This window comes from Oncorhynchus masou, chromosome 9 (assembly GCF_036934945.1).
Source record: "Oncorhynchus masou masou isolate Uvic2021 chromosome 9, UVic_Omas_1.1, whole genome shotgun sequence".
In the NCBI taxonomy this organism is placed as follows: domain Eukaryota; kingdom Metazoa; phylum Chordata; class Actinopteri; order Salmoniformes; family Salmonidae; genus Oncorhynchus; species Oncorhynchus masou.
Window position 1 is genome coordinate 58,753,357 of NC_088220.1, and position 70,091 is coordinate 58,823,447.

The 70,091-nt window shown below is 43.1% G+C and overlaps 6 protein-coding genes across 12 annotated transcripts; 3 read left to right on the forward strand and 3 right to left on the reverse strand.

Annotated features, from left to right (window-relative positions):
* Window positions 1-7,482: 7,482 nt before the first annotated feature.
* On the forward strand, window positions 7,483-9,523 carry LOC135545030 (inner ear-specific collagen-like). Its single transcript, XM_064972687.1, has 5 exons — window positions 7,483-7,550; window positions 7,628-8,046; window positions 8,149-8,238; window positions 8,354-8,425; window positions 8,628-9,523. Exons 1-5 carry the CDS (start codon window positions 7,483-7,485, stop codon window positions 9,521-9,523), a joined length of 1,545 nt encoding a protein of 514 aa, XP_064828759.1.
* A 478-nt stretch (window positions 9,524-10,001) lies between these two features.
* Window positions 10,002-18,785, reverse strand: LOC135546335 (high affinity immunoglobulin gamma Fc receptor I-like). Its single transcript, XM_064974676.1, has 6 exons — window positions 18,686-18,785; window positions 18,506-18,541; window positions 17,084-17,371; window positions 15,911-16,177; window positions 15,443-15,718; window positions 10,002-10,319 (listed from the first exon to the last, which is right to left on the reverse strand). Exons 1-6 carry the CDS (start codon window positions 18,708-18,710, stop codon window positions 10,120-10,122), a joined length of 1,092 nt encoding a protein of 363 aa, XP_064830748.1. The 5' UTR covers window positions 18,711-18,785; the 3' UTR covers window positions 10,002-10,119.
* Window positions 18,786-19,565: 780 nt separating this feature from the next.
* Window positions 19,566-28,575, reverse strand: LOC135546336 (rab5 GDP/GTP exchange factor-like). 3 transcript variants are annotated; one of them, XM_064974677.1, is made up of 9 exons: window positions 28,457-28,575; window positions 27,281-27,483; window positions 26,776-26,954; window positions 22,703-22,872; window positions 22,374-22,455; window positions 22,052-22,184; window positions 21,856-21,947; window positions 21,466-21,722; window positions 19,566-21,335 (listed from the first exon to the last, which is right to left on the reverse strand). In XM_064974677.1, the coding sequence occupies exons 2-9, from the start codon at window positions 27,457-27,459 to the stop codon at window positions 20,934-20,936; spliced, it is 1,494 nt and encodes a 497-aa protein (XP_064830749.1). In that variant the 5' UTR covers window positions 27,460-27,483; window positions 28,457-28,575; the 3' UTR covers window positions 19,566-20,933. The 3 variants fall into 3 exon arrangements, with proteins under 3 accessions (XP_064830749.1, XP_064830751.1, XP_064830750.1); XM_064974679.1 differs by lacking the exons at window positions 26,776-26,954; window positions 27,281-27,483; window positions 28,457-28,575 and adding exons at window positions 23,261-25,042; window positions 25,414-26,707; XM_064974678.1 differs by lacking the exons at window positions 26,776-26,954; window positions 27,281-27,483; window positions 28,457-28,575 and adding an exon at window positions 23,261-26,707.
* Window positions 28,576-29,080: 505 nt separating this feature from the next.
* LOC135546337 (caspase a-like) lies at window positions 29,081-33,075 on the forward strand. The gene is made up of 8 exons (XM_064974680.1): window positions 29,081-29,294; window positions 30,470-30,736; window positions 30,866-30,975; window positions 31,388-31,564; window positions 31,668-31,908; window positions 32,005-32,133; window positions 32,223-32,332; window positions 32,453-33,075. Exons 1-8 carry the CDS (start codon window positions 29,288-29,290, stop codon window positions 32,543-32,545), a joined length of 1,134 nt encoding a protein of 377 aa, XP_064830752.1. The 5' UTR covers window positions 29,081-29,287; the 3' UTR covers window positions 32,546-33,075.
* Window positions 33,076-38,626: 5,551 nt separating this feature from the next.
* On the reverse strand, window positions 38,627-44,685 carry LOC135546338 (rab5 GDP/GTP exchange factor-like). 5 transcript variants are annotated; one of them, XR_010456568.1, is made up of 5 exons: window positions 44,510-44,627; window positions 43,334-43,536; window positions 42,819-42,997; window positions 41,576-42,684; window positions 38,967-41,086 (listed from the first exon to the last, which is right to left on the reverse strand). XR_010456568.1 is itself a non-coding variant. In XM_064974683.1 (4 exons), the coding sequence occupies exons 2-4, from the start codon at window positions 43,510-43,512 to the stop codon at window positions 38,853-38,855; spliced, it is 423 nt and encodes a 140-aa protein (XP_064830755.1). In that variant the 5' UTR covers window positions 43,513-43,536; window positions 44,510-44,627; the 3' UTR covers window positions 38,627-38,852. The 5 variants fall into 5 exon arrangements, 4 of the variants coding, with proteins under 4 accessions (XP_064830755.1, XP_064830754.1, XP_064830753.1 ...); XM_064974683.1 differs by lacking the exons at window positions 38,967-41,086; window positions 41,576-42,684 and adding an exon at window positions 38,627-38,917; XM_064974682.1 differs by having other exon boundaries at window positions 38,967-42,684; window positions 44,584-44,685.
* Window positions 44,686-45,134: 449 nt separating this feature from the next.
* Window positions 45,135-49,131, forward strand: LOC135546340 (caspase a-like). The gene is made up of 8 exons (XM_064974685.1): window positions 45,135-45,350; window positions 46,526-46,792; window positions 46,922-47,031; window positions 47,444-47,620; window positions 47,724-47,964; window positions 48,061-48,189; window positions 48,279-48,388; window positions 48,509-49,131. The coding sequence occupies exons 1-8, from the start codon at window positions 45,344-45,346 to the stop codon at window positions 48,599-48,601; spliced, it is 1,134 nt and encodes a 377-aa protein (XP_064830757.1). The 5' UTR covers window positions 45,135-45,343; the 3' UTR covers window positions 48,602-49,131.
* The last annotated feature ends 20,960 nt before the right edge of the window (window positions 49,132-70,091 follow it).

Below are 70,091 nucleotides of genomic sequence, written 5' to 3' on the forward strand. Positions count from 1 at the left end.
ATACTGGTTTCAAACTAAAGAGGAAAGGAGGCATGGGAGAGTGGGACCGATAGTCAGTGGTGGGAAAATTACTCAATTGTCATACTTGAGTAAAAGTAAAGATGTATACCTCAATAGAAAATGACTCAAGTGAAAGTCACCCAGTAAAATACTACTTGAGTGAAAGTCTAAAAGTATTTGGTTTTAAATGTACATAAGTATCAAAAGTAAATGGAATTGCTCAAATATACTTAAACGTATAATTCCTTAAATTAAGCAAACCAGACGGCACAATTTTATTTGATATTATTTTATTTTTGTAAACAGATAGCCAGGGGCACTCAGACATAATTTACAAACAAAGCACTTGTGTTTCGTGAGTCAGAGGCAGTAGGGATGACCAGGAATGTTCTCTTGATAAGTGCATGAATTTAATCTGTTTCCTGTCAAAATGTAACAAGTACTTTCGGGTATCAGGGAAAATGTATGGAGTAAAAAGTACATTATTTTCTTGAGGAATGTAGTGAAGTAAAGGTTGGTAATAATATAAATTAGTAAAGTACAGATAAAAAATACTTAAGTAAAAATACTTTAAAATACTACTTAAGTACTTTACACCACTGCCAATAGTCATCCCAGAAGGGTTGGCAAGGAAGTTAATTTCAGTACAAAGTGCAGTATGTAGCCAGCCTATAGGTGTTTTTTTTTTAAATATATATTTTTTACCCCTTTTTCTCCCCAATTTCGTGGTATCTAATTGGTAGTTACAATCTTGTCTCATCGCTGCAACTCCCGTACGGAGTCAGGAGAGGCGAAGGTCGAGAGCCGTGCGTCCTCCGAAATGCAGCCCAACCAAGCCGCACTGCCTCTTGATGCAATGCCCGCTTAACCCAGAAACCAGCCACACCTGGTGACCGTGTCAGCGTGCATGTGCCCGGCCCGCCACAGGAGTCGCTATAGCGCGATGGGACAAGAACATCCCTGCCGGCCAAAACCTCCCCTAACCCGGATGACGCTGGGCCAATTGTGCGCCCCATGGGTCTCCCGTTCATGGCCGGTTGCGACAGAACCTGGACTCGAACCAGGATCTCTAGTGGCACAGGGTTTGAAGGCCACTGTGCCACTCGGGAGGCCCTTAGCCTAGAGATTTACATGACGACAGCACACACAGATCAGGCAAATGAGGCTGCATTAGAGTAGTTTAGTCAAGCGCGTACAAGATAGTGATGAGGTGGACATGTCACCATTTATATGGTTATTCATGTGGAAAGATGGTTAGGGTTAAAACTGAATACCCAGTTCCACTTCTTGTCTTTCTGTCATGCACCATCACATAATGAGATTGTACTCTACCTATAGATAAAAGACAGCAGATAAATCAATATGAATCATGGTGTTTCACACTGCAGACCTATCTATGTTATGATGAGATAACATAGAGGAGTAGCTCAGGACAGACACGCTTTGGGTCCTGTTGTTCCAAGTTGTGTACCTCAGTGACTTATTTGATCAAACAACACTGTCACCTAGTGGCTATGTAGTGGGAACAGGGTGTTAATGTCAGCGAGAGAGGGGGAGGGATAGAGAAGGAGCAGATTTTGAACACAGAGGAGCCCAGGGGACAGGTCAGATTTGTAGGTCAGGGTTACCATTAAGTGTGTGGCTTGACATCACTGTGTTCCACTACAGATGATGGTAGAACTGATCGCTCAACCATAAACAATGTCCCCCCCCCTGTCAATCTGTTCTCATAGACATACTGATAATGTGACATATACAAGCATCATTTGACCATCAGTGCTGTTTCGAAAAATCTCTGTCACTCTCTCTTTCCCACTCTTTTCAGCCCTCCTCTCGTCTGCTCCATTTCTTGTTCTCTCCTCTTCTCCATCAACAGTGACTACTGACCGTAAGACTGTCCGGACACAAGACCAACACCTGACGCTGGTGAACGTGCATTTTTACCGTCCTTCTGTAGATATTGAGGCAAATCTTACTATAGCCTAATTTTTAGCAAATAGTTAAAACATGCTTGTAAGTAAGTATCTCTATGTCAAAGTGGAATAGGACTACATTTATTTTTAGGTGAACTAGACCTTTATATTAAACATTTGCCTGTTTTGATGATAAAGAAATCTAACTTTTTAAAACAATTTATTAATGTAAGTAATGGACATTTGATAAGTTGTAGAATGTTTGCCTGAATGAACTATTCTGTAGGCTACGTGCTTTGCCTTGAATCCCGGCCCTAGGTTTTTTTAAACTTCTGCAAAATATGAAGTTTTGGCATATTCTCTGGTAAATGTGTGTGGCTATTCTTTATTAGTAAGATGTGGGCCTTGAAGCAATGGATAGAACACCAAACCCTGTGTGTTGGAGAGAGAGCGTTAAAGTGAGGTGGATTTTAAAAGCTTTTCTTATAGTTCATTGAGGACTTAAAGCCTGTCCTTTCTCCACGGGGTCATAGAGAAGTCCATTAGGAGTTCTACACATGATCACAGTCTGGGCTAGTCTACCTCTACCGTGGGACGGGGTCGGAGCTGGGGCTATGGGACAGGTGGAGAACGGAGGTGGGGGGAAACAAGTGGGTGTTACCAGAGCACCTTCACCTTGTTCCACCTGCCCCCCCCATCTCCCTTGCACTCACCTGACCATGACCCCCCCCCCTCTCCCCTGTAACCCACCCCGGACCCTGTTTCCCCCCACTACCCCACCCCCTGTAGCCCTGGGCTCCTTGCTCCCCACCCTCCATCTCTCAGCCCCCACAACCCCCTACTCAGGGATCACTCTCCTGGGGTCTCTCTCCACACAGACACCCCTCTGTGTCTCTGAGGAATCCACCTGGGTCTTTGATCCCCTTGCAATGCTTCAGCTTCCATCTCACAAAACAATTAGGCTCTGTGCTTGAGTGAAAAAACAGCAAATACTTTTTGACGCTGGCTTCTTCAGTAACGCTCAATGGCAAACCAACAACCAATATCTCATAAGAAAATAGGGTGTACCTGTTGTAGATTGATATTTCCATTTCAGTATTGAACAACTCTAGAAAAGTGTGACAGATAATATGAAGGTATTGCTGGGTCTCACTCCATAAGAGGCGTATAATTTCTTTGCCAAGACTTCAAGTGCAAAAGTCATTAGTTGCTAATTCCAAGGTCTCAAGATTTCACTTGATAAGGCAGGCTGGGCTGCAGAACAAGAAGCTGTCTATGGCCACGTTAGTGTACGAGGGGATAATCTGAGAGGGAAATGATCTGGTGTTTTGGTAGTGGGAATTTTGTTCTCTGAATCAGAAACTAATGCTGACATTTTGATCATAGTTTACTTCAACTGTCATCCTTCTCACGAGGGCTAAAAGGAGATGTTCACCCAGGAGGCAAACAACTGTCATCCTTCTCACTAGGGCTAAAAGGAGATGTTCACCCAGGAGGCAAACAACTGTCATCCTTCTCACTAGGGCTAAAAGGAGATGTTCACCCAGGAGACAAACAACTGTCATCCTTCTCACTAGGGCTAAAAGGAGATGTTCACCCAGGAGACAAACAACTGTCTGGTCTTTCACACACGCACACACGTATACCTCACACATCTTCCCACCTGCACTCCTACATCCTCTATACTGACACTTGGAGATCTTCTTTCCATTTAGAGTCTTAGTTCATGTAAAGTATCCATGCAAGTCATCCTGCCTCTGTCCGTGCTCCACTGCTGCTGCTTAACTCTTGGCTGTACATGTTTTTCTCCATGGTGCTGTACTGTGGGAGCGCCTGGGGTCACGGGCAGTGCCAGTGTTAAGTGAGTGGGCAGGTGAGCGGCTCTTGGCTCCCTGTGGCGAGGCCAGTAAACTGACCGGTTCTGTTGTTTGGACTGAATAGAGGAGTGAGACTGAGGGGTGGAACCTCAACGGGCCATCTCAGGGACAGACCACAGCAAAGGGAGAGAGAGACTGAGGGAGAGCAGGGGGCAGGAGAGGGCTAATAAGAGAATGCAAGAAGGAGAAAGATGGAGAAAGAAAGAATAAGAAACAGGTGAAAATTGTATATATGCAAATGTATGTCTTTGTGGGAGGTCAAAGCAAAATCTTATATACTCAATAACTTGAATATGTAAGTACACACAAAGTTCTTTCTCACTACACCTGGAATCAACCCCCCTCTCTCGATTCCTCTCCCTCCACCTCATCTCTCCTCTCTATTTCCCTCTTTCATTTCCCCTCTTCCTGCAAATGTTTTTGGCTGGTCATAGATCCCTCAGGTGGAGGTCTTTAACTACTGAACCATGACCTCTGGTGGTAGAAGTTTCATTTGTATCAGCCATAAGCTGTCCTGTTACCCCTGTGAGATTGAGTTTCATATCATTTATGGAAAGGAGGACCATTCATCTAACAAGAGAAGTGTGAAATTGAACCCGAACCCATATCCTGAGGAGATGTAAACCTTTTCCCTTACTATACCATAATGTATGTACATGGTCTTTGGCAATTATACCGTGTCTTTCTATGGCTGTGTGGATAGTTGGTCCCACTGTGCAGTGTGGCTGTGTGTTCACCTGTAGAGATGGTTAGAGAGATAAGCAGTTTCCTTTGACGACAGCTCAGGTTTAGTAACTGTTGAGTGAGACAGTGAGATTATCAGTGCTCTTTAGACTAAAGCTTTTCTTGGACAATCACCAAGTAGATAGTAATGATACAGATCCTTGTCCTGCGGTAGATATAGAGAGAGGATTTGGGCTCAGTAGGCGGGCGAGTGGGGCACCTGTAGCTAATGATTTACAACTGTAATCACTATCACGTCTATACTCCTTTCCACAAGCTCACAAGGACTTGACAAATATGGCCAGGAGAAATGTACCTTCTTGTATTGTGCTGCATTCCCTCCACCTGTAGTAAGACTGACGTGTATGAACCCACTATGGGGCCACTGGAAACCTCCCAGCTTGGCTTTTGTCTCCCAGTAAGAGTGGGGCAGCAGGGTGGCTGCTGGAGGAATTTCTCTTATATCAGGTGACCCGTCGCCCCTCTCCCCTCGCCCGGCCCACACTGGGGTAGTGCTTCTCACAGGCACTGTATCCAGTGTCACAAAAGCACATTTTACACAACGGGTACAGAGAGTGGGCCACGGTGCGGTGCAGTGGTTCTGCTTGGTCCAGCTCCAGGTTCAGCTAGATTAGCATGTCGTTGGGTTTCAAACCTCCCCCTGGGCTCACAGCTCTACTCCTCATTGGTGGGGATGTCCATCATCAAAGCCTTAAAGAGATATCAAGAGGTCCAGTGTTGCTGCTGCTGCAGTCTCCATGGTACTGTTAGACAGGGGATCAATGATTAGACGGGCCCGTCATAATTAGGTAAGTGTCCATTTGGATTTATTGCTTTATACTGAGCTCTGTTCCATAACCGGTTTCTGTTTTGTTTGGCCTTTTTGTTTGACAAACCATTGGGAGGTGATAGGTTGAGTGCCTGTATGTTCTCAATCAACATCTTTGTGATGAAGGTATGTCTGGCTGTGCTGTGACAGTGAAATATTGAGTGGTTCATATATAGTGGCATGGAAAAGTAGGTGAACCCTTTGGGATTTACCTGGATTTCTGCATTTGGTCATCAAATTGGATCTGATCCTCATCTAATTCACAACAATAGACAAACATAGTGTGCTTAAACTAATAACACACAATTATTGTATTTTTTATTGTTTATATTGAATACATACTTTTCCCAACCGACACTGTGAATGTTTAAATTATGTGAACACCTAGGCTAATGACATCTCCTAAAGTGAATTGGAGTCAGGAGTCAGCTAACCTGGAGTCCAACCAATGAGACGAGATTGGAGATGTTTGTTAGAGCTGCCCTGCCCTATAAAAACACAAGAAGAATTGCTTGATGTGAGCCATGCCTCAAACAAAAGTGATCTCAGAAGACCTAAGATTAAGAATTGTTGGCTTGCATAAAGCTGGAAAGGGTTACAAAAGTATCTCTAAAAGCCTTGATGTTCATTAGTCCACGGTAAGACAATTTGCCTATAAATGGAGAAAGTTCAGCACTGTTGCTACAGTACTCTCCCTACGAGTGGCTGTCCTGCAAAGATGACTGCAATAGCACAGCACAGAATGCTCAATGAGGTTAAGAAGAATCCTAGAGTGTCAGCTAAAGACTTACAGAAATCTCTGGAACATGCTAACATCTCTTGACGAGTCTACCATACCTAAAACACTAAACAAGAATGGTGTTCATGGGAGGACAGCACGGAAGAAGCCACTGCTGTCCAAAGAAAACATTGCTGCACGTTTGATGTTTGCAAAAGTGCACCTGGATGTTCCACAGCGCTTCTGGCTAAATATTCTGTGGACAGATGAAACTAAGGATGTTGTTTGGAAGGAACACACAACATTATCTGTGGAGAAAGAAGGCACACCAACATCAAAACCTCATCCCAACTGTAAAGTATAGTGGAAGGAGCGTCATGGTTTGGGGCTGCTTTGCTGCCTCAGGGCCTGGACAGTTTGCTATCATAGACTTGGGAATTCATTTTTCTGTCGACCAAGACATTTTTCAGGAGAGTGCTAGGCTATCTGTCCGCCAATTGAAGCTCAACAGAAGTTGGGTGACGCAACAGGACAACCTAAAACACAGAAGTAAATCAAGAGAATGGCTTCAACCCGATTGAGATGCTGTGACATGACCTCAAGAGAGCGCTTCACACCAGACTTCCCAAGAATATTGCTGAACTGAAACAGTTTTGTAAAGATGAATGGTCCAAAATGTCTCCTGACCATTGTGCAGGTCTGATCCGCAACAACAGAAAAAGTTTGGTTGAGGTTATTGTGCCGAAGGAGGGTCAACCAGTTATTAAATCAAGGGTTCATTTACTTTTCCCACCCTGCACTGTGAATGTTTACACGGTGTGTTCAATAAAGGCATGAAAACATATTGTTTGTGTTATTAGTTTAAGCAGACTGTTTGTCTATTTTTTGTGACCTAGATGAAGATCAGATACATTTTATGACCAATTTATGCAGAAATCCAGGTATTTCCAAACGGTTCACATACCTTCTTCTTGCCACTGTAAAGTAGAACAGTCTGCAACAGAGGAAGCAACAGAGTGATGGATGGAAAAGATAGCAAAAAATAAAGGGGTCAAATTTAATTTATCTGAAGAGTTGATAAGATGTTTTATAGATGTTTTTTTTGGGAGGATTGTTGTTCTTAAGTCTCAAATGTTCCACTGCCCTGAGTTGAAATAACATTACTTTTGAGCTACTGTAAATATTAACATGGGATGTACACTTAATATAATCAGTTTTGAAATAATTTTTTTACAGGTCAGAACAGGTGAGCATCTCATGAAAAAGGCTTTAGTTGAGTAATCTGCTACTGAGATCCTCACTAAAGTCATTGGAGCAAAGTTTCCCCTCAATCCTATTCTAGTCTCGATTGTAATTTCCCCATATGCAGAGCAGTGTAGCGATTTAGGAAGAACAACCACAGCTGGGTTTGAACCAAAAACCATGCAGTGGCAGGATAAGCTCAGTATATCCTGTGCCATAAAGCTCCAGACCTCTTGGCAGAGGCTGGAGTAAGTAGTATTTTTACATACAGTGACGCTACATCAGTGTAGAAGAAGTGACAATTTCTCAATTTCTCCCTTGTTAGATCCTTCTTTAACATCAGGATGCTCCCCTATCACTCGGCACTCTTGGCAGTGCTGTCATTCACAGTGACCAGTGTATCGACGAAGACCACTCAGCGGCCAAAGTACCAATACACCAAGAAGCCAATGCCTTACCGCGAGCAGCCCCAGATTACCATGCAGCCCCTAACCCCCATCATCCCTAAAACACTGAAATCAGTGGAGAAATCAGATCCCATGGACCCCTACCCTCTGGCTACCACAGAGACCACAACCTACCCCAGCGATGCCTACCAGGATTACTATACTGAAACCACAGGGCCCCCTGGTGTTGGGCATGATAATTACACAATGGATTATAACGAGTGCTACTTCAATTTTTGTGAGTGCTGTCCACCAGAGAGGGGCCCTCGAGGGCCAAAAGGGGACAGAGGACTACCAGGTATTGAAATCACTATGACAACATAGGGACATTTAACAATACCAGTATGCTGTAGTGGTGATCCATGGATTTTGATGTCTTGATGAAACAATTTTCTCACAGGTTCACCTGGAGAAGAGGGGGAGCGAGGACCCAGAGGCTTTTCTGGACTAGCTGGTTCAAATGGAACTATGGGGCCAAAAGGAGATAGAGGTGAACACAACACAATTTTTTAAAATTAGAAATATGTACACTTTACTGGCTGTGTGAGCAAACAGTAGATTGATTGATTATTCAAAGGTGTTTGTTTTCTATCTCCCTTTTCCAGGAGTTAAAGGTGACCTAGGATACCGTGGAATGGCAGGAACTCCAGGTAACCCAGGGAAACCAGGAGAGAGAGGTAACAAGCCATTCCTTTCAACACATATAGGCATGTGATCGGTACAACATAGAAAATCATGAAACAAGGCTACCTGTACCTGTTCAAGCCTCCATATACTGATTATTAAATCAACATAGAATCAATTCATATCTTCCTCATAGATTCTGTCTGGGCCTCGATGCTGAAATTGTCCACTTACACTTTGCTCTGTGCCCTGCAGGTGGATTTGGCTTCAAAGGTGAAAAAGGTGACAGCGGGCCCCCTGGTGTCAAAGGTGACCAGGGGGAGAAGGGTGAAAGCCAAAATGGGACTAAGGGTGAGAGAGGGGAACCTGGAATGGAAGGCCCAACAGGACCCCCAGGGCTGGCTGGAGTGCAAGACCAGAAGGGGGACAAGGGGGACAAAGGAGAGTGTGGGACATTTGGAGAGAGAGGACTGAAGGGCGATAGAGGGGACCCTGGGCCTCCAGGTATTCAGGGACAGGTGGGTCTTCCTGGGGTGGATGGCATGCAGGGCTCCCCTGGTGTGGCAGGCGACCAGGGGGATCTAGGACCCCCAGGGGCTCAAGGTGAGCCAGGGGTGCGAGGGCTGCCTGGACCCCAGGGAGGGAGGGGGATGTTTGGGCCAAAGGGTGACAGAGGCCCCCCCGGGATGAGAGGGGACAGGGGCCCTCGGGGGATCAGAGGGGCGAAGGGTAACGGGGTGATTCAGAAACGCTCAGCTTTCAGTGTGGGCCTCTCTCCCAGCAAGTCCTTCCCTCCATCGGGCTTCCCCGTCCGCTTTGACAAGGTCTTCTATAACGGAGAGAACCACTACAACTCCTCCTCCAACAGCTTCACCTGTGCCCACGGGGGGGTTTACGTGTTCTCCTACCACATAACCGTCCGGAACAAGCCCCTGCGCGCCGCCCTGGTAGTCAATGGGGTGAGGAAGGTGCGGACACGGGACTCTCTCTATGGCCAGGACATCGACCAAGCGTCCAGCCTGGTGCTGTTGCAGCTGGCGGTGGGGGACCAGGTATGGCTGGAGACACTGAGGGACTGGAACGGTGTCTATGCCAGTAGTGAGGACGACAGCACGTTCTCTGGCTTTCTGCTCTACGCTGACAAGCCCTGACAAACGATCTGATATCTAATACAATCTACACTGTAACTCTACTGTACCTCCACAGTACCTAAACAATCTCTACTGGCAGTCCTCCATACCACCCATACAATACCCCACAGACCAGCCCATCTGTACTCCTGCTCTACACAGACAAGTTATGACAATGGAGCCCACTATATCACCACAGTACCAGGGACTGTAAAACACCTCTATATGAGTTGGCAGCACTCACTCCATCTCTCTTCATACTGCCTCTATAGACCCATCAACATATAGGCATCTTTACAAGACTGTCAATCTGGTAGAATGAAAAATAATGCAAGTAAGACTGATAGCACTGGAATAGTTCATGTTCATTACTTGAGGAATACTAATCACACAATGTTTCCCAGGTTAGGTTAAGGAATCAGTACATCGTATCGCTGTATTATGAGCTTTTTGAAAATGAGCTTTTGTACACTTTTGAAATAAAATCAATATGTAAATGTTTGACTTTGACTGGATTTATTTGCATTGAACTTACAATCAACAGTTCAAATACAATTCATTGTTTCATTCACAACCTAAAAGACAAATAACATATTAATGAACAATTCTTAAGGAATTTAGAAGTCCTTCCACACCACTGTTCCATCATCTGAACCAACACCAGGGGCCAGTGTGTTTGGAGAATCACCGGATACATCGGTGAAGGTAAGGGGCTCAGAAGGCTGGATAGAGGTGGTGGTCTGGGGAGGTCCTTTCATAGGATCTGGATGAGATGCAGCTCTGGGTTGGAGTGAGACAACTGGTCCCTGATGTATCCCTGTTAACACAGAGTCAGCATCAGGGGTGTCAGTTGGGTATGTCAGAGTATGGCACATAAAATGTTATTATGTCACATGAGCTGAATACAACAGACCTTACAGTGAAATGCTTTCTTACAAGCCTTTAACTAACAATGCTTTAAGAAGTTAAGAAAAAAAGTGTTACGTAAATAAAAGTGACAAATAATTAAATGGCAGCAGTAAAATAACAATAGCAAGGCTATATACAGGGGGTACGGGTACAGAGTCAATGCGCATTGATATATATAGCCTTGCTATTGTTATTTTACTGCTGATGTTTAATTATTTGTCACTTTTATTTACATAACACTTTTTTTTCTTAACTTCTTAAAGCATTGTTAGTCGAGGTAATTGTAACGCTTGTTGAAATGGGTAGACCAAGGCGCAGCGTGATTTGGGTTCATCATAATTTATTTACATGTGATCCAGCAACAAAACAATAAAGAGAAACAAACAAACAAGCATACAGCCTTGTAGGGCTCAAAAAGCAACAATAGAAAAACAAGATCCCACAAACAACAGGTGGGAAAAGGCTGCCTAAATATGATCCCCAATCAGAGACAACGATAGACTGCTGCCTCTGATTGGGAACCATACCAGGCCAACATAGAAATACAAAAACCAGACTACACATAGAAATAATAAACTAGAACACTCCCCCAGTCACGCCCTGACCTACTCCACCATAGAAAATAAAGGCTTTCTATGGTCAGGATGTGACAGTAATATGTACACTACTGTTCAAAATGTCCTTGTTTTCCATAAAAACATACATGAAATGAGTTGCAAAATGAATAGGAAATATAGTCAAGACGATGAGAAGGTTATAAACAATGATTTTTATTTGAAATAATAGTGTCCTTCAAACTTTGCTTTCGTCAAAGAATCCTCCATTTGCAGCAATTACGGCCTTGCAGACCTTTGGCATTCTAGTCGTCAATTCTTTTAGGTAATCTGAAGAGATTTCACCCCATGCTTCCTGAAGCACCTCCCACAAGTTGGATTGGCTTGATGGGCACCTCTTACGTACCATACGGTCAAGCTGCTTCCACAACAACTCAATAAGGTTGAGATCAGGTGACTGTGCTGGCCACTCCATTATAGACAGAATACCAGCTAACTGCTTCTTCCCAAAATAGTTATTGCATACTTTAGTTTGGATATGTGCTTTGGGTCATTTTCCTGTTGTAGGAGGAAATTGGCTCCAATCAATAATAGCTGTCCACAGTGTATGGCATGGCATTGCAAAATGGAGTGATAGCCTTCCTTCTTCAAGATCCCTTTTACCCTCTACAAATCTACCACTTTACCACCACCAAAGCACCCCCAGACCATCACATTGCCTCCACCATGCTTGACAGATGGCGTCAAGCATTCCTCCAGCATCTTTTCATTTTTTTCTGAGCCTCACGAATGCTCTTCTTTGTGATCCGAACACCTCAAACTTAGATTTGTCCATCCATAACACTTTTTTTTCAATCATCCTCTGTCCAGTGTCTGTGTTCTTTTGCCCATCTTAATATTTTCTTTTTATGGGCCAGTTTGAGATATGGCATTTTCTTTGCAACTCTGCCAAGAAGGCCAGCATCCTTGAGTTGCCTCTTCACTGTTGATGTTTTGCGGGTACTATTTAATGAAGCTGCCAGTTGAGGACTTGTGAGGTGTCTGTTTCTCAAACGAGACACTCTAATGTACTTGTCCTCTTGCTCAGTTGTGCACCTAGGCCTCCCACTCCTCTTTTTATTCTGGTTAGAGCCAGTTTGCGCTGTTCTGTGAAGGGAGTAGTACACAGCGTTGTACGAGATCTTCAGTTTCTTGGCAATTTCTCGCATGGAATAGCCTTCATTTCTCAGAACAAGAATAGACTGATGAGCAGAAGGAAGTTATTTGTTTCTGGCCATTTTGAGATTTAATCGAACCCACAAATGCTGATGCTCCAAATACTCAGCTAGTCTAAAGAAGGCCAGTTTTATTGCTTCTTTAATTATAACAACAGTTTTCAGCTATGCTAACATAATTGTGCTAACACAGTGTGCCATTGGAACACAGGAGTGATGGTTGATGATAATGGGCCTCTGTACGCCTATGTAGATATTCCATGAAAAATCTTCAGTTTCCAGCTACAATAGCCATTTACAACATTAACAATGTCTACACTGTATTTCCGATCAAGTTGATGTTATTTTAATGGACAAAAAATGTGCTTTTCTTTCAAAAACAAGGACATTTCTAAGTGACCCCGAACAGTAGTGTACATGTAGGTAGAGTTAAAGTGACTATGCATAGGTAATCAACAGAGAGTAGCAGCAGCGTAAAAGAGGGGTCTGGGTAGCCCTTTGATTAGCTGTTCAGGAGTCTTATGGCTTGGGGGAAGAAGCAGTGAAGAAGCCTTTTGGACCTAGACTTGGTGCTCCGCTACCGCTTGCTATGACTAGGGGGACTGGAGTCTTTGACAATTTATAGGGCCTTACTCTGACACCGCCTGGTATAGAGGTCCTGGATGGCAGGAAGCTTGGCCCCAGTGATGTACTGGACTGTATGCACTACCCTCTGTAGTGCCTTGTCGGTTGGAGGCAGAGCAGTTGTCATACCAGGCAGTGATGCCTGTAGAACTGTAGAACTGTAGAACTTTTTGAGGATGTGAGAACACATGCCAAATCTTTTCAGTCTACTGAGGTTGGTAGTTTGTTGGTGATGTGGACACCAAGGAACTTGAAGCTCTCAACCTGCTCCACTGTAGCCACGTCGATAAGAATGGGGGCGTGCTTGATCCTCCTTTTCCTGTTGACCAGAATCATCTCCTTTGTCTTGATCACATTGAGGGAGAGGTTCTTGTCCTGGCACCACACGGCCAGGTCTCTGACCTCCTCCCTATAAGCTGTCTCATCGTTGTTGGTGATCAGGCCTACCGCTGTTGTGTCATCGGCAAACTTAATGATCATGTTGGAGTCATGCCTGACCATGCAGTCATGAGTGAACAGGGAGTACAGGAGGGGTCTGAGCACGCCCCCCTGAGGGGCCCCCATGTTAAGGATCAGCATGGCGGATGTGTTGTTACCTACCCTTACCACCTCGGGGCGGCCCGTCAGGAAGTCCAGAATCCAGTTGCAGAGGGAGGTGTTTAGTCCCAGGGTCCTTAGCTTAGGGATGAGCTTTGAGGGCACTATGGTGTTGAACGCTGAGCTGTAGTCTATGAATAGCATTCTCACATAGGTGTTCCTTTTGTCCAGGTGGAAAATGGCAGTGTTGAGTGCAATAGAGATTGCATCATCTGTGGATCTGTTGGGGCGGTATGCAAATTGGAGTGGGTCTAGGGTTTCTGGGATAATGTTGTTGATGTGAGCCATGACCAGACTTTCAAAGTACTTTTGGCTACAGACATGAGTGCTACGGGTCAGTAGTCATTTAGGCAGGTTACCTTAGTGTTCTTGGGCACAGGGACTATGGTGGTTACAGACTCAGTCAGGGACACGTTGAAAATGCCAGTGAAGACACTTGCCAGTTGGTCAGCGCATGCTCGGAGTACACATCCTGGTAATCCATCTGGCCCTGCGGCCTTGTGAATGTTGACCGCACCTTGAAAGCGGCAGCTCTACCCTTTAGCTCAGTGCGGATGTTGCCTGTAATCCATGGCTTCTGGTTGGTGTATGTACGGACAATCACTGTGGGGATGACGTCCTCGATTAACCTATTGATAAAGCCAGTATCTGATGTTGTGTACTCCTCAATGCCAATCGGAAGAATCATGAAACATATTTCAGTCTGTGTTAGCAAAACATTCCTGTAGCTTAGCATCTGCTTCATCTGACCACTTTCTTATTGACCGAGTCACTGATGCTTCCTTCATTAGTTTTTGCTTGTAAGCAGGAATCAGAAGGATAGAATTATGCTCAAATGGAGGGCGAGGGAGAGCTTTGTATGCGTCTCTGTGTATGGAATAAAGGTGGTCTAGTTTTTTCCCCTCTGGTTGCACATTTAACATGCTGGTAGAAATGAGGTAAAACGGATTTGAGTTTCCGTGCATTAAAGTCTCCGGCCACTAGGAGCGTTGCCTCTGGATGAGCGTTTTCCTGCTTGCTTTTGGCCATATTCAGCTCATTGAATGCGGTCTTAGTTCCAGCATTGGTTTGTGGTGGTATGTAGACAGCTATGAAAAATACAGATGAAAACTCTTTTGGTAAATAGTGTGGTCTTCAGCTTATCATGAGATACTCTATCTCAGGCGAGCAAAACCTCGAGACTTCCTTAGATTTCGTGCACCAGCTGTTGTTTACAAATATACATAGACCCTCACCCCTTGTCTTACCAGATGCCGCTGTTCTATCCTGCTGAAAAAGCTCAAAACCCACCAGCTGTGTGTTATTCATGTCGTCATTCAGCCACGACTCGGTGAAACATAAGATATTACAGTTTTTAATGTTCCGTTGGTAGGATATACGTGATCATAATTAGTCTATTTTATTTTAGATTGATTGTACGTTGGCTAATAGGATCGATGGTAATGGTAGATTACCCTCTCGGCAACGGATCCTTACAAGGCACCCGGACCTTCGTCCTCGATACCTCCGTCTCTTTCTCCTGCGAATGACAGGCATGAGGTCCTTGTCAGGCGCATGAAGTAAAACCTTCCTGTCTGACTCGTTGTAGAAGAAGTGTTCCTCCAGTACGGGATGAGTAATCGCTGTCCTGATATCTAGAAGATCATTTCAGTCATAAGACACGGTGGCAAAAACATTGTACAAAATAAGTTACAAATAACGCATAAAAAACATACACAATAGCACAATAGCATAATCGTAGAATGGCAGCCATCTCCTTTGGCGCCATACCCTAGCTCAAGACCAAAAAAATGTTAAACTAGGCTACAAAAAAAATGACTAAAATCATTTCAAACCCAATTAAAACGCAACAGCTGTTTAGCGTGTTGGCTGGCTGGCTTCAGGACCATGAGGAGCGTTGCTCAGAGAGAAGCTGTCCCCCCTCCCCGCCATACCCTATGTTTAGCTGAAATGACGCCACTGGTCAGCATTATGAATCCTCCTAAAGAGAGACTGCATCACTACAATTTTTTTCTGGTTTCTCGTGTGTTCTGAGTGTTCACCTGTCACTCGCCCATAAGGCACGGGCTCGCTGAGCCTCTTCAGCCCCAGAGTAGGAATGCTGGCTTTGCACCAGTACCGGCCTGAGTCCCTCAGTACTGTGACTCTGTCCTGGGAAGAGGCAAGCCCCAGACTCAGCCCGTCCTGGTAGAAGTAGTAGTGGATGTGTGAAACGGGCTCACGGGCGTTCAGTTGAACATGACACACCAGGAGCATACGGTCTTTATGGATCAGAGGGTCATTGGGCACAATCTCCAACATGGGTTCTGTCAGAACCTCTACAGGGGAGAATACAGAGCATTAATACTGAAAAGTATTTCTCACATACCTACTCAATTACTATTCAATTACCATTAAATATGATATGATAGTGATGATAATGGAATGATGAGGGCAAATCTGATTTGAAATCTGATTCCTCATCCTACACAAACTCAAAATGACAAACCACACCTGGCTATCAACCTCACCTATGATGGACACCGAAGCAGCCACTGAGATCACAGAGTTGGTTTGCCTCCGTCCATCCCAGGAAGCTCTGCACCAATAGGATCCGTGGTGTTGCAGGGTAAGGTTAGTGACACACAGCTCTGGTCCAGACTGTCTCTGAAGCTCCACCCCGTCCTTGTAGAGTATGACCTCAGTCAGTCTAGGGTTGCCACGGACACGACACATCAGGGTCATTGTCTCTCCAACCAGCATGGGCAGGGGCGGGGCCTGCAGGATGGCCCACCCACCTGGGCAAAGAGTAGTAAGTAATTTTAATTACCGGGATGGTGTAGTCCCTGTCTGGCCTGTTGACAGGTACCCTCTATGGTCTGGTGTGCTACAGGTATAACTTAGTCTGTTTCTGCTTCTTTTGCTATTGTCACACGTTTGGTGTGACAACAAGAAAGGAGTCGTCTAATACAGACTGCTAACAGAACCAAACTACACTGAACAAAAATATAAACGCAACATATAAAGTGTTGGTCCCATGTTTCACGAGCTTAAATAAAACATTCCAGAAATGTTCCATATGCACAAAAAGCTTATTTATATCAAATGTTGTGCATTTCTCCTTTGACAATCCATCCACCTGACAGGTGTGGCATATCAAGAAGCTGATTAAACAGCATAATCACTACACATGTGCACCTTGTGCTGGGGACCAGAAAAGGCCAACCTAAAATGTGCAGTTTTGATATGCTGCCTGCAGGAATGTCCACCAGAGCTGTTGCCAGAGAATTTAATGTTTTAGAGAATTTGGCAGTATGTCCAACAGGCCTTACAACCGGAGACCACATGTGACCTCGCCAACCCAGGACCTCCACATCTGTTTTCCTCACCTGTGGGATCGTCTGAGACCAGCCAACCAGACAGATGATGAGGAGTATTTCTGTCTGTAATTAAAGACCTTTGTGTTGAAAAACTTCTGATTGGCTGGCCTGGCTCCCAAGTGGGTGGGCCTATGCCCTCCCAGGCCCACCCATGGCTGCGCCCCCTTTCAGTTGTGTGAAATCCATAGACTAGGGCCTAATGAATTTATTTAAATTTACTGATTTTCTTAAATGTAACTCAGTAAAATTGTTGAAATTGTTGCATTTATATTTTTGTTCAGTATAGATGTCATCACGGCTCAATATTCATATGGGTTCTCTTACCGTCCACCTCTATTTCTATAGGCAGGCTGTGGATGGTGTATTGTGTGCTTATCCATGTGGTTCTCAGGCCCTGGCAGTAATACTTCCCACTCTGCTGTGGCCTGGCCTTCCATAGGACAAAGTACTCAGACTCCTGGAGCTGCTCTCCCCCCCTGAACCACTGGTACCTCCACTCGGCCGACACTTTCCCAGGAACACTGCACTTCAGACGTATTCTCTCCCCTGAGAAGATCCGGGGTCCCCCATTAACTAGCTCAGCCACGGCTGTCAGCGGAGCCCTCATGAGAACTTGAAGAAATGTTGACAGGTAAGTCTTTCTGACATTTTGAGTAGATTACTATGGCTGCGTTTACACAGGCAGCCCAATTCTGAAATTACTTTCTACTAATTGGTCTTTAATTTCTCCCCAATTTCATGGTATCCAATTCTTTTAGTAGCTACTATCTTGTCTCATCGCTACAACTCCCGTAACAGCGCGCATCCAACCCGGAAGCCAGCCGCACCAATGTGTCGGAGGAAACACCGTGCACCTGGCAACCTTGGTTAAGGCCCGCCACAGGAGTCGCTGGTGCGCATTGAGACAAGGACATCCCTACCGGCCAAACCCTCCCTAACCCGGACGACGCTAGGCCAATTGTGCGTCACCCCACAGACCTCCCGGTCGCGGCCGGTTACGACAGAGCCTGGGCGTGAACCCAGAGTCTCTGATGGTACTACTGCGCCACCCGGGAGGCCCCCCACTAATTGGTCTTTTGACCAATCACATAAGATCTTTTTCAGAGCTGATCCGATTGCTCAAAAGACCAATTAGTGAAAAGAAATATCAGAATTGGGCTGCCTGTGTAAATGCAGCTTACTAGAGAGACTTAAGCATAATTTCTGAGCATAAATGGTAACTTAAGTCTTATTTACATGGTCACCTAACATTACAAAAGACAGCTAATGTTCAGTAGTGTATAACTATTACGTAACTCAACTCATGAAAATAGACAATTTACATGTATTTTTATTTAACCTTTATTTAATTAGGCTCGTCAATTAATAACAAATCCTTATTTACAATGACGGCCTACCCCAGCCAAACCAATTGTGTGCCACCTTATGGGACTCCCAATCATGGCCGGATGCGATACAGCCTGGAATCAAACCAGGGTCTGTAGTGATGCCTCTAGCACTGAGATGCAGTGCCTTAGACTGCTGCGCCACTCGGGAAATACATACTATATTTCATATGTTGCCATTATACAAGACAAAACTGGTTTGAAGAGAAGGATTTGAATCTCAGAGGCTGCGTTTACACAGGCAGCCCAATTCGGGTCCTTTGCCACTATTTAGTATTTTTAACCAATCAGATCAGATCTTTTGCCAATAATTGGTCAAAAAGTGTAAATGTAGCCAGAGAGTAGTGTACTTAACACATACCTTGTGGTACAGCCCATTTAGGTAGTATTGAAACAACTGAAACAATAAATAACCATTAATCATTAAAATAACCAAAAATAAATCCAGTGATCATTCTGTCAATCAATCAATCAATCAATGATCATCTATACACATAAATAATTGTCTGTAATCTCTTAAAGTAGACTGAAAGGAACTCACCAAGGAGGCTCAGTAACAGCTTCATGTTGAATGTTATGCTTGTGCTTCTGATGGGGATGATTACACTATAATCTCTATATATTGTCAGGGGAAATGAGACTAGTTTTCAGTTTCAATTGCAAAAAAAACCATCTAATTTTTTATGAAATAATTGCATAATGCTCTTCCTGACATCACAAATAACTTTGGGGAAGTTCCTTTTTTTAGGAAGGAGGGGAATTACGAAAGCCCTGGGATGCAACCTCATGTGTGTTGTAAAAAAAAAAACAGCAATATGTTTGCCAGCCCAGCAAGTATATCATTTTGAAGCTGTGTCACAGTACTCAAATCAATATAGCCTGTGTACAAAACATTAGGAACACTTTCCGAATATTGTGTTGCACCTCCTTCTGCCCTCAAAACAGACAATTCATCAGGGCACGGACTCTACAATGTGTTGAAAGCATTCCACAGGGATTCTGGCGGCCCGTGTTGACTCCAATGCTTCCCACAGTTGTCAAGTTGGCTGGATGTCCTTTGAGTGGTGGACCATTGATACACATGGCAAACTGCTGAGCATGAAAAACCCAGTTCAAAGGCACTTAAATCTTTTGTTTTGCCCATACACCCTCTGACACACACACACACACACACAGAAAATCCATGTCTTAAGGCTTAAAAATCTTTATTTAACCCGTCTAGTCCCCTTCATCTACACTGATTGAAGTGGAGTTAACAGGTGACATAAACAAGGGATCATCTTTCCCCCGGTCATTTAGTCATGGAAAAAGCAGGTGTTCTTAATGTATTGTACACTGTGTGCATTGCAAACACACCTTTGCTTTCTCTACTTAACATAGATAGTCATGTCACAGTGGTGACAAAGCCTTCGACACAGAACAGCTTTTGAGTTATTTTATTCATCAACACAAACCCATGGACACTATAAAACAAAACTGTCTCAATAAGTTACATTAAAATACAAGACAATGTTGAGTTACTCCTTCAACATACAAAAACAAACCTACAAGGTTGTACAGATGTATGTGTGTGTGTGATATATATATATATTTTTTTACCATTTCTTTCAAAAATAACTGATCATTGATTGCCGTGTGCTATTCAATGCCTAGTTATTTCAGTTAGTGTTTAAATTGGATTTAATGGATTTTGGCAACCAGGATTTGGCCAGCATTTGTACACTGTTCTGATAGTTACAAATGTAATAAAATGAAACATGATAAAAGAACAGAAAATATATTAGGTAGTATGTAAATTGACCTTTCTGTTGTATCAAAGATACTACTCATTCAACTCAATGTCTGCTCTTCCTTCATATATCCATCTGATCCAGAATGAATGGTTACTACATGGAGCTGAGATCAACATTGTTATGGCTATTCTGTTTGGCAACATTTACCCCCAATACATTTGTACAAAAAATATACATCACTGTAAAATAATATAAAGAACTTACTAAAAGTACTCTTCTTAGATATAACCATTCTAAATATGACCCCTTTCTCTGTTCTTCTGAAGAAGCAGCTGTTCAGCAGTCAAACAAGGCCAAAGAGAGAAGTGACTGTTAGTATCTCCTATACTCTGAATTGCAAATCACGTATTTCTTACAGACAAAATGTAAACTTTGAGCTACAGTATCAATCTAGCCATTTTAATAGGTTAAAGATCATTATCCCCTCTCAGAAGACTATAGCCTGAACAATAGAAAAATAAAATAACTTCCTCAAACTAAGCGCATGACTGATCAGGTTTGGCAGGGAAATGAAACTACACACACACACACACACACTTATAGACATCTTCAGGGGAAATTTGGTCGTGGTCACATACACTCACTTGACCCCAACAGATCCCTCTCGCTTGGGCTTCTGTACTCTGACTTGGATTCAGTCAGGAGGAGTAATATAGGGGACAAAGGAGGGCAAGATCAATGATCTGTGTCCCAATACTCTTAAAGCTTCCTTTCCTCATCTCCTTTCCTTCATGACCATAGATGAAGGTAATATGCCTGCAACTCATCTTGTCCTCTTACCAATCAGTGGGGAAGACAGACGAGAAATTTTGCTTTTTCGGAGTACTGGGGTTCAGGCGACTGCAAGCATCTATTTTAAGTGTGCATACAATGGGGAAGGTTGGAGTTATATTTCTTGGATCCATTAGAAGGAACCTATATGTGCATAAGGACAGGAGACACTTTCCAGGGTGGAGAGAGAGAGTAACAAGTCCAAAGAGGGAGGGAGGGAGGGGGTCAGCCGGCAAACAACTGGGGTTGGAGAGGAGAAGGTAGGTGGTCGTTTTCCACGTTGTCAGCATCTATGGCAGAAGAGGCGGTGGGGGGAGCGGTCGGGTGCATTTCCAGAGGGAACCTCTCCATCACATCCTGCACTTTGTGCTCGACCCCATCCCTCCAGTCGATGAGGTCACTCTCCAGGCGGCGAGCCCCCTCCATGACGCGTTCCTGCCTCACGCCCAGCCCCGTCAATAGGTCCAGACTCTCGTTCATCTGGCTGAAAGCAGCACTACAGGCGGGGGAGGTGGCAGCCTGGGGACGTTGGGGAGACGCCTGGCCTGACATGTAGAGCTCAAACTCCTCAACGCTCAGGTTCAGAGACTGGCCATCCAGCTTCTCTATAAAGGCCACCGCACAGCACTGCAGAGAGAGAGAGGAGAGAGACAGAGGGGAATTAGGGGAATTAGAAAATACATTCTTAATATGTGTAAATTGAGTTTGTTTGGAACAGCTCGTCTGTCTGTTTGCTTTGTCGACACAGCCCTCTCACCAGGTTGGTAAAGTAGTATCCGTCTTCTCCGCTCATGAGGCGGCTAGGGTTACAGAAGCGGGTGATGTACTGGATGTTGGACTGCAGTCGCGGAGGGTTGGCCTTCAGGACGATGTAGATGAGGGTGGGCAGGAAGTCATCAGCAGATGCCGCCTCCTTCTTGGTGGTATTGATGGCATTGAAGATGTGCTTACTGCAGCGTGTGATGCAGGTCAGCTTGTCCCTGGGCACACGCTTCGAGTCCATCTCGATCACGTCTACAGGAGGTCAGGGTGGAACAGAGTGGTAGTTAATGTGCTATGATGACATTCTACATCACATGCATGTTCATTCAATGTTTGTGTCTCTTTGTAAAAAACTAAAAACAAATTAATACATTGTAAGTCTGACCTGTGATGGCTTTGACCACGTTATCAGACACCTCTGGAATCTCCTCATCAACAGGGACACACAGCATCTCAATGGTGACCCAATGCAAGGCCCTGCAACCCAGCCACCCCCACCACTTTAGTGAACAGATGTACAAGGAGGCATACGGCAGCTTTAATACTTAAACTCAGTACCATATCTGTTTCAATGTCTTTACCTGATTCTCTTTTGAATGGCCAGGTCTTTCTTCTCATCGTCTGTGGTCTCAGGACAGAAGACCTCCTCGTAGAGACGTGTCATCATGTACCTCTCTACCTCGTCCATCACACTCTCTACGCGCTCCGACGACCCTGGAGTTAACACGGATAGATGGGAAGACAGCAAATGTGAGTCATTCAAGGCCTACCTATAGGAGAGCTCTCTGAAAGAAAAATGTGTTCCTTCTTCTTCATTGTCACCAGCAACTTTATCATCAAGCCCCAAGATATCCTTAATGTTCCAGTATTAGAGTAGTAGAGGTACACCTTTCCTTTCCTCACCTTTGAAGTGTGTGTGCAGGCGGTCTGAAAGGTTCTGGTAGAAGTCTTGAACGCACTCAGACAGCTCATCAGCACCCAGGTCCTGGGGAACAAGCTCACTATTAGCATGAAGGGATTGTCGTACATTTTCATTCATTTCAAGGGCGAGTTCATTTGGTTATTCACTCAATGCTCTAGAGTAACCTCAGCGTTTGTCTTTGTCATCCTTCTTCTACGACGAGGAAGTGAAATGGTCCAAACAAAAGCTGGAGGGGTGAATGAATAGAGGTAACCCCCATCAGGCTCTCCACATTCAGAAGCCTGTTATGGTATTGTGGTGTACTACTCACCCTCTTGTAGGCCATGCTCTCTGTGAAGGCTCGGCACTGTTTGAAGATCTCCCTGCCAGGTTTCAGTGTCTTGAGGAAGTCGATGAACTCTCGTGTGGTGCGGTCCGTCTCTAAGGGCTTGCGGCTCACTGAGGGGCTGGGGGTTGCCAGGGCCTCGCCAGGGACGGATTCTGGGAGGGGGGAGGATACATAAACTCAGCGAAAAAAAGAGACATCCTCTCACTGTCAACTGTGTTTATTTTCAGCAAACCTAACATTTGTAAATATTAGTATGAACATAACAAGATTCAACAACAGACATAAACTGAACAAGTTCCACAGACATGTGACTAACATAAATGGAATAATGTGTCACTGAACAAAGGGGAGGTGGGGGGGACAAAATAAAAGTAACAGTCAGTATCTGGTGTGGCCACCAGCTGCATTAAGTACTGCAGTGCATCTCCTCCTCGTGGACTGCACCAGATTTGCCAGTTCTTGCTGAGATGTTACCCCACTCTTCCACCAAGGCACCTGCAAGTTCCTGGACATTTCTGGGGGAATGTCCCTAGCCCTCACCCTCCGATCCAACAGGTCCCAGACATGCTCAATGGGATTGAGATCCGAGCTCTTCGCTGGCCATGGCAGAACACTGACATGCCGGTCTTGTAGGAAATCACACACAGAACGTACATGCTCATTAATTATTTTTTATGGTTCATTGAACAAGCATGGGAAACAGTGTTTAAACCCTTTACAATGAAGATTTGTGAAGTTATTTGGATTTTTACGAATTATCTTTGAAAGAAAGTGTCCTGAAAAAGGGACGTTTCTTTTTTTGCTGAGTTTATAATGGAGGGAATGATATACCGGTGTATGTACAATAATCCTTAGGTGCTTGATATAAAGTACAGAAAAACAAGGGTGGGCTTTCTATTCATCTCATCCTTGACCAGCACAGCTTGCAGAGTTGTGATTTCACACAACATCCTTCTGCAATTTGTGTTTCGTTACTTTTTGCTATGCATCAAATAAATGGTTCAACATGAATTACATCAACCATGGCTTGTCCTGTATTATCTGAAGTTCTGTCTTTAAAACCCTCTAGAGTCTAAGCTGGGGGAAGGGTTCTAAACTAACACTTAGACTTGTTTTAAGATGGTCATACCAACAACTATTTAGTGTATTGATTTTACCCTTAAAATGTATCTTATTTTTTATATTTTTTTTATTCAACATTACTGCTATTAGCCAATAATAACACATTGAGTAACAGATTCACTACATGGAACAACAGTCCCCCCCCCAAAAAAAATCTAAAGTAAGTTTATTCTGAAGTGTCTGCCATATATCTGAGAGATTAGATTTTTTTGTTTTTTTACACTACAGACGTTTGTGAGAAGACCAATTTTCAGGATGTCTCATGTCTGACAAATACTGCTCGAGCTCTGCTACCTTTTCACCAATATATCTCTCTAGCTTAAAACAGACGGATTTTGATTGGGATTTTTTTTGTATGTTAATTAGATTTCCGCAGAGGCGTGGAAATTGCAGGCTAAGGGTTAAGGCGTGGTGATTTGATCTCCTCTATATGGCCTCACAGATGAATGTAATTAGGTTTGCCTTGGGATTTGGTCTTAAAATCTATTTTTATTTGTTACATAGACAACAGGTGTAGACGAACAGTGAAATGCTTACTTACGGGTCCTTTTCCAAAAACTCAGTTTAAAAAAATGATTTTTTTTTAAATAAAAAATGTAAATAGTGACAACGAATAAGAGAGTATAAAGTATTCAGATGGTTGTCCTTCTGGAAGGTTCTCCCATCTCCACAGAGGAACTATAGAGCTCTGTCAGAGTGACCATTAGGGCTTCTTGGTCACCTCCCTGACCAAGGCCCTTCTCACCGATTTCCCAGTTTGGCTGGGCGGCCAGCTCTGGGAAGAGTCTTGGTGGTTCCACACTTCTTCCATGTAAGAATGATGAAGGCCACTGTGTTCTGGGACACATTCAACGCTGCAGAAATGTTTTGGTACCCTTCCCCAGATCTGTGCCTCGACACAATCCTGTCTCGGAGCTGTACGGACAATTCCTTTGACCTCATTGCTTATTTTTTTCTGACTTGCACGGTCAACTGTGGGACCTGTGGCTGGAGTCTGACAATGTTTTGGGCCTTCCTCTGACACCGCCTGGTATAAAGGTCCTGGATGGCAGGGAGCTCGGCCCCAGTGACGTACTGGGCTGTACGCACTACCCCTGTAGCGCCTTGCGGTCAGATGCCAAGCAGTCATCAGGCCTACCACCGTTGTGTCGTCTGCCAACTTAATGCTGGATTAATGATGGTATTGTGAGTCGTTCGCATCTACAGGGAAATATACATTTAGACAGGTTACCTTGGCGTTCTTGGGCACAGGGACAATGGTGGTTTGCTTGAAACATGTACAGTGCCTTCACACCCCTTGACCTTTTACACATTTTGTTGTGTTACAGCCTGAATGTAAAATCTTTTGTCACTGGCGTACACACAATAACCCATTATTTCAAAGTGGAATTATGTTTTTGAAACTTTTACAAATGAATTACAAATGAAAAGCTGAAATGTCTTGAGTCATTAAGTATTCAACCCCTTAGTTATGCCAAGCTTAAATAAGTAGAAATTTGCTTAACATGTCACATAATAAGTTGCATAAACCCACTTTGTGTGCAATAAGATGATTTTACCCCAAAACATACAATTATTTGTAGATCACTCAGTCGAGCAATGCATTTCAAACACAACGACCAGGGAGGTTTTCCAATGCCTCGCAAAGAAAGGCACCTACTGGTAGATTGGTAAAAAACATTGAATATACCTTTGAGCATTGTGAAGTTAATTACACTTTGGATGGTGTATCAATACACCCAGTCACTACAAAGATACAGGCGTCCTTCCTACCTCAGTTGCCGGAGTCAAAGGAAACCGCTCAGGGATTTTCACCATTTAAATGCTGTGACAGGAGAAAACTGAAGATGGCTCAACAACATTGTAGTTACTCCACAATACTAACCTAAATGACAGAGTGAAAAGACGGAAGCCTGTACAGACTAAAAATATTCCAAAACATGCATCATGGCACTGAAGTAAAACTGTTAGGGGCAAATCCAATGCAACACATTACTGAGTACCGCTCTCCATATTTTAAAGCATAGTGGTGGCTGCATCATGTTATAGGTATGCTTGTAATCGTTAAAGACTGGGTTGTTTTTCAGAATAAAAAAAGAAAAGGAATGGAGCTAAGCACAGATAAAATCCTATAGGAAAACCTGGTTCAGTCTGCTTTCCACCAGACACTGGGAGATTAATTCACCTTTCAGCAGGACAATAACCTAAAACACAAGGCCAAATCTACAATGGAGATGCACACCAAGAAGACAGTGAATGTTCCTGAGTGGTCGAGTTATAGTTTACTTAAATCTGCTTGAAAATCTATGGCAAGATTTGAAAATGGTTGTCTAGCGATGATCAACAACCAATTTGACAGAGCTTGAAGAACTTTGAAAAAAATAATAATGGGCAAATATTGTACAATCTAGGTGTGCAAAGCTCTTAGAGACTTACCCAGAAAGTCTCTGTAATCGCTGCCAAAGGTGATTCTAAAATGTATTGACTCAGGGGTGTGAATACTTATGTAAATGAGATACTTCTCTATTTCATTATCAATACATTGAAAATGTTTTTCACTTTATCATTATGGGGTATTGTGTGTAGATGGGTAAGAAAAAACATATTTAATAAATGTTGAGTTCAGGCTGTAACACAGCAACATGTGGAATAAGTCAAATGGTATGAATCCTTTCTGAAGGCACTGTAGGTATTAGACTGAGTCAGGGAGAGGTTGAAAATCTAAGGAATTCTAGCTGGATGCCCCATGTGACCTCCTCCACAGTGACTGGGGGGAGAGAGTGGTAGTGGAGCAGAATTCTGAAAGAGTGGGGAAAGAGGAACTGTACACCAATATTATGCAGAGGGAAGGTAGTTTTGGTTTGGATTTGCTCATACCTCAAGTAATGGTAGAGAAAACACTATAAAACCTATCTCAAAGACTTGGACCCTACCTTTCTTGGGCGGTGTCTTTGTTGAGGGAGTGAAAAACTTAGTCATTGTGTTGACTTTACGTGACTTCTCCTTGGTTTTCCTCTCTTCAAACTTGCTGAAGGGTGCGATGGCAGGCTGGGGCTGTGCTGCCCCCTGGTGGTTGTTAGCGTACGCTGCCGCCTCCTCCTCCTTCTGTAACCTGGGACACAGAACAGGCATTGCTGTTACTACCACATGATCAATACTTCCGACAGACAGAAAAAAATGTCAGAGATCAAAAAGTCAAGAATCATGACACTGTTCCATTTGCTTCTGTGAAAATGGCTGTTAAAATGTTGTTTTTTTGACCAATGATCAAAAGTTACAGCTGCATTTTGTTATTGTTTTGTTTTCGACTGCACTCCTCAATTTTATGCAGGCCATTCAGTGTTTGCCACCGGGCTCCTAGATTTAAAATTGAGTGCTACCTCCGCCCAGCAGCTGGAGGTTGATGCAAAACAAGTTTGCTCAGATAGACAACCACACCTCTCTGCCAGTGCATGGTCCTCCTGGATCTGTTTGTGTCTGGTTTGTTGGTACTCCTCCCGCCAGCACTTGGAGCAGAGGCCCTGCCAGGCCGTGTTGCCATAGAAACCACATCCCTTCGTACACAGCAGCTCTGACTGGTCCACATGGATCCCACGACGTTCCGACCGGTGGCTCATCCCTCACGGCTAGCGTGGATACGGCTGGGAATAACAGGAAAATGACAAGACTGAATGGTAGAAAGATCCACAGTCTGAAGTAGGCCTACATCAAACTTGATGGCTATTTTTTATTTATCAGGACTTTGACAAAGTTGAATGCCCACACACTATGGGCCACATTCAGGTTGAGCTATTTGATAAAAATGTATGTTTAATAGAGGTAGCTAGCGTAAAGACACATTTCAATACACACACTGAAAATCTTAGTGAATTCCTGTGCGTATCAAAATATGATTTCATATGGCAGTGTTTACACCTTTACCACCGTAACATTAAGGTCAACACTGGAAATCTGACAAGATTTTGAACCCCTAAGAATCTGCCTATCCCTGATGATTTTGAATCCCGACTCACATTGGGAATGCATGATACGAAAATCAACACAGGAGGAATTTAATGGATGACCACAAACACTGGTGAAAATGTTTATGGCCTTCTAGCTGTGTCAAATCCCAATAGTGTAGCTGCCCTACACTTGACTTTGTTTGAAGCCACATTACAACGTTACATTACAACGTTATTAGTAGCTAGCCATCCTGATTTATAAACAAGCTAGTTAGCTACTTTACTACCAAATATTCCAACCCTACTACGATGTAATGCAATGTAATGGGCTTAGCTAAACTCTAACTAGCTTGCTAACATTAGCTAGCTCTAAATTCACGAAAAACGCGACACAATGACATGACAAAGCTAGCTAGGCTTCTTCTGGTAGCTAAATATTAACAGTAAACTTAGCTACAAAAATACGATAATTAAGTATTCTACAATGGACACACCTGACCACTGGGTCCTTAGCAGAGTAGAGATACATTGAACTAGGGTTTGGCTCACTACTAGAAGCTAACATTAGCTAGTTTGCGGTTGACGTTAGCTAGCTAGGGTGACAGTAATTCCAGACCCAACAAAATTGACAAACAATTTCGTTAGCTAACAACATTCTGCGACTCATTACCTTTTCAGAAAGATTATTGAGTGTAGATATATGTAGTTTTTTTATGCAGCCAATTGGCACCATCTGCTACCCACCCGTCTGACAGACCAGTTTGTTTACGTAGTCACCCTTCTTCCTCGTTAGTCGATATCCAATAGCGCGCCCTTGAGACCATTTCAGGTATACAGACAGTCCTGTGCAACACTATATTCCTTCAAATGGGAAATTATTAAAATGTTGTTCATTTTATAAGGGGTTATTATTCAGAGCGATTTACAGTTAGTGTATGAATCTTAAGGCAGTTAGATATGGACAACCACATATCACATTCATAGTAAGTAGCTATATAATAAAGTATTGATGTCAGACGTTTTCGGGAAGATGGGCAGGGACTCAGCTGTCCTGACCACTGGGTTCTGACAAATGATGTGTATAAACCCTGGATGACTTGCGCTGTATTGAAGCCATCCTGGCACTCCTCAATTGTAAAAACATATTTTGGAAGCTACAGTATAGAAATGCACATTTCCTTTATTGTAAATCTGAAAAATACAACATATTTTTAAATGCATATCACAGTCCAACAAACCTGTTATGTATATATATGCACCAAGCCAGCCAATCAGGTTACTGTATAAAATATACGGGAAGTTGCTAAGACTTTTTATGACTCCAGTAGTCTAGGTTGAAAAGCATTTGGGATGATGGAGTATTATCAAGAGAACGCCTAGGCATATCTTTATTCTATGCGAAATAGGCATATCTTCATTCAATGCGAAATAGGCATATCTTTATTCTATGCGAAATAGCTAGCAGAAAGAAAATAATAGCTTCATCCACATCATCTAAGGAATGGCAGGTAAATAATAAAAACGTATATGTACAAATATTATCGGCTGTTTTGCTTTGGTACACTTTGTTTTTAACAAACATGGTATTTATGGTATTACTCTGACAAATATAAATATTAAGAATATTGTAATATTTCTGTTCGAATTCTGGGCAATTTTTTTCGACTTCGACAGCATGCATACTTTCACTTTCGCTATAGGCGTCCAACTCAAGACTGACTGGTGCAGGCAAAATGCACGGTCGATCCCCCGTTTTTTCTGTATGGAGGAGTTGATTTGATAACAATGTATGTGTGTGTGTGAGAGAGAGAGTTCGTAAATTTGCTATGGCCATCAACTCCGATTACAGAGCGCGCTCATCTTAGTCTGCCAGGGCGCAGAATAACTGACGAGTTTACGAACCCTCAACATGCTTTGAATATGCCGGGAGTAAACGTCGGCAAGCTAGCTAACTTTAGCCAGTTAGCTAGGGTGCTTGACTGCCATTGTGAGGTCAGAACGCTCGGATCAACCCTACTCCTCGGCCAGATCGAAATGCTCTGAGTTTACAAACGGACAATCTGACAACGCTCTGATATTAACGAACGTCCAGAGCGCAGTCTGAACGCACTCTGGCACTCCAGAATGAATTTACGAACACACCCCAAGTAAGACACGAACCAAAATATTATACAAAATCATGCATCATTAAAGAGACAAACTGAAGTTGCTACATCAATTGTTAGACTTTTAAATTAATGATATACACATTGATTCTTGATTTTAAAAACAACAACCTATAGATGACTCATGAGCTTAGTTCAACCATTATACTCATCAAAATACAAGCTTGGTTTATTCATTTGTTTGTAAACAATGTAATTGTAAACAAAACACTGTATAGCCTCAAATCATGGTTAAACTATCATGTTGATATCATGGATGGTCAGTCTTCGCATCCATAGCTCTGTCCATGAGTTTGAGAGTGGTTACGTTTCTCCAGCCCCATCCCTCAGTTGTTTACCAAATCAGTGGCGGGGTGCACTCTTTGTTATTGTTCGAGCTGCAGATTGTCCCTTTAAAGGACAAATTGAAATGTAGAATACACTGTATGCTAAATTATAAAGCAGATGCATAAGACTTAGACATCACTCCAACAATGACTAAATTGTAGCTCTGATTAAATCCTATTTACTTTCACCAGACAAGTTGCTCTCCAAGGCTCGGAAGACATTCATAGACAGTGTGACGAAGCCAGTGATCAAGCAGCTCCTGGATGACCTTTTGGAGGACAAGGTGCTGAACGATGAAGAGACAGAATCGGTGACGGAGGAGAACAGCTCTAGGGCAGAGAAGGCACGATGCCTTATCGATATGGTGCGGAAGAAAGGGAGCAAAGCCAGTGAGAAGATGATTGCCAGAGTTCAGGAGAGAGATCCTGGACTTTCTGACAAAATGGGTCTGGCCCCTAGTGAGTGAAACTGATACACCATTCAGTTACGTCTGTCACAGTGCCAAACTTCTCTTAGACTTGATAAGAGTTAGTAAGAATTTAACAGATACTGTAAATGTAATGTAACATGCTGTATTTTCCCTGCAGCACCATCATCGCCCCAGTTATCACAGCAGGAGGAGCAGCCAGTGTCCTCTGTCCTCACCCCCAGCACAAATGACTTTAAGAAGGACATTCTTCAGAGGAAGGGTAGCGAGGTTTGAGCTCTACTTCGTTGTCAAAGGATAGATCAGTGTACATGTATCGGTTTTCTGAGTGCCCCAATAGAATTAGCTTCTGAGTTTATAGTTATCCTATTCGACCAGTAAGCTTTCTTATGAACCCCTTGGGTTACCGGTGTCATAGTTTAGGAAACACAGTTGCTCTAAAGTCTTTACATATATATATATAATAATCTAGGCGTGAAAGTATAGTCAAAGTTTCAACTTGTAATTTCACAAACTGCAATAACTGTGTAACAATGTGTACCTACACTGTTATTACACAGTGGTTTTAGCATGACTTGTAAATTGGGACCAATTTCCACACATATTTTGACTGAGTAGAATTGTTGCTAGGCTATATTACTGTTAAATAACCTTTGCACCTGTCATTGCTTTGCTCGATCAGATTTACCCTCCAATGGATAAGTCTGGTCGGAAGCGTCTGGCCCTGCTCATAAACAACGTGGAGTTTGATGATAAGAACATGCTGAGACGAGGGGCAGAGAAGGATGAAGAGAACATGGAGAGGCTTCTCAGGGATCTGGGATATGATGTGGTGAAACACAGAAACCTGTCTGGACAGGTAAACAGAGGGAGGAAACATCTCTCCTGCTTCTAGAAGAGTGTTTACATGTTTCCTTAGTCTTTGGTTTTTCTCCTCTGTGACTGACAGTATGCTCTTGCAGGAGATGGACGAGGCTGTGAAAGTGTTCTCTAAACGTGAGGAGCACTTATTGTCGGACAGCGTCTTCGTGGTGATGATGTCTCACGGGGAGCTGGGAGCCATCATGGGTGTCCATTACAAGAAAGGGGACCCTAATCTTGACATCTTCCCCATCAACAACATCTTCACACACCTGAACACAGAGAACTGCAAAGCACTGATTAACAAACCCAAAGTCATCCTCATTCAGGCCTGCAGGGGAGGTGATTCTTTCATAAAAATACACATTTCCTAAATGTATGTAAACCTTTTGTACAGGCAACACCTCCATATTAAAGAGGATTTGCATGTTGTTTCAGGCAAGGATGGGTCTGTTTGGGTCAGTGACGCAGTGCCTGGGTCCAGCCTTGACCTGGGGTTAGAGAGTGACTCATTTAGGAGGGAGCACAAAGAGAAGGACTTCATCTCCCTCCTGTCCTGCACACCAGGTTAGTGGGTCATATTAACACATTCTCAGGCATTATATTGTTTGTAAATCAATGTGAGTAAACCCTCATTATATTCCCTTCGCTTTCAGATACTATGTCCTACAGAGATCCAAAGATGGGCACCTTTTTTGTCAAACACATCATGGAGACATTCAACACCTATGCCTGTGATGATCATATAGAAGAATTGTTCAGGAAGGCAAGTATCTGGAAACAGAAAAGATAACATTGTTCTTTCCTCATTGCACTGTATAGAATGATTGATCAGCTTTGATTTACTTTGAGCCACAATAACATATTTGTATTTTCTTCCATACAGGTCATGGGACGCTTTGAAGAGTTCCCCAGACAGATGCCGACCAAAGACAGAGCCACTCTAACAAAGCACTTCTACCTCTTCCCAGGCCTCTGAGAAGTTATGATGATTGATTAATTGTACTGTAATCACAATGGAGGAATAAGGGAGCAGCATATTTTCTGTTATTTTGTATGAAAGAAGTGTTTGGTAGACACTCCTTTTAAGATCATCACCAGTATGTTTTAAATTTATACTTATAATGAACCTTTTAACATGATTTTATCTACAAATTATTTATTATCTGCAAATGATAATATCCTCCTGTAGAGCTACTGGGTAGCCTATGTTGTCTTGTTCCAGCCCTGCTCTAACACACCTGATTTGGCTAATCAACGCCAAGATGTGTTAAAGGTGTGTTAGATCAGAGCTGGAACAAAAACGTATTGGGTACTAGGTTACCCAGTAACTCTCCAGGAGGAAGATTGGCCACTCCTGTTTTAACATTTGGAAGATAAGTAAAATAAGTCTCTGTGACAAAAGCAATATTTGCCAAAATAAAAATATCTCACTGCACTCAAAAACATGTAATACATTTAACAGATGTGATGTGCCTTTGGCTACAAATTAAAATTAACTTAATTTTGCATTTCCACTATTGTTATCAGGAATCAAGATACAGACTGTCAAAGTAACAATGATTATTGTGGCAACGGGCAGGCAAAGGCAGGTCAAGGCAGGCAGAGGTCGAAAATCCAGGGTAAGGCAAAGGTACAGGACGGCGGGCGGACTCAGGGTCAGGGACAGGCAGAGTTCAGTAATCCAGAGGTGGAGCAAAGGTACAGGACGGCAGGCGGACTCAGGGTCAGGCAGAGAGGTCAGGCGGGAGGGTACAGGGTCAGGACAGGCAAAGGTCAAAAACCAGGAGGACGAGGAAAGAGGCTGGGAAATGATAGGCGCTGACAGGAAAAACGTTGGTTAGCTTGAACGAACAAGACGAACTTGCAACAAACAGATAGAGAACACAGGTATAAATACACAGGGGATAATAGGGAAGATGGGTGACACCTGGAGGGGGGTGGAGACAAACAAAAACAGATCAGGGTGTGACAATTGTGAGGCAGTGAGCAAGTTTGCCTATTTGTATTTGCATTTATTAAGGATCCACATTAGCAGCTACTCTTCCTGGGGTCCAGCAACATTAAGGCAGTTATATACCGCTTAAAATATTACATTCCGTAACACTTTACCCAATACATTTAGTGTGTTCCCTCAGGCCACTACTACACAATCACATATTTACAATACAACATCCTTGTGTACGTGTGTGTAGAGTGCGTGTCTTATCATGTGTATGTTATTTCGGTAAGGAGAAGTAGAGTTTTTAAAACCACAGATGAGGTCTAAACTAATGACTTATCTCCATCATAAAAAGTTTTTTAAATCACTAGCAGGCCTGTTCAAGCGGTGTTGTCTAAACCTGTGTGCTACTTGGTATAATCTACAGTAGATTGGTATGGTAGGGTTACCAGTGGCCAATTTGGCATACAGTGAGAAAAAAAGTATTTGATCCCCTGCTGATTTTGTACGTTTGCCCACTGACAAAGAAATGATCGGTCTATAATTGGTCTACGTGGGAGAGTCATTATGGGAGGTTTTGAAAACTAAGGTAGGACATATTTTTCCCTTTACCTTCACAGCACAGAACAGTTTGTAATCTGAATATGTGCTTCGTATTATCACACAGGCAGGAGGCCTATATATTATCATATGTGTGTTTTGCTGTAGCCTACAGTGATTTATTTTATTTGATATTTCCGATATTCCCATATTGTGATTTTGTTCTACTGTTACATTGATGTCTTGAAAATGATATGAAATTGGGGTCTTGTAAGCCCCACAGCTGAGTATGTGTGTACATGGCGGGTGTTCTGCAGTGTCGTCTAAAAGTGTTGCTGTACACTAATGTCTAGAAAATTAGGCTATGCGAAATTCTGACTTGTGTAAGCCTCATAGCTATACTCAAGTATGTAAGCATACTGCAGTGACGTCATGAAATGCTTTGAATTAATTAGCACCTTAGAGAGTGTTGTCCGTTTCACCACCATAGATATTAGGCTACCTGGCTGCTACATTGTGTTTGACACAATGTGCTCCGGCAAAAACTAATATTATTCACTACTATACCAATATATATACCAATATACTGTACAAAGATATACCAATGGTATATCTTTGTAACGGCTTTCGTCTGGTGAAGGTGAAGCGGACCAAAATGCAGCGTGGTATTCTTGAGACATGTTTAATGAAGATGAAAACGAACAATTCAAAAACAACAAACGGACTGTGAAAACCTATACAGCCTATCTTTGTTTTACATTTTTTACAAAAAATAATTTATTATCTTCAATACCATTCATTCTTTACAACTCATAATTTACATACATACTCAAATAATGGTATTTTTAATTAAACTAATTAAACTAAACATAAACCCCAAACAAAACCTCAGGGGAGCATCTTCCCTCCCCGTCACCCTACAAAATACCTTTCCCTATCTCCCCGTCCCTAATCTATCCTCTTACAAATCTAAATGACACCCAGCCCTAAACCCCCTTCCACCTCTCCCGAGCAGCATGCTGCCCCCACTTCCTCTCCTCCCTCTTCATCCTCCCCTCAAATCTCCTTCCACTCTCCTCACTATCCCTTCCACCCCCCAATCTCTCCCTGTCTTCACCATGTCCTGCCTTGCTTCCCACAGCCCCCGTTTAAAGAGACTCATGAGAAGCCAGAGCAGAAACCTGTCCCTATCCGTCCCTCTCGCTCTCCCTACACCCCTCTCTAACCTGGCCCACGTCAATACAAAATCCCCCTTTACCAAACCTAACAACACCCGTGCCCTAGCCCATACTACTCCGGCAAAGGCACAGTCCCAAAAGACATGGCGCACAGTCTCCTCCCTGCCACAAGAGGATCTTGGACAGGTGGGGGATTGCACTAAACTATACCGGTACAAGATGGAACGTACCGGCAAACACTTATGAAGGCTCAACCAATTCAGGTCCTTGAGCCTGCTGTCCAGACCCCGCACCTGCACTCCCTCCCAGACCACTTCCGAGATGCCAACTACAGGCGCCGGACTCTCTGCCTTTCTGACCTCCTCGTACAGGTGCCTATGATCTAAACCTACTCGGGCAACTTCAACCTCTGGGTGCGCACGCAGCCACTTGGCCGCATGACCAAAGTGCCACGGCAGCTGTTCCGCCCGAGGACCCGTGTTAGACCACACCATTATGCTTCTCGCCTGATACGAGAAAAATACCCACAGAAGGTAACCGGACGGGTGTATCACTGGCTGAGCAAGCTCCGTTAACCTCTTACACTTATGGTGGCGCTATTTCATTTTTGGAAGAAAAACGTTCCCGTTTTAAACAAGATATTTTGTCACAAAAAGATGCTCGACTATGCATATAATTGCTACTGTTCGAAAGAAAACACTCTGACGTGTCCAGAAATACAAATATCTTCTCTGTGCGTGCCCTAGAACGTGAGCTTCAGGCAAAACCAAGATGACTTGGCATCCAGGAAATGACAAGGATTTTTGAGGCTCTGTCTTTCATGATCTCCTTATATGGCTGTGAACGCAAGAGGAATGAGTCTGCCCTTTCTGTCGTTTCCCCAAGGTGTCTGCAGCATTGTGACGTATTTGTAGGCAGATCGTTGGAAGATTGACCATAAGAGACCACATTTACCACGTGTCCGCCCGGTGTCCTGCGCCGAAATTGGTGCGCAAAAGTCACCTGCCAGTATTTTTCCATGGAGCAGAGAGAGAGAAGCAAGCTTCCAAGAACTGCATGTCAATGAAGAGATATGTGAAAAAACACCTTGAGGATTGATTCCAAACAACGTTTGCCATGTTTCGGTCGATATTATGTAGTTAATCCGGAAAAAGTTTCACGTTGTAGGTGACTGCATTTTCGGTTCGTTTCGGTAGCCAGGCGCAATGTAGAAAACGGAACGATTTCTCCTACACACAGACGCTTTCAGGAAACACTGCGCATTTGGTATGTGGCTGGGAGTCTCCTCATTGAAAACATCAGAAGCTCTTCAAAGGTAAATGATTTTATTTATTTGGTTATCTGGCTTTTGTGAAAATGTTGCGTGCTACATGCTACACAAAATGCTATGCTAGCTTTGCATACTCTTACACAAATTAGTCAATTTCTATGGTTCAAAAGCATATTTTGAAAATCTGAGATGACAGTGTTGTTAAGAAAAGGCTAAGCTTGAGAGCAAACGCATTATTTTAATTTTATTTGCGATTTTCAGAAATCGTTAACGTTGCGTTATGCTAATGAGCCTGAGGCTTAGTCACAATCCCGGATCCGGGATGGGGAGTTTCAAGAGTTAACAAGAAAGAAACAAAAATTGTGTCCAGCTTGAGGGGGAAATGTGGTACCCCCTACCTCCCTCCCGATGGGACAGATCATGCGTGCCCTGGCGACCCACTCGCACCTGCCACTCCACATAAACTGAAACACAAGCCTCACTAGAGGCCTCCTCAGACAAGTCGGCAATGGGTAGATGTACGCCAAATACAAAAGAGACGGCAACACATCCACCTTTAGGACCAGGACTTTGCCCATAAAAGACAAATACCTAGCTTTCCACATTGCTAGCTTCCTCTGTACCACTGCGATACGCATGTTCCAGTTTAGCGTCGCTGAGCCGGAGGTCTCAAAATGGACCCCGAGAATCCTCAGGGCCCCCTCACAGAGAGATAACCCCCCAGGCACATCCGTTCTACCGTGCCATCTTCCGAAAAACTTGACGGAAGACTTTGCATGGCTCAGAACTGCTCCCGACGCTCGGGTGAAATCCCCAAAGATGGCAAGGGACCTTGTCAGGCACGAGTCCTTGCACAACAGCAAGGAAGTGTCGTCGGCGTACTGCGTCATCTTAACACGCAGCCCACCACTTCCAGGGATCAGCAAACCTTCCACCCCTGTGTCTGCCCTAATGGCAGCCCCCAGAGGCTCCATGTACAGAACGAAGAGGAGAGCCGAGAGTGGGCACCCCTGCCTGACCCCAGACGAGAGGTCAAAAACTTCACCCAAGTGACTATTTACACTAACTCGGCACCCCGCTCCGACATATAATGTACGAATCCATCCTATAAACTTCTCCCCAAATCCTAATCGACCTAACACTCTGAATAAAAAGGATCTATTCACGCAATCGAAGGCTTTCGCCTGATCTAGCGCTGCTACCATAAAAGGCAGTTCTCTATCTTCAACCCAAGCGATGGAGTCCCTGATTAACTGTAGGTTCCATCTAATAGAGCGGCCCTCTACCCCGCACGTCTGATCCTCATGAACGACGTAGGGAAGGGCTGTGCGCAACCGGTCTGCTAAAACCTTTGCAAGTAGCTTGTAATCTACACACAGCATGGTCAACGGCCGCCAGTTGCCACGGTCTGTTACTTCCCCTTCTTATATAAAAGTGACAGCACACCAACAGCCATTGATCCCCGGGACCCCCGTCTCAAGGATGGCCTTCAAGACTTCGAGGACCACTGGTCCAAGTATACCCCAAAACTTGAGATAAAACTCAGCCGGCAGCCCATCCATCCCAGGCACCTTCCCTTTTCCCATCCTCCTAAGAGCGCTCTCAACCTCCTCTAGTGAGATCTGGGCCTCCATCACTTCTCTAATGTCCTCCGGCAACCGCCTGGACAAGTGTTCTAAAAACACATTTCCCTGCTCTACATCTATTTCCCTTTCCTTAAATAAACCTTGGAAATGATCATTTGTCACCCTGACCATATCCTCTGGTTCTCTAACTATACTACCATTTTCTTCCCTAACACCATGCATTACCTTCCTACTCTGTCTTGCCCTAACCAACTTAAAGAACATAGCAGAACAAGTCTCATTATGTTCTAGAAAGCCACTATGCGCACGCTCCAGGAAAGCTCGAGCCTTCCGCTCCTGCAACTCCCTGAGCTGCGCCTTTAGGGTTGCGGATCTCTCCCAGTCAAACGACCCGCCGAGGTTGCCTGCCTCATATTCGAGTTCAATTAACCTTTGGATACGATCCACCTCCCTCCTCTCCTCCCTTTTTTCCTCTTGCAATACCCTATTATAAAAGCCCTAATCCTCACCTTAACTAATTCCCACCACTCTAACACCCCCTCGCACATGGACCGGAGGCCCTCAAGCCTCCGAAAGAAACCATAAAACCCGTCAACAAAAGCCTGCTCCTCCAGCACATCCCGATCTAGCTTCCAGTACCCCCTACCAAAGAGGCAGACTGGCGACCCCACCTGCAGGAGCACCCCGTCGTGATCCGAAAAGAAAACAGGCAACAGCCGCCCAGACAACTTACCCAAAGTGTTCTAAAAACACATTTCCCTGCTCTACATCTATTTCCCTTTCCTTAAATAAACCTTGGAAATGATCGTTGAAATGATCCCGCCAGGGACGGATTCTGGGAGGGGGGAGGATACATAAACTCAGCGAAAAAAAGAGACATCCTCTCACTGTCAACTGTGTTTATTTTCAGCAAACCTAACATTTGTAAATATTAGTATGAACATAACAAGATTCAACAACAGACATAAACTGAACAAGTTCCACAGACATGTGACTAACATAAATGGAATAATGTGTCACTGAACAAAGGGGAGGTGGGGGGGACAAAATAAAAGTAACAGTCAGTATCTGGTGTGGCCACCAGCTGCATTAAGTACTGCAGTGCATCTCCTCCTCGTGGACTGCACCAGATTTGCCAGTTCTTGCTGAGATGTTACCCCACTCTTCCACCAAGGCACCTGCAAGTTCCTGGACATTTCTGGGGGGAATGTCCCTAGCCCTCACCCTCCGATCCAACAGGTCCCAGACATGCTCAATGGGATTGAGATCCGAGCTCTTCGCTGGCCATGGCAGAACACTGACATGCCGGTCTTGTAGGAAATCACACACAGAACGTACATGCTCATTAATTATTTTTTATGGTTCATTGAACAAGCATGGGAAACAGTGTTTAAACCCTTTACAATGAAGATTTGTGAAGTTATTTGGATTTTTACGAATTATCTTTGAAAGAAAGTGTCCTGAAAAAGGGACGTTTCTTTTTTTGCTGAGTTTATAATGGAGGGAATGATATACCGGTGTATGTACAATAATCCTTAGGTGCTTGATATAAAGTACAGAAAAACAAGGGTGGGCTTTCTATTCATCTCATCCTTGACCAGCACAGCTTGCAGAGTTGTGATTTCACACAACATCCTTCTGCAATTTGTGTTTCGTTACTTTTTGCTATGCATCAAATAAATGGTTCAACATGAATTACATCAACCATGGCTTGTCCTGTATTATCTGAAGTTCTGTCTTTAAAACCCTCTAGAGTCTAAGCTGGGGGAAGGGTTCTAAACTAACACTTAGACTTGTTTTAAGATGGTCATACCAACAACTATTTAGTGTATTGATTTTACCCTTAAAATGTATCTTATTTTTTTATATTTTTTTTATTCAACATTACTGCTATTAGCCAATAATAACACATTGAGTAACAGATTCACTGCATGGAACAGTCCCCCCCCCAAAAAAAATCTAAAGTAAGTTTATTCTGAAGTGTCTGCCATATATCTGAGAGATTAGATTTTTTTGTTTTTTTACACTACAGACGTTTGTGAGAAGACCAATTTTCAGGATGTCTCATGTCTGACAAATACTGCTCGAGCTCTGGTACCTTTTCACCAATATATCTCTCTAGCTTAAAACAGACGGATTTTGATTGGGATTTTTTTTGTATGTTAATTAGATTTCCGCAGAGGCGTGGAAATTGCAGGCTAAGGGTTAAGGCGTGGTGATTTGATCTCCTCTATATGGCCTCACAGATGAATGTAATTAGGTTTGCCTTGGGATTTGGTCTTAAAATCTATTTTTATTTGTTACATAGACAACAGGTGTAGACGAACAGTGAAATATTTACTTACGGGTCCTTTTCCAAAAACTCAGTTTAAAAAAATGATTTTTTTTTAAATAAAAAATGTAAATAGTGACAACGAATAAGAGAGTATAAAGTATTCAGATGGTTGTCCTTCTGGAAGGTTCTCCCATCTCCACAGAGGAACTATAGAGCTCTGTCAGAGTGACCATTAGGGCTTCTTGGTCACCTCCCTGACCAAGGCCCTTCTCACCGATTTCCCAGTTTGGCTGGGCGGCCAGCTCTGGGAAGAGTCTTGGTGGTTCCACACTTCTTCCATGTAAGAATGATGAAGGCCACTGTGTTCTGGGACACATTCAACGCTGCAGAAATGTTTTGGTACCCTTCCCCAGATCTGTGCCTCGACACAATCCTGTCTCGGAGCTGTACGGACAATTCCTTTGACCTCATTGCTTGTTTTTTTCTGACTTGCACGGTCAACTGTGGGACCTGTGGCTGGAGTCTGACAATGTTTTGGGCCTTCCTCTGACACCGCCTGGTATAAAGGTCCTGGATGGCAGGGAGCTCGGCCCCAGTGACGTACTGGGCTGTACGCACTACCCCTGTAGCGCCTTGCGGTCAGATGCCAAGCAGTCATCAGGCCTACCACCGTTGTGTCGTCTGCCAACTTAATGCTGGATTAATGATGGTATTGTGAGTCGTTCGCATCTACAGGGAAATATACATTTAGACAGGTTACCTTGGCGTTCTTGGGCACAGGGACAATGGTGGTTTGCTTGAAACATGTACAGTGCCTTCACACCCCTTGACCTTTTACACATTTTGTTGTGTTACAGCCTGAATGTAAAATCTTTTGTCACTGGCGTACACACAATAACCCATTATTTCAAAGTGGAATTATGTTTTTGAAACTTTTACAAATGAATTACAAATGAAAAGCTGAAATGTCTTGAGTCATTAAGTATTCAACCCCTTAGTTATGCCAAGCTTAAATAAGTAGAAATTTGCTTAACATGTCACATAATAAGTTGCATAAACCCACTTTGTGTGCAATAAGATGATTTTACCCCAAAACATACAATTATTTGTAGATCACTCAGTCGAGCAATGCATTTCAAACACAACGACCAGGAGGTTTTCCAATGCCTCGCAAAGAAAGGCACCTACTGGTAGATTGGTAAAAAACATTGAATATACCTTTGAGCATTGTGAAGTTAATTACACTTTGGATGGTGTATCAATACACCCAGTCACTACAAAGATACAGGCGTCCTTCCTACCTCAGTTGCCGGAGTCAAAGGAAACCGCTCAGGGATTTTCACCATTTAAATGCTGTGACAGGAGAAAACTGAAGATGGCTCAACAACATTGTAGTTACTCCACAATACTAACCTAAATGACAGAGTGAAAAGACGGAAGCCTGTACAGACTAAAAATATTCCAAAACATGCATCATGGCACTGAAGTAAAACTGTTAGGGGCAAATCCAATGCAACACATTACTGAGTACCGCTCTCCATATTTTAAAGCATAGTGGTGGCTGCATCATGTTATAGGTATGCTTGTAATCGTTAAAGACTGGGTTGTTTTTCAGAATAAAAAAAGAAAAGGAATGGAGCTAAGCACAGATAAAATCCTATAGGAAAACCTGGTTCAGTCTGCTTTCCACCAGACACTGGGAGATTAATTCACCTTTCAGCAGGACAATAACCTAAAACACAAGGCCAAATCTACAATGGAGATGCACACCAAGAAGACAGTGAATGTTCCTGAGTGGTCGAGTTATAGTTTACTTAAATCTGCTTGAAAATCTATGGCAAGATTTGAAAATGGTTGTCTAGCGATGATCAACAACCAATTTGACAGAGCTTGAAGAACTATGAAAAAAATAATAATGGGCAAATATTGTACAATCTAGGTGTGCAAAGCTCTTAGAGACTTACCCAGAAAGTCTCTGTAATCGCTGCCAAAGGTGATTCTAAAATGTATTGACTCAGGGGTGTGAATACTTATGTAAATGAGATACTTCTCTATTTCATTATCAATACATTGAAAATGTTTTTCACTTTATCATTATGGGGTATTGTGTGTAGATGGGTAAGAAAAAACATATTTAATAAATGTTGAGTTCAGGCTGTAACACAGCAACATGTGGAATAAGTCAAATGGTATGAATCCTTTCTGAAGGCACTGTAGGTATTAGACTGAGTCAGGGAGAGGTTGAAAATCTAAGGAATTCTAGCTGGATGCCCCATGTGACCTCCTCCGCAGTGACTGGGGGGAGAGAGTGGTAGTGGAGCAGAATTCTGAAAGAGTGGGGAAAGAGGAACTGTACACCAATATTATGCAGAGGGAAGGTAGTTTTGGTTTGGATTTGCTCATACCTCAAGTAATGGTAGAGAAAACACTATAAAACCTATCTCAAAGACTTGGACCCTACCTTTCTTGGGCGGTGTCTTTGTTGAGGGAGTGAAAAACTTAGTCATTGTGTTGACTTTACGTGACTTCTCCTTGGTTTTCCTCTCTTCAAACTTGCTGAAGGGTGCGATGGCAGGCTGGGGCTGTGCTGCCCCCTGGTGGTTGTTAGCGTACGCTGCCGCCTCCTCCTCCTTCTGTAACCTGGGACACAGAACAGGCATTGCTGTTACTACCACATGATCAATACTTCCGACAGACAGAGACAGACAGAAAAAAATGTCAGAGATCAAAAAGTCAAGAATCATGACACTGTTCCATTTGCTTCTGTGAAAATGGCTGTTAAAATGTTGTTTTTTTGACCAATGATCAAAAGTTACAGCTGCATTTTGTTATTGTTTTGTTTTCGACTGCACTCCTCAATTTTATGCAGGCCATTCAGTGTTTGCCACCGGGCTCCTAGATTTAAAATTGAGTGCTACCTCCGCCCAGCAGCTGGGGGTTGATGCAAAACAAGTTTGCTCAGATAGACAACCACACCTCTCTGCCAGTGCATGGTCCTCCTGGATCTGTTTGTGTCTGGTTTGTTGGTACTCCTCCCGCCAGCACTTGGAGCAGAGGCCCTGCCAGGCCGTGTTGCCATAGAAACCACATCCCTTCGTACACAGCAGCTCTGACTGGTCCACATGGATCCCACGACGTTCCGACCGGTGGCTCATCCCTCACGGCTAGCGTGGATACGGCTGGGAATAACAGGAAAATGACAAGACTGAATGGTAGAAAGATCCACAGTCTGAAGTAGGCCTACATCAAACTTGATGGCTATTTTTTATTTATCAGGACTTTGACAAAGTTGAATGCCCACACACTATGGGCCACATTCAGGTTGAGCTATTTGATAAAAATGTATGTTTAATAGAGGTAGCTAGCGTAAAGACACATTTCAATACACACACTGAAAATCTTAGTGAATTCCTGTGCGTATCAAAATATGATTTCATATGGCAGTGTTTACACCTTTACCACCGTAACATTAAGGTCAACACTGGAAATCTGACAAGATTTTGAACCCCTAAGAATCTGCCTATCCCTGATGATTTTTACTCCCGACTCACATTGGGAATGCATGATACGAAAATCAACACAGGAGGAATTTAATGGATGACCACAAACACTGGTGAAAATGTTTATGGCCTTCTAGCTGTGTCAAATCCCAATAGTGTAGCTGCCCTACACTTGACTTTGTTTGAAGCCACATTACAACGTTACATTACAACGTTATTAGTAGCTAGCCATCCTGATTTATAAACAAGCTAGTTAGCTACTTTACTACCAAATATTCCAACCCTACTACGATGTAATGCAATGTAATGGGCTTAGCTAAACTCTAACTAGCTTGCTAACATTAGCTAGCTCTAAATTCACGAAAAACGCGACACAATGACATGACAAAGCTAGCTAGGCTTCTTCTGGTAGCTAAATATTAACAGTAAACTTAGCTACAAAAATAAGATAATTAAGTATTCTACAATGGACACACCTGACCACTGGGTCCTTAGCAGAGTAGAGATACATTGAACTAGGGTTTGGCTCACTACTAGAAGCTAACATTAGCTAGTTTGCGGTTGACGTTAGCTAGCTAGGGTGACAGTAATTCCAGACCCAACAAAATTGACAAACAATTTCGTTAGCTAACAACATTCTGCGACTCATTACCTTTTCAGAAAGATTATTGAGTGTAGATATATGTAGTTTTTTTATGCAGCCAATTGGCACCATCTGCTACCCACCCGTCTGACAGACCAGTTTGTTTACGTAGTCACCCTTCTTCCTCGTTAGTCGATATCCAATAGCGCGCCCTTGAGACCATTTCAGGTATACAGACAGTCCTGTGCAACACTATATTCCTTCAAATGGGAAATTATTAAAATGTTGTTCATTTTATAAGGGGTTATTATTCAGAGCGATTTACAGTTAGTGTATGAATGTTAAGGCAGTTAGATATGGACAACCACATATCACATTCATAGTAAGTAGCTATATAATAAAGTATTGATGTCAGACGTTTTCGGGAAGATGGGCAGGGACTCAGCTGTCCTGACCACTGGGTTCTGACAAATGATGTGTATAAACCCTGGATGACTTGCGCTGTATTGAAGCCATCCTGGCACTCCTCCTCAATTGTAAAAACATATTTTGGAAGCTACAGTATAGAAATGCACATTTCCTTTATTGTAAATCTGAAAAATACAACATATTTTTAAATGCATATCACAGTCCAACAAACCTGTTATGTATATATATGCACCAAGCCAGCCAATCAGGTTACTGTATAAAATATACGGGAAGTTGCTAAGACTTTTTATGACTCCAGTAGTCTAGGTTGAAAAGCATTTGGGATGATGGAGTATTATCAAGAGAACGCCTAGGCATATCTTTATTCTATGCGAAATAGGCATATCTTCATTCAATGCGAAATAGGCATATCTTTATTCTATGCGAAATAGCTAGCAGAAAGAAAATAATAGCTTCATCCACATCATCTAAGGAATGGCAGGTAAATAATAAAAACGTATATGTACAAATATTATCGGCTGTTTTGCTTTGGTACACTTTGTTTTTAACAAACATGGTATTTATGGTATTACTCTGACAAATATAAATATTAAGAATATTGTAATATTTCTGTTCGAATTCTGGGCAATTTTTTTCGACTTCGACAGCATGCATACTTTCACTTTCGCTATAGGCGTCCAACTCAAGACTGACTGGTGCAGGCAAAATACACGGTCGATCCCCCGTTTTTTCTGTATGGAGGAGTTGATTTGATAACAATGTATGTGTGTGTGTGTGAGAGTTCGTTCGTAAATTTGCTATGGCCATCAACTCCGATTACAGAGCGCGCTCATTTTAGTCTGCCAGGGCGCAGAATAACTGACGAGTTTACGAACCCTCAACATGCTTTGAATATGCCGGGAGTAAACGTCGGCAAGCTAGCTAACTTTAGCCAGTTAGCTAGGGTGCTTGACTGCCATTGTGAGGTCAGAACGCTCGGATCAACCCTACTCCTCGGCCAGATCGAAATGCTCTGAGTTTACAAACGGACAATCTGACAACGCTCTGATATTAACGAACGTCCAGAGCGCAGTCTGAACGCACTCTGGCACTCCAGAATGAATTTACGAACACACCCCAAGTAAGACACGAACCAAAATATTATACAAAATCATGCATCATTAAAGAGACAAACTGAAGTTGCTACATCAATTGTTAGACTTTTAAATTAATGATATACACATTGATTCTTGATTTTAAAAACAACAACCTATAGATGACTCATGAGCTTAGTTCAACCATTATACTCATCAAAATACAAGCTTGGTTTATTCATTTGTTTGTAAACAATGTAATTGTAAACAAAACACTGTATAGCCTCAAATCATGGTTAAACTATCATGTTGATATCATGGATGGTCAGTCTTCGCATCCATAGCTCTGTCCATGAGTTTGAGAGTGGTTACGTTTCTCCAGCCCCATCCCTCAGTTGTTTACCAAATCAGTGGCGGGGTGCACTCTTTGTTATTGTTCGAGCTGCAGATTGTCACTTTAAAGGACAAATTGAAATGTAGAATACACTGTATGCTAAATTATAAAGCAGATGCATAAGACTTAGACATCACTCCAACAATGACTAAATTGTAGCTCTGATTAAATCCTATTTACTTTCACCAGACAAGTTGCTCTCCGAGGCTCGGAAGACATTCATAGACAGTGTGACGAAGCCAGTGATCAAGCAGCTCCTGGATGACCTTTTGGAGGACAAGGTGCTGAACGATGAAGAGACAGAATCGGTGACGGAGGAGAACAGCTCTAGGGCAGAGAAGGCACGATGCCTTATCGATATGGTGCGGAAGAAAGGGAGCAAAGCCAGTGAGAAGATGATTGCCAGAGTTCAGGAGAGAGATCCTGGACTTTCTGACAAAATGGGTCTGGCCCCCAGTGAGTGAAACTGATACACCATTCAGTTACGTCTGTCACAGTGCCAAACTTCTCTTAGACTTGATAAGAGTTAGTAAGAATTTAACAGATACTGTAAATGTAATGTAACATGCTGTATTTTCCCTGCAGCACCATCATCGCCCCAGTTATCACAGCAGGAGGAGCAGCCAGTGTCCTTTGTCCTCACCCCCAGCACAAATGATTTTAAGAAGGACATTCTTCAGAGGAAGGGTAGCGAGGTTTGAGCTCTACTTCGTTGTCAAAGGATAGATCAGTGTACATGTATCGGTTTTCTGAGTGCCCCAATAGAATTAGCTTCTGAGTTTATAGTTATCCTATTCGACCAGTAAGCTTTCTTATGAACCCCTTGGGTTACCGGTGTCATAGTTTAGGAAACACAGTTGCTCTAAAGTCTTTACATATATATATATAATAATCTAGGCGTGAAAGTATAGTCAAAGTTTCAACTTGTAATTTCACAAACTGCAATAACTGTGTAACAATGTGTACCTACACTGTTATTACACAGTGGTTTTAGCATGACTTGTAAATTGGGACCAATTTCCACACATATTTTGACTGAGTAGAATTGTTGCTAGGCTATATTACTGTTAAATAACCTTTGCACCTGTCATTGCTTTGCTCGATCAGATTTACCCTCCAATGGATAAGTCTGGTCGGAAGCGTCTGGCCCTGCTCATAAACAACGTGGAGTTTGATGATAAGAACATGCTGAGACAAGGGGCAGAGAAGGATGAAGAGAACATGGAGAGGCTTCTCAGGGATCTGGGATATGATGTGGTGAAACACAGAAACCTGTCTGGACAGGTAAACAGAGGGAGGAAACATCTCTCCTGCTTCTAGAAGAGTGTTTACATGTTTCCTTAGTCTTTGGTTTTTCTCCTCTGTGACTGACAGTATGCTCTTGCAGGAGATGGACGAGGCTGTGAAAGTGTTCTCTGAACGTGAGGAGCACTTATTGTCGGACAGCGTCTTCGTGGTGATGATGTCTCACGGGGAGCTGGGAGCCATCATGGGTGTCCATTACAAGAAAGGGGACCCTAATCTTGACATCTTCCCCATCAACAACATCTTCACACACCTGAACACAGAGAACTGCAATGCACTGATTAACAAACCCAAAGTCATCCTCATTCAGGCCTGCAGGGGAGGTGATTCTTTCATAAAAATACACATTTCCTAAATGTATGTAAACCTTTTGTACAGGCAACACCTCTATATTAAAGAGGATTTGCATGTTGTTTCAGTCGAGGATGGGTCTGTTTGGGTCAGTGACGCAGTGCCTGGGTCCAGCCTTGACCTGGGGTTACAGAGTGACTCATTTAGGATGGAGCACAAAGAGAAGGACTTCATCTCCCTCCTGTCCTGCACACCAGGTTAGTGGGTCATATTAACACATTCTCAGGCATTATATTGTTTGTAACTCAATGTGAGTAAACCCTCATTATATTCCCTTCGCTTTCAGATACTGTGTCCTACAGAGATCCAGAGATGGGCACCTTTTTTGTCAAACACATCATGGAGACATTCAACACCTATGCCTGTGATCATCATATAGAAGAATTGTTCAGGAAGGCAAGTATCTGGAAACAGAAAAGATAACATTGTTCTTTCCTCATTGCACTGTATAGAATGATTGATCAGCTTTGATTTACTTTGAGCCACAATGACATATTTGTATTTTCTTCCATACAGGTCATGGGACGCTTTGAAGAGTTCCCCAGACAGATGCCGACCAAAGACAGAACCACTCTACCAAAGCACTTCTACCTCTTCCCAGGCCTCTGAGAAGTTATGATGATTGATTGATTGTACTGTAATCACAATGGAGGAATAAGGGAGCAGCATATTTTCTGTTATTTTGTATGAAAGAAGCGTTTGGTAGACACTCCTTTTAAGATCATCACCAGTATGTTTTAAATTTATACTTATAATGAACCTTTTAACATGATTTTATCTACAAATTATTTATTATCTGCAAATGATAATATCCTCCTGTAGAGCTACTGGGTAGCCTATGTTGTCTTGTTCCAGCCCTGCTCTAACACACCTGATTTGGCTAATCAACGCCAAGATGTGTTAAAGGTGTGTTAGATCAGAGCTGGAACAAAAACGTATTGGGTACTAGGTTACCCAGTAACTCTCCAGGAGGAAGATTGGCCACTCCTGTTTTAACATTTGGAAGATAAGTAAAATAAGTCTCTGTGACAAAAGCAATATTTGCCAAAATAAAAATATCTCACTGCACTCAAAAACATGTAATACATTTAACAGATGTGATGTGCCTTTGGCTACAAATTAAAATTAACTTAATTTTGCATTTCCACTATTGTTATCAGGAATCAAGATACAGACTGTCAAAGTAACAATGATTATTGTGGCAACGGGCAGGCAAAGGCAGGTCAAGGCAGGCAGAGGTCGAAAATCCAGGGTAAGGCAAAGGTACAGGACGGCGGGCGGACTCAGGGTCAGGGACAGGCAGAGTTCAGTAATCCAGAGGTGGAGCAAAGGTACAGGACGGCAGGCGGACTCAGGGTCAGGCAGAGAGGTCAGGCGGGAGGGTACAGGGTCAGGACAGGCAAAGGTCAAAAACCAGGAGGACGAGGAAAGAGGCTGGGAAATGATAGGCGCTGACAGGAAAAACGTTGGTTAGCTTGAACGAACAAGACGAACTTGCAACAAACAGATAGAGAACACAGGTATAAATACACAGGGGATAATAGGGAAGATGGGTGACACCTGGAGGGGGGTGGAGACAAACAAAAACAGATCAGGGTGTGACAATTGTGAGGCAGTGAGCAAGTTTGCCTATTTGTATTTGCATTTATTAAGGATCCACATTAGCAGCTACTCTTCCTGGGGTCCAGCAACATTAAGGCAGTTATATACCGCTTAAAATATTACATTCCGTAACACTTTACCCAATACATTTAGTGTGTTCCCTCAGGCCACTACTACACAATCACATATTTACAATACAACATCCTTGTGTACGTGTGTGTAGAGTGCGTGTCTTATCATGTGTATGTTATTTCGGTAAGGAGAAGTAGAGTTTTTAAAACCACAGATGAGGTCTAAACTAATGACTTATCTCCATCATAAAAAGTTTTTTAAATCACTAGCAGGCCTGTTCAAGCGGTGTTGTCTAAACCTGTGTGCTACTTGGTATAATCTACAGTAGATTGGTATGGTAGGGTTACCAGTGGCCAATTTGGCATACAGTGAGAAAAAAAGTATTTGATCCCCTGCTGATTTTGTACGTTTGCCCACTGACAAAGAAATGATCGGTCTATAATTGGTCTACGTGGGAGAGTCATTATGGGAGGTTTTGAAAACTAAGGTAGGACATATTTTTCCCTTTACCTTCACAGCACAGAACAGTTTGTAATCTGAATATGTGCTTCGTATTATCACACAGGCAGGAGGCCTATATATTATCATATGTGTGTTTTGCTGTAGCCTACAGTGATTTATTTTATTTGATATTTCCGATATTCCCATATTGTGATTTTGTTCTACTGTTACATTGATGTCTTGAAAATGATATGAAATTGGGGTCTTGTAAGCCCCACAGCTGAGTATGTGTGTACATGGCGGGTGTTCTGCAGTGTCGTCTAAAAGTGTTGCTGTACACTAATGTCTAGAAAATTAGGCTATGCGAAATTCTGACTTGTGTAAGCCTCATAGCTATACTCAAGTATGTAAGCATACTGCAGTGACGTCATGAAATGCTTTGAATTAATTAGCACCTTAGAGAGTGTTGTCCGTTTCACCACCATAGATATTAGGCTACCTGGCTGCTACATTGTGTTTGACACAATGTGCTCCGGCAAAAACTAATATTATTCACTACTATACCAATATATATACCAATATACTGTACAAAGATATACCAATGGTATATCTTTGTAACGGCTTTCGTCTGGTGAAGGTGAAGCGGACCAAAATGCAGCGTGGTATTCTTGAGACATGTTTAATGAAGATGAAAACGAACAATTCAAAAACAACAAACGGACTGTGAAAACCTATACAGCCTATCTTTGTTTTACATTTTTTACAAAAAATAATTTATTATCTTCAATACCATTCATTCTTTACAACTCATAATTTACATACATACTCAAATAATGGTATTTTTAATTAAACTAATTAAACTAAACATAAACCCCAAACAAAACCTCAGGGGAGCATCTTCCCTCCCCGTCACCCTACAAAATACCTTTCCCTATCTCCCCGTCCCTAATCTATCCTCTTACAAATCTAAATGACACCCAGCCCTAAACCCCCCTTCCACCTCTCCCGAGCAGCATGCTGCCCCCACTTCCTCTCCTCCCTCTTCATCCTCCCCCTCAAATCTCCTTCCACTCTCCTCACTATCCCTTCCACCCCCCAATCTCTCCCTGTCTTCACCATGTCCTGCCTTGCTTCCCACAGCCCCCGTTTAAAGAGACTCATGAGAAGCCAGAGCAGAAACCTGTCCCTATCCGTCCCTCTCGCTCTCCCTACACCCCTCTCTAACCTGGCCCACGTCAATACAAAATCCCCCTTTACCAAACCTAACAACACCCGTGCCCTAGCCCATACTACTCCGGCAAAGGCACAGTCCCAAAAGACATGGCGCACAGTCTCCTCCCTGCCACAAGAGGATCTTGGACAGGTGGGGGATTGCACTAAACTATACCGGTACAAGATGGAACGTACCGGCAAACACTTATGAAGGCTCAACCAATTCAGGTCCTTGAGCCTGCTGTCCAGACCCCGCACCTGCACTCCCTCCCAGACCACTTCCGAGATGCCAACTACAGGCGCCGGACTCTCTGCCTTTCTGACCTCCTCGTACAGGTGCCTATGATCTAAACCTACTCGGGCAACTTCAACCTCTGGGTGCGCACGCAGCCACTTGGCCGCATGACCAAAGTGCCACGGCAGCTGTTCCGCCCGAGGACCCGTGTTAGACCACACCATTATGCTTCTCGCCTGATACGAGAAAAATACCCACAGAAGGTAACCGGACGGGTGTATCACTGGCTGAGCAAGCTCCGTTAACCTCTTACACTTATGGTGGCGCTATTTCATTTTTGGAAGAAAAACGTTCCCGTTTTAAACAAGATATTTTGTCACAAAAAGATGCTCGACTATGCATATAATTGCTACTGTTCGAAAGAAAACACTCTGACGTGTCCAGAAATACAAATATCTTCTCTGTGCGTGCCCTAGAACGTGAGCTTCAGGCAAAACCAAGATGACTTGGCATCCAGGAAATGACAAGGATTTTTGAGGCTCTGTCTTTCATGATCTCCTTATATGGCTGTGAACGCAAGAGGAATGAGTCTGCCCTTTCTGTCGTTTCCCCAAGGTGTCTGCAGCATTGTGACGTATTTGTAGGCAGATCGTTGGAAGATTGACCATAAGAGACCACATTTACCACGTGTCCGCCCGGTGTCCTGCGCCGAAATTGGTGCGCAAAAGTCACCTGCCAGTATTTTTCCATGGAGCAGAGAGAGAGAAGCAAGCTTCCAAGAACTGCATGTCAATGAAGAGATATGTGAAAAAACACCTTGAGGATTGATTCCAAACAACGTTTGCCATGTTTCGGTCGATATTATGTAGTTAATCCGGAAAAAGTTTCACGTTGTAGGTGACTGCATTTTCGGTTCGTTTCGGTAGCCAGGCGCAATGTAGAAAACGGAACGATTTCTCCTACACACAGACGCTTTCAGGAAACACTGCGCATTTGGTATGTGGCTGGGAGTCTCCTCATTGAAAACATCAGAAGCTCTTCAAAGGTAAATGATTTTATTTATTTGGTTATCTGGCTTTTGTGAAAATGTTGCGTGCTACATGCTACACAAAATGCTATGCTAGCTTTGCATACTCTTACACAAATTAGTCAATTTCTATGGTTCAAAAGCATATTTTGAAAATCTGAGATGACAGTGTTGTTAAGAAAAGGCTAAGCTTGAGAGCAAACGCATTATTTTAATTTTATTTGCGATTTTCAGAAATCGTTAACGTTGCGTTATGCTAATGAGCCTGAGGCTTAGTCACAATCCCGGATCCGGGATGGGGAGTTTCAAGAGTTAACAAGAAAGAAACAAAAATTGTGTCCAGCTTGAGGGGGAAATGTGGTACCCCCCTACCTCCCTCCCCGATGGGACAGATCATGCGTGCCCTGGCGACCCACTCGCACCTGCCACTCCACATAAACTGAAACACAAGCCTCACTAGAGGCCTCCTCAGACAAGTCGGCAATGGGTAGATGTACGCCAAATACAAAAGAGACGGCAACACATCCACCTTTAGGACCAGGACTTTGCCCATAAAAGACAAATACCTAGCTTTCCACATTGCTAGCTTCCTCTGTACCACTGCGATACGCATGTTCCAGTTTAGCGTCGCTGAGCCGGAGGTCTCAAAATGGACCCCGAGAATCCTCAGGGCCCCCTCACAGAGAGATAACCCCCAGGCACATCCGTTCTACCGCGCCATCTTCCGAAAAACTTGACGGAAGACTTTGCATGGCTCAGAACTGCTCCCGACGCTCGGGTGAAATCCCCAAAGATGGCAAGGGACCTTGTCAGGCACGAGTCCTTGCACAACAGCAAGGAAGTGTCGTCGGCGTACTGCGTCATCTTAACACGCAGCCCACCACTTCCAGGGATCAGCAAACCTTCCACCCCTGTGTCTGCCCTAATGGCAGCCCCCAGAGGCTCCATGTACAGAACGAAGAGGAGAGCCGAGAGTGGGCACCCCTGCCTGACCCCAGACGAGAGGTCAAAAACTTCACCCAAGTGACTATTTACACTAACTCGGCACCCCGCTCCGACATATAATGTACGAATCCATCCTATAAACTTCTCCCCAAATCCTAATCGACCTAACACTCTGAATAAAAAGGATCTATTCACGCAATCGAAGGCTTTCGCCTGATCTAGCGCTGCTACCATAAAAGGCAGTTCTCTATCTTCAACCCAAGCGATGGAGTCCCTGATTAACTGTAGGTTCCATCTAATAGAGCGGCCCTCTACCCCGCACGTCTGATCCTCATGAACGACGTAGGGAAGGGCTGTGCGCAACCGGTCTGCTAAAACCTTTGCAAGTAGCTTGTAATCTACACACAGCATGGTCAACGGCCGCCAGTTGCCAAGGTCTGTTACTTCCCCCTTCTTATATAAAAGTGACAGCACACCAACAGCCATTGATCCCCCGGGACCCCCGTCTCAAGGATGGCCTTCAAGACTTCGAGGACCACTGGTCCAAGTATACCCCAAAACTTGAGATAAAACTCAGCCGGCAGCCCATCCATCCCAGGCACCTTCCCTTTTCCCATCCTCCTAAGAGCGCTCTCAACCTCCTCTAGTGAGATCTGGGCCTCCATCACTTCTCTAATGTCCTCCGGCAACCGCCTGGACAAGTGTTCTAAAAACACATTTCCCTGCTCTACATCTATTTCCCTTTCCTTAAATAAACCTTGGAAATGATCATTTGTCACCCTGACCATATCCTCTGGTTCTCTAACTATACTACCATTTTCTTCCCTAACACCATGCATTACCTTCCTACTCTGTCTTGCCCTAACCAACTTAAAGAACATAGCAGAACAAGTCTCATTATGTTCTAGAAAGCCACTATGCGCACGCTCCAGGAAAGCTCGAGCCTTCCGCTCCTGCAACTCCCTGAGCTGCGCCTTTAGGGTTGCGGATCTCTCCCAGTCAAACGACCCGCCGAGGTTGCCTGCCTCATATTCGAGTTCAATTAACCTTTGGATACGATCCACCTCCCTCCTCTCCTCCCTTTTTTCCTCTTGCAATACCCTATTATAAAAGCCCTAATCCTCACCTTAACTAATTCCCACCACTCTAACACCCCCTCGCACATGGACCGGAGGCCCTCAAGCCTCCGAAAGAAACCATAAAACCCGTCAACAAAAGCCTGCTCCTCCAGCACATCCCGATCTAGCTTCCAGTACCCCCTACCAAAGAGGCAGACTGGCGACCCCACCTGCAGGAGCACCCCGTCGTGATCCGAAAAGAAAACAGGCAACAGCCGCCCAGACAACTTACCCAAAGTGTTCTAAAAACACATTTCCCTGCTCTACATCTATTTCCCTTTCCTTAAATAAACCTTGGAAATGATCGTTTGTCACCCTGACCATATCCTCTGGTTCTCTAACTATACTACCATTTTCTTCCCTAACACCATGCATTACCTTCCTACTCTGTCTTGCCCTAACCAACTTAAAGAACATAGCAGAACAAGTCTCATTATGTTCTAGAAAGCCACTATGCGCACGCTCCAGGAAAGCTCGAGCCTTCCGCTCCTGCAACTCCCTGAGCTGCGCCTTTAGGGTTGCGGATCTCTCCCAGTCAAACGACCCGCCGAGGTTGCCTGCCTCATATTCGAGTTCAATTAACCTTTGGATACGATCCACCTCCCTCCTCTCCTCCCTTTTTTTCCTCTTGCAATACCCTATTATAAAAGCCCTAATCCTCACCTTAACTAATTCCCACCACTCTAACACCCCCTCGCACATGGACCGGAGGCCCTCAAGCCTCCGAAAGAAACCATAAAACCCGTCAACAAAAGCCTGCTCCTCCAGCACATCCCGATCTAGCTTCCAGTACCCCCTACCAAAGAGGCAGACTGGCGACCCCACCTGCAGGAGCACCCCGTCGTGATCCGAAAAGAAAACAGGCAACAGCCGCCCAGACAACTTACCCAAAGACCTGGGTACAAAAATATAGTCGAGCCTCCGCTCAACCCCCCTGGAGTTGCGCCATGTAGGACCGTCCATTTTCGGAGTAGTGTGCAGACCACCATCTACCAGACCATGGCAAGCCATTAGCCTGGCAATGGCGCCTGCAGTGCTATCCCCCTCTTCCTAAATCTGTATTAAAATCCCCCCTATCACTAATTTCCTATTTGTGACACACAGGGGCGTCAGACAGTCCACCATCTCCCTCCTGTCTGCCACCACCTGTGGCCCATACACCACCACTAATCTAAATTTACAATCACTTATCGTGACATCCACCCCTATAACCCTCCCCTGCATTACCACAAAAGAATCCTCCACTTTTACCTCCCTGTGCCCATTCAAAATCCCTACCCCCGATGAGTGCACCCCCCCAACACCCCAAACCGACTCCCCCTTGTCCCACTCCCTCTTAAACCTACTAACATCCCCTCCATCCCTCAGGTGAACCTCCTGTAAAAAACAAAAATCAAACCCCACACCCTCCAAATAACTAAAAACCGCCCTCCTCTTAACAAAATCCCTTAAACCCCTTACATTTAAACAAACAAATGTAAAATTAGACTCCATGAAAAAATAAAAACATGTAATACACTCAAATTCTAAACCCAGACAGAAAAAAACAAAAAAACAGGAGACTCACCCGATGCTCCCCTGCTCCATATCTACCGGTGAGAACACCATCCGTAATCCCGACATCCCCCCCTCTTCCTCCATCACACCATCCCAGGATGCAGGAATAGTGTTTGGCTCCGGGGTGCCCTGCACCCTGGGTCTACCCCCACAATCCTCCCCCTCCCCAGTGTTGCAGCTGGTTTGGAAAAAAAAATTGGGGAGGCTGAGTCCCCAAACAAAAAACTTCCCACCTCCTCCTGTACCCAGTCCTGAGTCTTGTTAGGTGTGTCCCCACCCAACAGAAGTTGAGGGCCTGGGGAAACCAGCAGCAACCCAGAGGTTTCTCCCACCCCCATCACTCTCTTGGCCATCCCCTCTCCCTCACTGTCGGCCAATCGCACCCTCCTCTTCATTCTCTTCTTTGGTGATGGCGGCAGTGGAGAGATACCACCCCCTCCCCCCGCCAGCTCCTCCACCATACCCCTCATCTCTTCCACCAGGGCACTTTCCCCCCAGTCCACTTGCTCTTCCACCGTCTCCTTCTCCACCACTCCTCCCTCGCTTTCTTCTCTCTCATGCTCCTCCACTCGGTTGCCTTCTTCCGCCGCTTTTCCTGGTTCTCCTACTCCCGTGCCTTCCGTTTCCTTCTCTCTTCCATCCGCCGCTTCTTGCTCCTCTTCCTTCCTTGTGGCCTTCCCCTCTGGACCTGTACTCTGGTCATGAGGCGTGCTTCCTTCCCCTCCTCTTCTTCCCCCATCCCCGCTCCTGCTCCCCCCAGCCGCAGACGCATATGACCTCTGACGGGCCGGGCACCCCCGCCACAGGTGTGCTGACGAGCCACACCCATGGCACGTCTTAGGCTTGTCACATTCCCTCGCCTCGTGATCCTCAGATGCACAAAATCTGCATTTTCTTGTACTGCACGAGGCGAATATGTGACCGTAGGCCATACAGCGCCTGCAAAATGGGGGCTGACGTGCATAAAACAATGTCCCCCTGTCAGCCCCTAGGGAGAACATAGCAGGAGGATGGAGGTAGCCACCATGTCCCTTTGGGTCCTCTCTGAGGAGGACCTGGAAGCCTCTCCTCCCATTCCAAAACCCAAGGGAGTCTTTGAGGTGCCTTGCTGAGGAGACGTTATCCATGTATCTCCCCAGAAAAGCCCTCACCTCTTCGTCCTTAACGTAAGGGTTGTAAATGTTGACAGTTACAACCCTAAAGTTATTCTTCGCCAGGCTTGTTATTTTGTAGTGGCACATCGGCCTCTCACCTCCCACTGCTCTTGCCCTTCTCAGGATATCATCGTGTTTCTCCTCTGTATATAGCGCGACGTCGTATGCTCCCTCCAACGAGTTGCCTTGGAAGCAAAACACGTCCTTCACCGTCAGCTTTAGAATCCCCATCAATATTATCCTTCCAAAGGATTCCCGTCCTAAAGGCTCCAACTCCTTTTCCTTCCAAGCAAACCGAATCGTGTTGGCCAGCCCAATCCCAGGGACCGACCGTGTTGATGCATTTAGCACCATCTCCGAAAGGAGAATGGCGCTCGTTCTCTTCTCTTCCAAAACAAGTAAAAAGAAAAACCAACGTGACCGAGCCTATCTGGTGAAACTACACAGAGACAGGAACAATCACCCAAGAAATACTCAAAGAACATGGCTGCCTAAATATGGTTCCCAATCAGAGACAACGATAATCACCTGACTCTGATTGAGAACCGCCTCAGGCAGCCATAGACTATTCTATACACCCCCAAGACAAAACACACCACAAAAAACCCATGTCACACCCTGGCCTGACCAAATAAATGAAGACAAACACAATATAATACGACCAGGGCGTGACAATCTCATGATAATATTATAGCAATCTTTCAGTGATACTACAGCAATAACTATAGAAGACTTTTGATTTTTTTTGTTCAGTGTACATTAAGAAGTTGACAGATACGAGAACATCATATTTGAAAAATTATACATTTTAATACTTTTTCACTGAGTTAACAAATAAAAAAGTTAGGCCTTAGCTTCCAAGTTACTCCCTTTAAGTAAAAAAAAAAATTTAGACTCATTGTTAAGCTTCAATCAAATTACTTTTAAAACATCCTTCTCCATCGGTTTTCGCCTAATTAAAAAGGCTGTAAAGAAAAAGAAAATAGGGTTTTAACAAATTTGCTGAATAGCCTGCATAACCCCAAATTAATCACCAGTCTTGGCACAAACTAATAGACCTGAGATATGGTTACAGACACACATTCACACTCTTGTAATAAATATATAATAAAATAAACTACAAAACCCCTTTTGGCCATTTACTGTAATAGTAGTTCTGCTTTCTTTTGAAGTAAAAGTCTTATCTTTCATAATTCTACATGTTATTGTTCATGATTTACAGTAAAAAAATACAAAGCAACTTACTGCAAAGGGCAGACATTTTGGTTGGGCACAGCTGTTTCTTTGCCTCCTGGTCCCGGAATGCATTCAAATTTCTTCCTGTCAACGAAGAGACGGCCATCACCTCTCTGGGAAACAGAGCTGTCATGAGCTCAGAAATGCACTTTGATGGTTCTTTGCTCAGTCGAGTGATAATGTTCGCCTGGAGTTTAACACCCTCTGCTAGTATCACCTGTACAACATGGGCCTTTAGAAGCTGTGGTCAAAATTTCCACTTTGTACAGCACTGTAGTAGTTATCAACAATGTATTCAAACTTTCTTTTGTGGATGGACAGAAACTATTTTATTTTTTTTGCATGATATTAGAATATTTGTAAAAATGATATCCGAACTCAATACAGTATTTTAATATTAGGATTTGCTCTGATTTACACTGAGTTTGTGCACCTGTTCTAAAAAAAACCTTACCTTGTTAGCGCAATAATCCCTGGTTGGCTTTAATAGGGGTGTGCCGAGTATTCGGACAAAACCATTATTGTTACCGATATTAGGACTTTGCAGAACACAAATATGAATAGATTATTGACATCATTATGCGTGATTGTAAAAAGTTTCTGAAAACAGAATTTCTTGAGTTGACAACAAATAAAAAATAAAATAAAAACATTGTTTTTGACATTGTCATGTATTCATTATTGATGATGATGTAGTCCCATCCCCCAGCACTAGTGATAACTATACAACTCTTATGTCCTTCTCTCTCTCTGTCTCCCTTGTTTTCACCCCCCCCCCCTTTCTAAGTACAGTATATTAGATTTGAGTCAAGCATATGTTCTCTGCCTACCTCTCAGATTCATGTTTAGATAAATGCTTTGTTCATAAAGTATTATCTTGAAATGGAAACTGTTGTATTACCTTTTTAATGTTTTCATCAACTATGTTAAAGGGGTGGTTCATCAAAAAATACATTTAATCTCACTAGAACATTTTCCTCGCCTTCACCAGAGAGTTTTTAGTTTGGTTGGATCAGTATTTAGTTTAGTTCATCAGCAAATTCTACTTCTCCCTCTCCCATAGAAACCCAATTTAATGTCAATGTTTATCATAAAACCTCCGAAAGACACCCCACAGTGCCTCCAATCAATGCAATAGCCCTTGTAGTTAAATCTGGATAAGATTAATTTGCTAAAATATTTAGCCTAATTTTTCCCAATTATATCAGTAATTTTTTCATTAAAATCCAGGAAGTAATTTTCTATTAATCCGTGCCGAGCCGCGACTTGGGTCAGAATCAGAATTTACTTGCAAATCTTTGAACCAAGAGGAAGGGTATCAACCAGATGACACAAACCGGAGAAAACATTAGGTCGATTTTTAAAGCAAAACAGATTGTTTTTGGGCAACTCAATGATGAGACAACATTACTTGCATAAAGTGAGTATAAATACATATACTGTAGTTTTTCATACATTCTAGATAAAATCGTAAATGCCGCATATTTAAAAAAAAAATTATTTTAATTTTTCCTTTATTTAACCAGCTCGGGGGTTTGAACTTGCAACCTTCCGGTTACTAGTCCAACACTCTAACCACTAGGCTACCCTGCCGCCCCAGTAAAAGTCTAAATACTGAACCAACTAACCTAAAAACGGTCTCTGGTGAAGGTTAATGCTTAGGCAAATGTTCTCATGAGGTTAAAAGTATTTTTTCGATGAACCACCCCTTTAAATGTCACGACTCCTACGGAAGGAGGCACCCCTTCCCGTTCGGGTGGCGTTCGGCATCACCGGCCTACTAGCTGCCACTGATCTTTTCCTCCCCCTCGTCTTTTTATTAGTTACACCTGTTGTTAATTAGGTTTATTAGTTGGGCTTTATTAGCCAGCCGGCCCGCCTGCTGGGTGTGCGGGATTGTTTTATGTGTACTCATTATACACGCCTGTAAGTCACGGTTGTTCGAGAACGTGAGTTGTTTTTGGGACTGTTTAGTTCCCCTGTGTTTTTGGGGCATTTGTTTTGAGTGGCGTCTGTTTTCACCTGATTGGTGAATAAAGAAGTAGTGCTACTCTGAACTCTCTGTCTCCTGCGTCGGACTCCTTCCTCCACTACACCCCGGGCATGACATTAAATAAGTAAATGTATTTGAATTATAAAACCATTCTCGTAGTCCTTCTTGCCATGCCTCAAGTTGTTTGCTTGCTGTACTCAGTTTTATTAGTTAACGAGAAATTGTTTCGTGAATATGTTTAGCATAATCCTATATGGAACTCTATAAATTAAAACACTTAAGACATTATCATTGTACTACAATATGCATTAAACATTTACATTAAATTAAGGAAACTGTCCATACATACAGTATTTTTCTGCTTGCTGTATTGTTACAATGTTAATACACCTGCTTTTGTATTCAAATTGTGACTAGTTTGCATCTCCACTTTACAGCTCAAGGTTTGAAGTCACCCTACCGTCCTGTCTGGTAGGTTGGTGACGGCTATGTCTTGGAGTGCTGCTTGTGAGGGTTGGCGGAATGGTGTGGATCCACCAGCCATGATGTCTGGGACACACAGTATGACAGACAGTTAAAGAGATTTAATACAGATTCATTCAACCACCTCCTTACAACTTCTAATCATCCCTCCTACTCTCAAGCTCAACTCCTCATATTCTGATCATCAAGCTAACAACAATCTATGACACACACGGTTAGACACTGTTTTCCTCTCTCACCATTGTGAGATTTGGAGATGGGTCTCAAACCACCAGCCATGTCTGGGAACACACAGTATGACAGACAGAGAAGGTATAGATTCATTCAACCACCTCCTTCCAACTTCTAATCATCTTTCCTACTCTCAATCTCTACACCTCATTCTGGTCATCATGCTTAAACCAAACACACAGACACCCTTTGAAGTTGTCTCATTCTCTCCTTCTTTAGGTTTTTCACCTTCTGGAGCACAAATATATAGAACGTAATATGCTATCACTAAACTTGCATTCAACTAATAGATTGGTAGACACTACAACTGCACCTACTAACAGATACACCTACAATTGAACCTCGTCACAGTATCTATGGGTATATACACAACTAAACCTTAGTTGTGGGAGCATCCACAAACAGGAAAGCTAACCTTCAATCATGGAGAGAGATTGTCTGAGTGCTGCATTTTCTCTTTTAAGCTCCCTTATTTGAGAGTTTGCAGTGGTTAGTTGCATTTGCATTTCCTGTTTTGACAGTAAGGTGAGGTCCTCCTCACTCTCTGTGTCATATTGAGGTCTGGCCTGGAAGGACAAAGATTCTTTGTACAACTTACAAATTTAGACATGAATAGGGGACATATTTTTTAAAGACAAAATCCACCAATTGACACTGTGGTGGGTTTTTTTTGTCTCAATGATTGGAGGTGTTTCAGACATAATTATTAACCACATAACTATTTTTTAAATGTATTTGGCTGTGTTGAGGAGAAATCAGATTTTTGTGAACAAAGTGTTATGCTAATATTAGTGATTAGTACATTAAGTAGGTGAGACAGGGTTAAATTCACCTTTAATCCATCAATTTAGATTGCACTACTAATGCTACAAAGTGTTAGAAACTTACTTGACTTGATACACTGGTAATTAATTCCGCCTGATGTTTTTTTTCCAGAATCGTCCCTCTTCTTTTTCTGTTATACAGTCTGGTAGAGTAACATAGCTACAGTAAGGAAATGACAGGTTTTGCGCAAAGACATAGCTAGTCAATTTCACAACAAACCAGACCTGAGTAGTATTTTAAGGTTCTTCCACATAATGCGTGTTTTTTCTTTTCCATCCTCATTCCTCTCCCTTTTTTCTCTTGCACATTCTGACTTGGTCCTTAAAACAAATATTCTACTAGGTGCAGGAGAGCAGAGTATAATTAACAGGCGCACTTTTATTATAGTTCCAAAAACGAGAGCACTACATAAATCAAACGAGCTCCAAAAAACGAAACATAAAAGTAAAGCGCGTAAACTAACACCACATAACATGAAACAATTACACACAAAACATGATGGGAAACAGAGGGTTAAATACAAGTAGATTGATTGGTGAAATGAAAACCAGGTGTGTATGGAAACAAGACAAATGGATATATGAAAAATGGAGCGGTGATGGCTAGAACGCTGGTAACGTCGATCGCCGAACGCCGCCCGAACAAGGAGAGGAGCCGACTTCGGCGGAAGTCGTGACAATGTATTTCAATGCTTACCTTCAAACTCAGTGCCTCTTTGCTTGACATCTTTCGAAAATAAAAAGAAATCAGCCAAGACCTCAGAAAACAATTGTAGACCTCCACAAGTCTGGTTCATCCTTGGGAGCAATTTCCAAACGCCTGAAGGTACCATATTCATCTGTACAAACAATAGTACACAAGTATAAACACCATGGGACCAAGCAGACGTCATACCACTCAGGAAGGAGACATGTTTTGTCTCCTAGAGATTAACTTACTTTGGTGCGAAAAGTGCTAATCAATCCCAGAACAATAGCAAAGGACCTTGTGCAGATGCTGAAGGAAACAGGTACAAAAGTATCTATATCCATAGTAAAACGAGTCCTGTCAACATAACCTGAAAGGCCGCTCAGCAAAGAAGAAGCCACTGCTCCAAATCCACCATAAAAATGTTTTGCTGCAGGAGGGACTGGTGCACTTCACAAAATAGATAGCATCATGACAGAGGAGAATTACGTGGATATATGGAAGCAACATCTCAAGGCATCAGTCAGGAAGTTAAATCTTGTTCGCAAATGGGTTCCAAATGGACAATGACACCAAGCATACTTCCAAAGTTGTGGCAAATTGGCGTAAGGACAACAAAGTCAAGGTATTGGAGTGGCCATCACAAAGCCCTGACCTCAATCCCATAGACAATTTGTGGGCAGAATTGAAAATGTGTGTGCGAGCAGGGAGGCCTACTAACCTGACTCAGTTACACCAGCTCTGTCAGGAGGAATTAGCCAAAATTCACCCAACTTATTGTGGGAAGCTTGTGGAAAGCTTCCTGAAACGTTTGACCCAAGTTAAAAAAGTCAATTCTACCAAATAATAATTGTGTGTATGTAAACTTCTGACCCACTGGGAATGTGATGAAAGAAATAAAAGCTTAAATAAATCATTCTCTCTACTATTATTCTGACATTTCACGATCCTAAAATGAAGCGGTGATCCTAACTGACATAAGACAGGGGATTTAAATGTCAGAAATGTCAGGAATTGTGAAAACTGAGTTTAAATGTATTTGGCTAAGATGTATGCAACTGTGTATATACAGTGCCTGGCGAAAGTATTCGGCCCCCTTGAACTTTGCAACCTTTTGCCACATTTCAGGCTTCAAACATAAAGATATAAAACTGTATTTTTTGTGAAGAATCAACAACAAGTGGGACACAATCATGAAGTGGAACGACATTTATTTGATATTTCAAACTTTTTTAACAAATCAAAAACTGAAAAATTGGGCATGCCCCATTCATTCTTTCCTTTCCATGGATCAGTCGTCCTGGTCCCTTTACAGAAAAACAGCCCCAAAGCATGATGTTTCCACCATCATGCTTCACAGTAGGTATGGTGTTCTTTGGATGCAACTCAGCATTCTTTGTCCTCCAAATACGACGAGTTGAGTTTTTACCAAAAAGTTATATTTTGGTTTCATCTGACCATATGACATTCTCCCAATCTTCTTCTGGATCATCCAAATGCTCTCAAGCAAACTTCAGACGGGCCTAGACATGTACTGGCTTAAGCAGGGGGACACGTCTGGCACTGCAGGATTTGAGTCCCTGGCGGCGTAGTGTGTTACTGATGGTAGGCTTTGTTACTTTGGTCCCAGCTCTCTGCAGGTCATTCACCGTGTGGTTCTGGGATTTTTGCTCACCGTTCTTGTGATCATTTTGACCCCACGGGGTGAGATCTTGCGTGGAGCCCCAGATCGAGGGAGATTATCAGTGGTCTTGTATGTCTTCCATTTCCTAATAATTCCTCCCACAGTTGATTTCTTCAAACTAAGCTGCTTACCTATTGCAGATTCAGTCTTCCCAGCCTGGTGCAGGTCTACAATTTTGTTTCTGGTGTACTTTGACAGCACTTTGGACTTGGCCATAGTGGAGTTTGGAGTGTGACTGTTTGAGGTTGTGGACAGGTGTCTTTTACACTGATAACAAGTTCAAACAGGTGCCATTAATACAGGTAACGAGTGGAGGACAGAGGAGCCTCTTAAAGAAGAAGTTACAGGTCTGTGAGAGCTTGTTTGTAGGTGACCAAATACTTATTTTCCACCATAATTTGCAAATAAATTCATTAAAAAATCCTACAATGTGATTTTCTGGATATCTTTTCTCATTTTGTCTGTCATAGTTGGAGTGTACCTATGTTGAAAATTACAGGGCTCACTCATCTTTTTAAGTGGGAGAACTTGCACAATTGGTGACTGACTAAATACTTTTTTGCCCCACTGTATATGGGCAATGTAAGTTACATACAAGTTTGGTGATTGTGTGACAATTTGAGGGAGAAATCTAGGGACATACTATACCATGAAAACCAACTATGTGCATTTATTGTTTTCTGAGGGCCAACTGTTCAATGTAACATAATACCTCTGTGCCAGTTATCTGACAGATGCCCTCTAGCTTTGGTTTTCCTCTGAAAACCTGATTGAAAACCTAATTTGGACAACTTATTCTGTCCTGAAAATAACAAATAGACTGTATATATTTAATTTTTATTGAGAAATAAGAGGAGCAGATACATTTCAAGAGATAAGGAATCTTGTATTTCCAGGGTCACTGTTAAATATGTTTGACCCACAGTCAGGGTAATGAAGATATATTGATCATGTACTCCATCCACCCTGTAACGAGCTGTAAAAACTTTTGGAGTTCTGTCAATGAAAATTATGTGCGAAACACCAGTAATTTGTTTTACTCCATCCATACTTTACCAGGGGGACAGCAGAAGCCAATAACAAGAGCATAATAAACATGTTTATTGAGTCATTAGGTACCAGGTCATTAGTCCACTATCACCTCGTTCCCTAGGAACCAATTAATGCAGCTATTAACCTGTAGAGACCTGAGGGGCTCCTGGAGAATCAAATCAAATCACATTTATTTATATAGCCCTTCTTACATCAGCTGATATCTCAAAGTGCTGTGTAGAAACCCAGCCTAAAACCCCAAACAGCAAGCAATGCAGGTGTAGAAGCACTGCCGATCTTGGCCGCATCCCAAATGGCTGCATTCCCTTTATATATTCCCTATTTCCTATAATTGTCCAGAACACTCTAGTCAAAAGACATGCACTATAAAGGCAATAGGGTGCCATTTGGGGGGTGCAATTTGGGAGTCACACCTTCTGGCGTCTCCTCTGGGTGGACAAGCCCTGAAAGTGTACTGTAGACCTAAGAAAGCCTAGAGTGACAATACGGGTCCTCACTTTTACCTGAGCAGGAAAAGCTCTGGGCCTCGGTTTTAGACTATTGGTTGAACTCAGGGTCCTGAGTTATTCTCTGTTTTCCCTAGTTAGATCATCCGTGACCGACTGGCTCGATTCTGTCATATGTAGCAACATTTGAAATAGTTTTTTTCTTTTACATTGGATAAAAGTAGAGACTCAGTGCTAGAAAATTGTATGTAATACACAACAGTTGAGGGACAATGGGAAAGTAATTCTGTAATCTCACTTTTGAGAGAATAGCCCTCGAATGTTTTGGTAAACCCACTGGAGCGCTTCTTTGTCTACACCCATTCAACATCATTCACACCCTCTTAAGCCTTAGCCCCAATATTCTCTTTAAGGATTCACATGTGAGGCCATGTACTAAACAACCAAAGATTTTAAAACTAAAGGCTGGTTTATATTATATCTATCGACAGTTTTCGCAGTGACATCATGAACATTCTATTGCCGTCCGACATCCAACTTGTCATTGTTGTTATGAACAAGCATGATTGTCCAGCAGCCTGGTGGTCCAAAATTGCACAGCTAGTGTATTTTAACACCAATAAACCCAGCCGTTTAAAAATGAATTTAGTGTATGTCAATATAGCAAACCAGGCAACTAAAAGCTAATTTCTAAACAAGGTTTTGGTTAGTTTCTAGCTTGTTAGCTAACTAGCTAATGTTACATTAGCTGGCTCGACAGTTCAAATAATGACCATATCATATAGCTGACTGTGGCTTCACTTTATTTCATTTGTCTTTATTATTACAGAAACATGAACTCACAACAAGATCATTATTTACAAGTTAATGGCGAGCCAATTACAGAAAATGGCTTACGCTTGTCAGTGTGACTAAATAAAAGCAGGGCATTAATAATTTTTAAACTTGGACACTGTCTCGTTGGCTTAACGTTATATCCTAATTTGACTTTGGTGCAGGTCATGTTCTTCACATTACCATCACTGGTAAACACATACTACATCCAATAAAACTAAAGTTTTTTTGTCACATGCACAGGATTCAGAAGCTGTAATGAAATGGTTACTTACATAGTGGAGTATTTTGTTTAGACATGTAGCTAGCTAGCTAAACAATGAACCATAATCCCAACACATAACATTACTAACCTGCATTAATCTGCAGGTAGCTAACCAACCAGGTTCAATGTTAGCTAGGTTCCTGGCTTATTCCGCGGCTAAACCACCTAGGCTCGTAATTTAACAATTGTATTCGTATTTACACTTGGCATACACGTTTGTTATTAAGGCACATGAAAGTTCACAAAAAAATATGCATTTACATTTAAAAAAAAAGATTACTTTCAAATGCCTCTCCTTTGATGTAGTAACATGCGACATAAGCCCATTTTCCTGAAACAAGTCACATATGGTCATGAACAACTACAGTGCCCTAACTATGCAGCCTGGGTACCAGTCTGTTTGTGCAAACATTCCACTCCTTATCATTCCATACATGACAAGGAGTTGGAATGATAGCACAAACAGATCTGGGGCCAGACTGCTAGATAACCTCTTGTCAGGCTATTGTGGATCAAGGTAACCCCTCAACAGAACTCTAATACCTGCCTACTGTGGTTGGAAACAAGACTAAAGACCGGATTTTCCATTGATTGTGTTTTAGTCCAGGACTATACTAATTCTGAGTCCGAGAAACCATCCCTTTGTCAGAGGCTTTAGGCTGGTTTCACTGAACCATGGCTTTATTGTACATGGTGCACATACATGAGACATATGATAGTGTTGGTTGAATGTCCAGTGCTTATATTTAGCCTTAAAATTAAGTGTTTTACCAGGACAACCAAAGCTATAAGTACAGCACAAAGAACTGGACATAAACAGTTGCACTCATGAGTTTTACAGAAACATTTCAATAAAAAAACAAGGTCTGCCAAACCAAAAACCTGATCAAAATGAATTTTATGGATTATGTAAGTACATAAATTGTTTGCTCAGTGGGAAATATACAACTAGTCAGCGACAACTCTGTGGAGTTTGTGACAGCGCTATACAATACATTTATTAAACATAACAATGAGTGTGAGTTTTTGTCACGACCCAGCTCGTGGGAAGTGACAAAGAGCTCTTATAGGACCAGGGCACAAACAATAATAATAATTATTATTATGCAAGCGGTCAGACAAGCGAAAATTATGGTCAGTAAATAAAACTTTAATCTCGTCTCTCAATTCAAAAAAACGTATCAATACTTTGTCCCTTGATAACCAGCGCACTTCTGTATGTTGTTAAAGCGTTACATGGTCATTGCCCATATCATTGCATAATGTAGAAAATACATGAGGTTTCAGGGGCCTTGCTTTAACAAAGTTAACCATTTTCACTGTAGTGTGCAAGACGTCTTTCAAGCTGTCAGGCATTCACCTGGCAGCAAGAGCCTCTCGGTGGATGCTGCAGTGTACCCAAGTGGCGTCGGGAACATCTGCTTGCACATGCTTTACCACTCCACTAAGTCTCCCTGTCATGGCATTTTGCACCATCAGTACAGATACCAACACATCTTGACCACCAAAGTCCATTTGATGTCACAAAGCTGTCCAGTACTTTAAAAACATCCTCTCATGTTGTCCTGGTTTCCATTAGTTAGCAGAAGAGGATGTCTTCCTTAATTGACCCCCCATAAACGTAACGGACATGTGCCAGACCCGCCATCTGTTGACTCATCCAGCTATGACGCATAGAATTCACTGGCTTGTATGCGAAGCAGTAATCGTTTCAAAACATCTCCTGCCATGTCACTGATGCGTTGTTAAACAGTGTTGTTTGATGAAGCATTGTCTTTTGGCCTTTTCCCCCAGTATTGTCCCAGCCATATGCGCGTCAGCAGGAACAATTAAAACCTCCACCATAATATGGGGCTTGCCTGTCCTAGCCACTCGGTAGCTCACCATATAAGACTCTTCTAGCCCCTTCTTATTAATTATATCTGTTGCTTTAATACATGTCTTACTACTCGAAAGTTGTCTTTATTCACGCTCAAAAAACTCCTGTGGCTTATTTTTCAAATTGTCATGTTTCGTTTCTAAATGTCTCCGCAAGAGTGAAGGTTTCCCGCGAGAGGGTAACTGTCAATGTGATTGGACGTTGTAGTGGAAGTTTCCTGTATTACCAAATCATGAGAGCAAACCACACACAAGTCAGAGTTATCATAAAGTCCATCTGCTTTAATTATATGAGCTCCATCACAACCCTGTGACTCTTAGATCAATTCAGTGTCTATAAATGAATTCTCTGAGAGTGCTTACACATTGCAACTGAGATCCTTTATAGCAAAGACACACATAGCCAGACAACATTGGCTATAAATTATCGTTCAGCTTTGTCTCCTAAACTATGTTCTTATCTCGCTCTTGGTACCACTCAGGACCAACACCATTACCTCACCCAATGGCATATATCAAATGCACCCCCTCCTGGACAAGATCACAGAGAGGAGAGTGGCTCTCTAGGTCAAGATAAGGGCAACCTCAGAGGGAACATAGAATGGTTCCAGACACTGCCATCCTCCTCTCCCCGATGGGAAAAGTAGGGAGTGACTGGCACACAGACATTGTGAAGCCAAGAGATAATTGGTTCCCCCTCAATCATCCCTTCACATGGTTTAAAAGATATGTTTACATACGAAGACAAGCTTGACCTCTCCCCTTTCTGTGGCCCAAGTAACTGAACCCTGACAGAGAACAGATAACTGCAAACGGCCAACACTATAGTACAACAAAATACATTCTAAATGACAAGTATCTCACAAGCATATTATGAAAATAAAACATCTTATCTATGTTACCCAACTTATTCTGATTCTTCTACGACAACGTTATTGTTTTGACTAGGCTACCTGTGTTTGACATTGTGTTGTTATTTTGCTGAACACTAGATAGTTGAATTTTATTTTTGGCAGTGAAACGAGGCTACTCATGTGAGAAAAAACCCTCACCCTAATGTATAACCCCATTGGAAAATATAAATGGACTGTTGGGAAAACCTGCTCTATGCCGATCCTTCA

Coding starts and splice junctions, on each gene's coding strand:
- LOC135545030 (XM_064972687.1), top strand. CDS start 7,483: ATGCAGTGGCAGGATAAGCTCAGTATATCCTGTGCCATAAAGCTCCAG. Junction 7,551..7,627: donor ACCTCTTGGCAGAGGCTGGA/GTAAGTAGTATT, acceptor CTCCCTTGTTAG/ATCCTTCTTTAACATCAGGA. Junction 8,239..8,353: donor GGGGCCAAAAGGAGATAGAG/GTGAACACAACA, acceptor TCCCTTTTCCAG/GAGTTAAAGGTGACCTAGGA.
- LOC135546335 (XM_064974676.1), bottom strand. CDS start 18,710: ATGAAGCTGTTACTGAGCCTCCTTG. Junction 16,178..17,083: donor TATAGAAATAGAGGTGGACG/GTAAGAGAACCC, acceptor CTCTTTGCCCAG/GTGGGTGGGCCATCCTGCAG. Junction 10,320..15,442: donor GCCTTATGGGCGAGTGACAG/GTGAACACTCAG, acceptor CTGTGTTAACAG/GGATACATCAGGGACCAGTT.
- LOC135546336 (XM_064974677.1), bottom strand. CDS start 27,459: ATGAGCCACCGGTCGGAACGTCGTGGGATCCATGTGGACCAGTCAGAG. Junction 22,873..26,775: donor AAAGACACCGCCCAAGAAAG/GTAGGGTCCAAG, acceptor CCCCCCTCCCAG/AATCCGTCCCTGGCGAGGCC. Junction 22,456..22,702: donor AGAGCATGGCCTACAAGAGG/GTGAGTAGTACA, acceptor CTTGTTCCCCAG/GACCTGGGTGCTGATGAGCT.
- LOC135546337 (XM_064974680.1), top strand. Junction 30,976..31,387: donor TTCAGAGGAAGGGTAGCGAG/GTTTGAGCTCTA, acceptor TTGCTCGATCAG/ATTTACCCTCCAATGGATAA. Junction 31,565..31,667: donor ACAGAAACCTGTCTGGACAG/GTAAACAGAGGG, acceptor ATGCTCTTGCAG/GAGATGGACGAGGCTGTGAA.
- LOC135546338 (XM_064974682.1), bottom strand. CDS start 43,512: ATGAGCCACCGGTCGGAACGTCGTGGGATCCATGTGGACCAGTCAGAG. Junction 42,998..43,333: donor GACCATGCACTGGCAGAGAG/GTGTGGTTGTCT, acceptor TCTGTGTCCCAG/GTTACAGAAGGAGGAGGAGG. Junction 42,685..42,818: donor AAAGACACCGCCCAAGAAAG/GTAGGGTCCAAG, acceptor CCACTCTTTCAG/AATTCTGCTCCACTACCACT.
- LOC135546340 (XM_064974685.1), top strand. Junction 46,793..46,921: donor CAAAATGGGTCTGGCCCCCA/GTGAGTGAAACT, acceptor TTTTCCCTGCAG/CACCATCATCGCCCCAGTTA. Junction 48,190..48,278: donor CCTCCTGTCCTGCACACCAG/GTTAGTGGGTCA, acceptor CTTCGCTTTCAG/ATACTGTGTCCTACAGAGAT.